Source organism: Bidens hawaiensis, unplaced genomic scaffold (genome assembly GCF_021521415.1).
Source record: "Bidens hawaiensis isolate Kalapana, Puna unplaced genomic scaffold, B.hawaiensis_p1.1 tig00001575_1, whole genome shotgun sequence".
In the NCBI taxonomy this organism is placed as follows: Eukaryota; Viridiplantae; Streptophyta; class Magnoliopsida; order Asterales; family Asteraceae; genus Bidens; species Bidens hawaiensis.
Genome location: NW_027491088.1, coordinates 3446536 through 3498334, shown reverse-complemented (window position 1 = coordinate 3498334; position 51799 = coordinate 3446536). Strand labels below are relative to the sequence as shown.

The following is a 51799-nucleotide window of genomic DNA, read 5'->3' as shown; positions in this document are numbered from 1 at the left end:
CTGTAGCAGACAGGAATGAGAACAAAATTGGAGAAAGATTGCGGGGGAAGAGCCCCCCCCCCCCTCTCTCTCTCAAGCTGAAAGAGAAGTGGTTGAATGGAGAAATATTTCTCGTCCATATTAGTGGGGCTCGTCTAAATTTAATTATTTTTTATTGAAATAACCAATAAAATCGTGACACGTGTCTTTTCAGTCTCTTTTCAATCTCTTCCACGCCACTACACCTGTAAATTACAATTAATCTTCTTGTTGACTGCTCATCGCATGACACGCTTCTCCCTCCATTTTACCCTACCACTACGTATGGTCTAATTAAATTTGTCAAAAACAAGATAGAAAAATGTGTTGTGCAAAAAATGTTAGGATACCACTTTATCAAATAATATATATTTTTATTAGGAAACAAAATCAAATACTTTGTACTTTGTATATACCATAAACTTTTTGTTTCCCCACCTTTAAAACGAGTATAATAATACGATTCATATTTAGGTTTTAATAACATATTTTTGTAAGTTACAAATGCGCTATGTGATATAAACTATGTATTTACATGATACAACAACTATATAATGCTAAAACTTACAAATATACGTCTAATTAATAAACCAACGCAACGTGTGTCTAGATCTGAAATGTGTTTTGGTTAAACATTAAAAAATGTGGTTACTCGCACTCATTAACTCACTCATGAAGACATGTCGTTATCTCATTGCGTCTACGTTTTTTATTTTACATAAATTCATTTTATGTGAGACATTAGCAAATTTTAAACAATGTCGCAATAATTCCTCTTAAAAGAGTGATGGGGTTTGAGGGATAAGATATGAAATAATGTTGCGAGAGGAGGGGGTGTAATCTGTAATGTATGGTTTTGAATTTTATTTAAAAGTTTTAATTATTTTCCTGACACAATCTCGTGAAGAAATGCATTACAAGACAAAAGGATAAACCGAAAGAAATAATAGTAAAACCGGAGAAAGTGACACAACCTCGTTTGTCTTAATTTTGGAGAAGATGCTTCTTACATCTACTTTTAGTTTTCAAAACCATTAATACAAGAAAATTTTACATTTATGCACTTGTTTTGTATATTGGTTAAAATTTTTAATTTGAGTTTAGAAAGTTCATTCAGTTTGAATCTAATTATTTGATTTAATTTTTATAACTTATTTTTATGGTTCGGTTGTTACACATATAGTCCTCACACTATTGTAAGCATCATTTCTCAGAATAAAAACAATATTTTATAATTTATTAAATTTTAATAATCCCTATTAAATGGTATTTTTCGATAATCCATACTTATTTTACCACCACTAGCGGTTGTTAAACTTTAGGCAAGCGAATCAAGAGCACAAACACGAGATTTGATCAACACACGATCGACTATGTTATTAAGAAAACGACAAACGAGAAAAACTTAATAATTAACTAACACATTGAACCTAAGGTATATATAAGCCCAGATTCCTAATCCTATACAAACTCAAATACAGAACTTGAATCCAAAACAAATAGGATTAAATAAAATAAGACTAATTTATCTTATAATAATAAACTAATTATTATATTAATTATTCAACAAGATTCTACGAGCCTTCAATCTGGTTTGGTGTTGGACACGTTTAACAACGGTCTCAAATTAAAAACAAATTGGCACCCAATGGTCCCTTTTAAAAATAACTTAACGGAGTTATACTTTTTTCATAATTTCAAACCAATGTTTTAGGACTTTTGATCGAAACGATGATACGAGTCGATTGATATAAAACTTAGCTCGAAATGGTGATTTAAACGGCTTGATTTTTGTTAATTGTAAATTCAAACTCTCGAATTGAAGTATTGTTGCGTCGTTTTGGAGCATCTTTCGAACTAATTTTACCTCATTCGACTTGTATAATCCTTTGTCAAAAGCCCGAAAACATTAGTTTGAAATTCGAAAAAAATATAACCTTGTTAAGTCCTTTTTATCAGGGGCAATTTTTTTAAATTTTGGACCGCCATTGGTGATCAAATGAATATGGATTTTTAAAAATCCAATAAACCTTATAAATCTAAAAAATTTACAAGTTTCAAAGGAAAAATGTGAACATGAGAATAAATACCTAAATTGCACTATTTAGAAATTTGATGATGAAATAAAGACAAAAGAAAAAGAAAAACTCACAAATGAAAATATAGCTTCCCACTGGTCAGAATCCTGACTGAGTCCAATAGGAAGGCATTGATACAAAAAAAGTACAATAATTACACTGAAAATAATCAACAAACAATACACATCGCAACTGCAGTCAAAGAAGCCATAAAATACGCAATCGAAAACCACTTTTATAGTAAATAGTTTCTTGTAATGTATACATCTATCTATCTATATTTCCAGCTTTTATCATTAACAATTATCACAGTACTATATTATACTGTACCAACCAAAAGATATGCCCCTGCCCAAGTGGTACATAACTACATCAATACTATGTCCTTAATTTAAGGGTATTAAAGGTGTAACCCGTTGAAACCAAACATGCCGGATGCCACCTAGGTTATCCAACCAGTAATGTTCGAATTTACCTAAACGAACCCAAATTTGTAGAGTTGTGTGTGTTACAAATATACCCAAACTATCTGATCGAATTCTTTTCACACACACAACACTATTTCATTATGTTCAGGTAGAAATACCCAAATTTCTAAATCGAATTGGTTTGCCAATTTAATAGGGCCGCTTTTGGAGGAAGTACCTAATGAAACCAAGCAACTAGCTGAGTGGCGCCCCTAACACCCTGAATCGTGTACGAGACTACTCAGGGAGAAGGGACACTCTAGGAATTATCTATTTCTCGGTCAATTCTGCACTGACACTTCATTTCTACCCTCAAATACCCACAACCACAAAATTACAGGTTTTCTTACTCCTATGCATTGCCCAAGGATGTTAAGGCTGAGGGGTGTGGGGCTTCAACGGGGGCGCTAGAGCCCCTCCGCTCGCGCCCCCAGGCGCTAACACCACACCACCGGGGCGCTAGCGGGGGCGCAAACGGGGCGCTAGCGCGAAAAAACATGCAGGCGTGAGCCTGTTAGCGGGAGAAGAGAGAGTAAAGTGTTCTTGGTTTTATACAAAGAGCCGTTGGGCTCTTATTTAATTAAAAAAAAAAATTTTTTCTATATAATTATACCCCATTAAAGCCCCTCACACCAGGGCCATGGGCTCCAACGGGGGCTCCAACACCCCCCTTATCCAGTTTCTCTCTCTGCCACACGTCATAATATTATTGGTTGGAGCCCTCATTAAAGCCCCCATTAAAGCCCCCCACGCCCCTCAGCCTAATACACTGCCAAAATTTCACGTACTTATTGTAGTGTACTAGTGTTTGTCTTTTAAGAAACTTAAATAAAGGAATATAGACTTTTTCTCTATATATGATGTGAGTATATGATTTACCAGTTATCCAAAATTATTGATTTCTAATTTGACCCAATCATTGCTGTTGTTGAAGTAAGAAGCATAAAAATCCAAATAATTTAGGTTCAAAGTCTGATTGATAGCAGGCAATTGTCATATCAAGAAAGGAAACACTCATTTGATCACACACACACCTTCCTACATTTCAAAAAAGCACTTATTTGCTTCTACCCACTTCATGAGAAACAAGAAGAAAAAAATTTGAATAATATAATAATTATAATTAATATTATTATTAATACAACAACATATAAATAGCAATAATAATAAACGTAATTATATCTTTTAATGTGAAAAGTCTATAAAAGAAAGTTCACTCTGTAAACAAATTTGTTCTAACAAAATTTAATATAGCATGTAACTAAATATATATATATATATCAAAAAAAAACATTGGGACCATTGGTGAGGAGAGGAGAAAAGTTCACTATGTACACAAATTAGTTATAACAAAACTCAGTATAGCGTGTAACTAAATTCTATATATCAAAAAACTTTGGAACTATTAGTGTGGGGGTGAGGAGAAGCAGATGTAAACCCAAACGAAAATGGGTTGAACGAATTATACATGATTTGATGGACTTGAATAGGGGACATGATTGAGGATATGAGTTCGTGGAAATGTGATATCAGGGTTATGGACTTTTTGGAGGGATATAGATTTGCCTTAGGGGCCAAATATTGCTTTACATGGAGTTTGTTACTTCAGATCGAGTCTTCTCTTACACTGCATTCTCGGGTTTCAATTACAAGGGAAAAAATGATAAGATTGGATAGGGGGAAGACTTGAAAAGAAATTATATACTTAAAAAATATTCTCGAGTAAATAAATGAATAGAAAAAAAAAGTGTTAATTGCATTCTTGAGTTAGATTGAAAGAAAAGAAAATAGTAACTTTACAATTATTTCCTCGTAGTAACATGAAAACGATAATTAAGATGGGGCAATTTAGTAATATTATAATGGGCTATAAACTTTCCTTCAACCATATTTAGCTAGAAAGTTTTGAAGGAAAAAATATAACTTTTCTTTTCATTCTCTTTATTTTCTTTTAAATAAAATTTAAAAATAAAAAAGAAAATTTTTCTTATCTTTTCTTTTAAAAAAAATTTCTTATCTTTTCTTTTCTAAACAATAAAAAACTCAACAATACAGTTTTGCCGCTGGTTGGACTATATACCTTTCTAGGGGTGTATATAAGTTACTAATACTGGACATGGGTTAGTGCTTCTGGTTCATGTTTATTTGCTTTTTATCGATAGCTACAGTACATCATGTATCATTGTACGTAAATGGTAGTTTACATCTTGCATTATTAGTTATCTTGTATGGTCATCGGTTTAACTATTACCTATGTGTATTTGTATTTCCGATTTTATATTTGTTATTCTTAAACTCTATACTATTTTATATATATTTTAAAAGATACTTTTCGAGTCTGGAGACTCAGTGGGAGCAACCAATCAATCCACTGGGTTAAAGCTAAGGTATAACACCTTCACATCCTAGCTTCCAAGAACTAATATACAGCTTTGCAATGAGTGGAATTATACATGATATCATTTTATTTTCTTATTATTTATCAAAACTTTCACTAGAACTAAGAAAATGTTACATTAGATGATAAATAGAATTTAGTTAGGGTTATTTTGTAAACATAGATTTTAAACGAGCGAGTTAAGCCGAGTTAATATCAACTCAGGCTCGTTGGCTTGACTCAAAATCTCCTTGCCTAGCTAAATAAAATTTGAGTTTAAACTCAACTCGTACACAATATTCTGATATTGTTTTCACCAGTCATGTTGTAGCCTTGACCAGACACCGACTGAGAGTCATGTATGAGACTTGAGTATTACTAAAAATCATATTGTAAAAGTAGGTTTACAAAGCCGATTACTAAAAATCAGTGTTGTAAAGTAATTCTACAAGGTATAAAATTATATATGAACAACTCGTTTTTTACCCGACTTTTTCCTTTTTAAGACGACAAACTCTAAATGACACCAATATTATTCACCACAACTAGACACCACCTTAAAGACCACTTTTTGAAGTTGAAGTTACAAGCCAATAAGCCATAATAATTTGAACAAACTTATATTAAATGTGTTCACCACTAGAGTCCACAAGCATGATAATTTGATAACTCTTAAAATGGAACGAATTTAACGTATACGGTATATCAATAAAAGATATGGTACTTGGCTGATGACAGTGATTCAACTACGGCGCGACTGAATAATTGAAAAAGATTTTAATCGATATTTTGGCAGTAAAGTAAATCTCTCATAAATGAATATGAAATGAAATTATTACTGAAAAAGAAGGCTGCGGGTGAGTTTTGATTTCCGAAAAGGGTAAAAAGAGTTAAAAACTGAGAGTTTAATTTCATCAAACCCGGGAGGATACTGTATCATGGACCCGTCTTTGATACATAGCATCTCATCCGTCTATTTTTGGATGTGGTCCTCTATCTACAGATCTTAATAAAATATTAATGGTCCAGATTCTGATCAATTGCTTTTTTAATATTATTAAATATTATTTTATTTTTTGAAAAAGTTCTTTTTTGAAAAATAAAATGGTACCTTTTTTACTTGAGAGTTTTTAAAGGCATGTTTTTTTACCAAGTTTTTAAAAATGGTAGAATTAAAGTTTTTAAAAATAAGTTTGATTTTAATATCACTAATAAGCTTAACCTTAACGCTGTGTTCCCGAGTTCATTTAAAAAAAGTAAGGCAAGGAAAATAAAATTTTCTCTTCTTATATTTTCTTTTGGTTTCTCCTCTTTTGCTTCAACTTATTCCTTCCTAATCTTTCCAATTTGTAAAGATACAAATTCTTTTATTTTACTCATCATTTTCTCTTCCCTCCTCTCTTTTTCTTTCTTTAAATGAAACTTGGGAACACTTCTTTCAAATTTTCCTTCTTTTTTTTTTCTTAAATGAAACTCGGGAACACCGTGTAAGAGCTAAGTGTGTCATTTATCGAGGTTTCATAACTTAAGTTTTTTGCGTCAAAAACGCCCAAACACTACTACGCATATGAGCGTTTTAAGAAAAAGAAAAGCATCATGTGGTTTTGAGGCAACGGCGTGTACCCTTGTGTTGACCTGGCCAGTTGCTTAACAACCAATAAGTTAATTAATTTATTTATAAAATTTATAAATATTTAATCATTAGAAGGGACTTCTACAACTAAGCATACAAACGGAAAAAACTCTCCGTGTGGCATTGACATGGTTTAAGTTTAACCTATATCTTTTTAAATACTGTACCTTCAATATACGGATAGAAACATGCATTTCAAAGTTATATTTGTATATACCACTTCATAAAAAATCAATTTTGAATAAATAAACACAAAATTCGTACAATACGCTAGTATGAAAGTAGTTTTGTTGGTTGTAGAAAGCTTTTTTCTTCTTTTTTTTTGGTTAACCGTGTTATATATTATAATTAAACCAAAATATTCAAGTGTTTATAGTAATTCCCTGTCTTTAAATCTTTAAATTATGTACTAAACGTGTATATTTAGTCATTTATTTGTCAAAAGAATTCAAAAGACAAATTTTGGGCTATGCGTTTTTTGTTTTTTTTATTGTTTTTTTGAAAAGCGCATTATTTATTTGAAGTTTCAAAGTTCGAAGACCATGCGTAGTCATAAAACCTTACCCAGGCATTATGTGTCACGTGACGCCCAGTCAGAGTTATGGTTTTTTTATAAAAATAGGGTGTAGTCATAACGCCCTCATAAAGTCATAACTTTGTTATTTTATTATTATTTTTTTATTTTTGTGTATTCCACCAGCGTTATACACAAAACGCTCAAAAAAAGAAACCCCATAACGACTTGGGGGAAGTGTTTCCCGATATTATGGGCCAAAACGTCTGCCATAACTAGGCCACTACGCATGGTCTAAGTCAAACAATGAGGATTGATAAACTCTTTTTGGACCTCAAGAATCTAAGTTTAAGCTGCCTACATAAATCCAGTAAACTTTATTGGGCTACTGTTTCGGCCCTTGATAACCTAACCCAATATATATCTTGATCAAAATTGCCATTTTATATATATTGATTTCGCATAAGTTTAATATTTTTGTTGACTTTTGGTGAAAGAAATAAAATCACCTTAGTATTTTTATAATTTTACGAAAACAGAATATAACTACTAATTTTATTATATCCATATTATCTTGAAAATTTACAACCGTCTTTGACCATTTAAAATTTGAAATTAATTTATCAAATACTTACAATCCATTTATTTAATAACTTCTCCCATTATTTTTTCAAAAACCTTGTAATTATATAGTTATAAAACAGCTATCTTGTAGTACAAGTAGAAGTAATTAAGAGTTTGAATCCACTTGTAAACGTGATCCGGTAAGAAGTAATAAGGAAACAGTTGACAAGTTCAAATATATTAATATTACACCGCCACCACCTTTTTATATATAACCTCACACTTTCTCTTCTTCAATCTTCAAATCAAACAATCAATCACTATTGTTATTATTCTTTTGTTCTAAGTTCTAAGTTCAAGTCGTTTTTCAGTCGATTGTGATGGGGAAAATGGCGTTGATGCGATGGCTTAAAGTGGCCGAAATTTATAAGGAATTTGAAGAGAAGTGTGCTACGTCGAACGATAAGTAGAAATAGATTGCCGATGACATGATGGTGGAGATGCGTGCAGGACTTGCATGTGAAGGTGGTAGCAAATTACTCAAGATGCTTGTTAGCCATGTTGATAATCTTCCTACCCGGTAACTAATTTATTTGTTCTTATATTTGAATGTTGATAATCGATTGTTTAAAATTAGGGATGGTCTAGTTTTTTTTCGTTTAGTTGATTATTTTTGCTTGTTTGTTTTGATTATGGGCGAAAGAAGGGTAATGTGGTGATGGATGTGGGGCCATCTAACTTTTCTCTCTCTCTCTCTCACACACACACATACATGTGTATATGTGGGACGTTATAAAAAAGAGCAATAAATCTACGTGGCAATGACGTAACGGTGATGTGCACTGTGAGAGGCCTTACCCCTCCATAGTAAACAACCTTAAGGTCTGGCTGGGCCGAAAAATAGATGATTGTAAGAATTTTGTGTGGCCAATTTTGGAATGATATATGTTTAGTTGATACTGTTGGGCCAAAAACTAAGATCCAAATTTATGCTTAAAAAATATTGAACTTCTATATCTTAAATAACATGTGACGGAAACATATCCAAATATTTCATGTAATTTACATTGAAAATCAAATAATTTACAAACTTTAAAATCTAGTACTTAGGGAAAAGTTGAAAACATAAGCCCTTGAGGCCTTGACCAAGGCTTTTGGCCCATTACAGCCCAACAATTCTGTCTACTTGTCTATCTAGTTCAAAGTTATGTTCATTACATCATATGAAATAGACATATTTAAAATATAAATGAGCTAAGTGTTATTACTTACTATAGTGACGAGGAAGGCGTGTATTACGCATTGGATCTTGGCGGAACAAACTTTCGAGTGTTGCGAGTGCAATTAGCAGGGAAGTCGGGTATCAAGTCTCAAGAGTTTGTTGAGGCTGCAATTCCTCCACACTTGATGGTTGGAACATCACAAGTAAACCACCATTTTAACATCTTTTTATTTCATCATTTACGCGTTTGAGATAAAACATAACCCAATTCGACGTATATCTTTCAGGCACTTTTCGACTATATTGCAACAGAACTTGCAAAATTTGTTGCTAACGAAAATGACCAAAAGTTTCATCTGCCTCCGGGCCGACAAAGGGAGTTAGGCTTCACCTTTTCATTCCCTGTAATGCAATTATCAATTGCTTCCGGGACTCTCATGCACTGGACTAAAGGATTCTCTATTGATGACGCGGTATTTACTTTATTTTGCTATTTATCCTTAATGTTATTTGCATCAAGCATACATTATATTAGTTTCAACTTTTAAGAAATTTAGCTGAAAGTGACTAATAATGTTCTTGTTATATTAGGTTGGTCAGGATGTAGTTAAGGAATTGACAAAGGCAATGAAAAGAAAAAGAATTAATATGCGTGTTTCGGCTCTGGTAAACATTTCATTTGGTTAATTTTTATATTTTTATTACATTATAACTATGTATTATGTTTCTATATAGTTTTGTAATCTTGTACTATTATAAATATAATAATGTGACATGTTGGATACAGGTCAATGATACGGTTGGAACATTAGCCGGTGGTAGATATGACAACGTCAACAACGACGTTGCCATTGCTGTTATTTTGGGTACTGGGTCAAATGCGGCTTATGTGGAACGAGCCCACGCTATACCAAAATGGGACGGTCCGACACCTAAGTCAGGAGAGATGGTAAGCCCAACTGTTGGTGTTGACTGTTACTACTTGCCAACTTACCATACTACATTACTAGTATCAATATTAATTTATTATATAACATAATAATTTGTTGTGTAGGTCATAAACATGGAATGGGGTAACTTCAAGTCATCACATCTTCCGTTGAACGAGTACGATAATGCATTGGATACCGAAAGTTTAAACCCTGGTGAACAGGTGATTGTTAATTCCTGTTTATGCTCTTGTTGATACATCTACATATACAATCATGATAGTATGATACATATATATTGTTGTTAACATGTAATATTGGCAGATATTTGAAAAAAATGATTTCGGGGATGTACTTGGGAGAAATTCTTCGTAGAGTTTTGTGCAGAATGGCGGATAAGGCTGCCCTTTTCGGCAACACAGACCCCCCGAAACTGAAAATTCCATTTGTGTTGAGGTATTAATATTATTCTTGTATGTTAAACCACTTAATTATATTCATAGGAAGCAGATTTTTATACTTTTTTATTATGAAATTCGCAGGACGCCCGAGATGTCAGCAATGCATCATGACACATCCGAGGATCTCAGAGTGGTCGGAAACAAGTTAAAAGATATTCTAGAGGTATGTCTTTCAAACTAGCAAATATACTAGGATCATTGTTAAAATAATATAGGTTTCGTAATTATTTTATAAAAGTCAAACAAAAATTTATAAGGCAATCACTATGGCTGCAGATATCTAACACGTCCATGAAGACACGAATGCTCATAGTCGAGCTTTGCAATATAATTGCAACACGAGGGGCTCGTCTTGCTGCGGCTGGGATTTTGGGTATTTTGAGAAAAACCGGGAGAGATACTGCTAAAAATGGTGACACGCAAAAAACAGTGATAGCGATGGATGGTGGCTTGTATGAGCATTACACCAAATACAGTAAGTGCATGGAGAACACATTACATGAACTTGTGGGAGATAATGCATCTGGGCATATAAAGCTTGTACACTCTAATGATGGTTCAGGAGTCGGGGCAGCTCTTCTCGCTGCCTCTCATTCTCAGTATTTGGCAGTTTGACCGGTCATTGTAGATTCTTATATAACTATATGATATTTAGCAATTAGAATGAGATAATGAGGTGTAGTAACACAAATTGTAGAAAATAAAATTTGTTTGAAGTTTTGAGAATCTCTGTTTTTTGTGTGTGTTATAACCTTAGTAGTCAATACTATCTAGTCTCTCGTGCACCTCTCTCTCGTTCTCAACCGCTCACCTCTTGATCTTTTAAAGCCGCAAATCAAAGGTAACTAACATAATTCTTAACGGACATCTGTAAAGCCGCAAGACGACTCAACAGTAGGGACGATATCTGTAATACTCAAACCTATGGACAAAAGGCGAAACATGGACAAACCAGTGACCTGCCGATAATGTTCGTGAACACCATGGTCATCAGTATATTAAATAAACTTAATGTTTCCGGCACCTAATCTAAACCTTGTTTCAATCTTTTATATCAACATCGAAAAACAGGGATGCATTCATTTGCACAAATAAAAGCAGATATTCATTTGCTCACAGGTTATGTTATCAGTTTCTCAGCTTCTACACCGAACAAAATTATTAAGATAATAAACAAACAAACAAACAAACAAACGTACGTAACGAGTAAAATCACACTCATGGGATACCCTCAGCTCTAAAAAATTTATCAAGATAATAGTGAATCAAAAGGTCAAAAATGCAATAAGAGAACAACAACCTAACCTCAATCTTCTTCTTCAGAGGCTTCATTCAACCATTGAATAAACTTCGCTGATTGTTTAACAAAAACTTTATCAGACTCATCTGCATCTTCTTTCTCATTAGCCCAATTAATAATAGCTTCTTCTTGTATAATATCTTTATCATATAATAAACTCAAAATCTGCACAAACACAACCGCAAACTCCTTTGCATCCTCCAAACATATTTCTTCCAGTTTCATTATCACTTCTATCTCATCATCTATACCTTGAAGATACGGTTTCAACAGTTTCCCCCATCGCGCACAATCACATCAGAAACGTTTTTAACCAAACTTGCAGGCGAGTTATGCGCTGTGTCGAGTGCTAGTTTCATCATGGAATAAAATAACGCGCTAGCACAATCCTCAAGACCCATGTTGTATGATAACCGAAGTGAGTTGACTTCTAGAATTATATGATCGTCTTTGACTTTTTCATGCACTGCCCTCAAAAATGTCGCTTCAATCTCTTTTTCAAAAATATCGTTTTCAGATTCGTTACCTAAGTCTTGATCATCGGGAATTGCAAATACGTTGTCGTCTTGATTGTTAATTTCAAGGTTATTGAAAACCATTTGAGTAAGCTCAATTAGTTTTGATTCAGGTATCGGTGCAACTGAATGCCGCCATTCTTCGTCACGGTCAACTTCACTCGTTGACCAAACAAAACCCTGCCCACCGGTACCAACACTTGAATTCCCGTTACTGAGGTTGTTGGTTGTTTGTATGATTAATCCACTGTTATTAATATTATCAGCATATTCAAGTTCTTCATCACTATCTTCTTCCACGGGCTGCGGATGTAAAGATACTTTGGAATACGCGGGGACCACGAATTCCTGTCCAACAACAACGTTAAAAGACAAAATTACCCCGGGTTCAAGAACCGACCCGGATTTCATAACCACACCATCACATAATATTGCCTGCTTTAGAACACATCCATCTTCTATCGTAACATTATTCCAAATATAACAACCGTCAATCGAAACATTACACCCAATTTTACACCCCTCACCAATAACCGAATTAGAAATTATCGTCTTGCCACCAATGCTACTTCCTTTCCCAATACACGAAAACGGGCCAATTTCAGCTGAACGCGATTGTGATATTTCCGATCCCCGATAAATTCCGTGTCTTTCAAGGTTGGTTCCATTGTTCAATGAAAACCCGACATCTGGCACAAACGGGTATGTCCATCTTTGAATTATGTCTTTACTTATCGAATCATAGCTTCGAAAATTATTGATTCTAGCAGCATAATCTGAATGGATTTCATGAGTGAAGATTTTATAACCCATTATATAATCTTCAAGCAAACCTTTAACAAAGTCTCGGCGTAAATGCTGATAATCAAAGTTGTCGGCAAATAAACTAGGTACTTCGGGGGAACAAATGTCAATATAACAATCTTGTTTATCGTTGTGTACCGAAATTGAAGAATTATCAGCAAGAAACGCTTTATCGAGAGTTAAAGTTGCTTGAAGATTATCAGACTTATCATCATAATATAACAGCTGTTTTGTGGTCGGAACGATTGCCATAAACAATTCATCAGTTCCTAACCACGTTTGGCGGGTGACTTGAGACGGTTTTGATCGCTTGATAACCATTGTCATTACAACATTACTGTCCTTTTGTCTTCTTTGTTTGTGTTCTTGAAGGGCTTCAGTAAGTACCATATTGCTAACTGTATCACCACTAACTAGTATAAAATCACCGTTAATCACATTATGTTCGTATATTATTCGTAAAGCGTCACCAGCACTGATGCAATTATGTGATTCGATTGTTTTGATGGAAAATTTTGGTTGGTTGACCCACTTAGACTTGTTGAGATAATCGATTATTTGTTTCGAATGAGAACAGCAAAACACAAAAACTTCTTCAATCTTTGCGGATTCAAGCCACGCTAATGTGTAGTCAATCATAGGGGTGTTGACTATTGGTAGGACTTTTGGCCGTTCAAGAGTGATTGGGCGGAACTTTGTGGTGAAACTATCGGCCAATAGGATAGCTTTTAGAGGTACATGTGGCATGTCCTCTACAGCATCTTCTGGTTTTCCACCTTTCTTAGCTCCCATTGTTTTGGTTCGTTTATTCTTCACGCCTGAAATCATATATAATTATAAAATTCGTAATTTGGTGAACTTTGATTTTACATTAACTAATCATCATGGCATACCGGGGTGTAAACGAGAAAATGCTTGTAAGCTACACAAGATCGGCTCGCTATAAGCTCAAATTGAGCCAAGTTTAAACAAGCTCAAGCCCGAGCTTCACTTATCGAGCTCAAGTAAGCTCAGGATCCCAAACAAACTTTTTACATATACAAATTTTATTTAATAAGTATATATATTGTTATATATAAAAACCGTGACAAAAATAACCAAATGATATACATTATGCTATATATATAAAAAATTATAAGACCAAATATATATTCAAAACAGTTATAGATCTATATACATTAACTAACAAACTATAAACGAGCCGGACAAGAGTTTAAACGAGCTCGGGCTTAGCTTGGACTCCAACACGGATTATTTACCGATGTTTCTATGAAATTACACAAAATTGTTGGGATGCATATCATAAGGACTGATGTTACAAAACTGCACAAGCGACACAACTAGTTTGTAATCTTGATTAATATTGTAATTATTCCATTATATTAAACTCGTTAGCTATTTTATAGTCCACGAACAATATAACAGTAAACATAACGCTCCACATCAGTCGAAGTGTCGAACAATTGCAGCGAATTGAATTGAGTGTGATTTTGAATGTTTTTGAGTTCTTGTTATATAATTGAATAATCCTTCCGCTGCCAATTCAATTAATCAATAAAACTAAGAACATATTGCTAAGTTTAATTAATCGATTTTCATAGAGCGAATTCAAACTTAATTTTGCTAATTGAGCAAATTAGGTTAGATAGTTTAACTAGGGTTTCGGTTATAAATATGCTAAACTATTAAACTCAAACATCAATATTTTATAATAATTAAACAATAATAGAAAATGGTGAAAGCAAAACAATCAATTAATAATAAAAATAGGTAAATGAACTTACCTGTATAAATGATGAATACGACGGAATCAAAAATATGGACCAACGAACGAACGAACTCGGAGTTGAGTCGACGAGATAGAGGTTAAGGTAATTAGGGTTGAGAGTCCAACAGAAGGGGGTTTAAACCTGCCGAGCTCGTGATTTGATTTTTCAAGGTAAGGCTCTACTCGCTTGGCAAGCAATAACCGAATCATTAACTGAAACCGAACCAATATAACCGAAAACTGAAGTTAACATAACCGAACTCTTTATTTTTTAATATTTTCAAGCTTTTTTCCCTCTATTTCATGTATTATATGTATTAATAGTTTAATACTATCATTTTCATGTACTAATATCTCAATTTCATGTATTTATACATTAATTTCATGTAGTTATGTATTCATTCATGTATTTAAACATTCATTTAATGTATTTTAAGCAAAATTTTAGCTCAAGTTTGATATTGGTTATTAACCGAAATTAACCGAACCAAACCGCTAACCGATCGGTTAGGTTGGGTTAATACTAATAACCGAACCGTGCACACCCCTAGTTTATTATTAGTTGTTAGTTTTTGTTCTCTGTATTACGGAGTTGTTTTATATTATTAGTTTTTAATATTTATATATTCTTTTGGATTTTAATTTTTTTTATTATAACTTTGGATTTGATGATAAAATTGTTTCACAAATAAATGAGATGTTTTAAGTCAGTTTAAAAGTTAACTGGGTTTAGTGAGACCCATGATCCGCTTATTATTTTTACAATAAAATCGTTTCTTAATTTAAATAATATTTTTTTTAATTGAATATTAGTTTTTAGTATATCCTTGTTTTATAGGATTTTCATATCAAATATTTGGTTAAATTAAAATTTTTATTTAATGAGATGTTATAACATGTTTAAGGGCTATCTAGGTTTGGTGAGACTCATACCCGCGAATTTGGGTCAAATGCATGAGAAACCTCTATTTACTAATTACAAATAAAACAATCTGGTGGGTTGAGAGAATTTAGGGAGCTACCAGAAAGCATTTAAAGCTTTCGTTTTTATATATATGTAAGATAAAATTAATTAATTTATATATGTTTTTAAATGGTTTTATATATTTTGAGAAAAATATTAAACGAGTCTAAGCTCGGCTTGAGCTTGTGTAGCACCTTAAATAAGCCCAAGCTTAATTGTGCCTTGTAAAATTAATACACATAAGGCCAAAAGATATAACACTCAAAATTCACAAGGCTTGAGTCGGGTTCGATAATGAAATGAGCTTTAGCTGAGGCTTAGTTCGAGCTCAAAAATGCTCGGCATCTTCTTGAGTTTTTTTTTATTGATTCAGTAGATTGATAGTGGCTCTTATCAATTTTAAAAATCTTAATTGCTAAATATTTTGTAAGAAACTTTTTTTCTGAAATACCACCTAGCATTGTATTGATAAAGCTGAGTGTTCTCTAAGTTGTTCTTTGTAAATAAATATAAAACTAATGTGTGTTGAAAATAAGTAAATGCCATAGAACAATTAGAGTGTAATGGGGCGGCAAACAAGGGCGGCTTGGGCTACGAATTGGAGGAACCCCCCCCCCCCATTCAAGACGATAATAGAGGCGGGGGGGGGGGGGGCGATGAATATTTGTCGCCGGGTTTGAAAGAAAATAATAATATTATAATATACATATGTGTGTGTGAAAATAACAACACCATTGCACTCTTAAAGCAAAAACTCATCTTTGCTGATTGAGTGTCACATGACACAAATTGTCCCACTTTGTAGCCCCTCCACTACACATAACCTATAGTGAGAAGATAGTAAGGTTTAATGAGCCAATGACAAATTACAGAAAATATGTGTTTTTCCTTGGTTAAAGTTTTGAGAATCACGTTTGTTCATTTTTAGCGTGTGATCACTTTAATAGTTAATGGTACTTGTTAACATCTTAATACAACTTTGATAGTATTTGTTTCTTATCAAAATAGGAAAGATGTAATGAACAATATACTTTTGATGTTTTACACATTGAGAATATGAGATTCAATACAACCAAGCCTTGCTTGTTGGTAATGTTGTTTTATGTTGCCATTTCAGTCACTAAGTTATTAAGTTCTCTTAAGACAAGAACGTGGGAACAAGTGAACAACAAAAAAATATATTTTACTTAACAATGTCAAGCTGAATCTCGTTATCTATAAATGAATGTTAGTTGGGATGGAACTACATAGTCATTTGTTTATTGTAAGTCAAGTACATGGTAACAAAAAAGAATGCATGCGTTAGAGCAATATTAAAATAGGTGTTTTGGGTGTACCACCTGGTTTAGGGTGTAAGTTTTCGTGGTGTGTTGGTTTCAAAAATAAAATTTTGTTGGTCGTTCCAAATAACCCGTAAAATCACCAGTAGTGGTAATAAAAATATCTCACATGATAATTACAAACCGACAAGAGGGATCGAACTGGGGATGAGTGATCAAGTGGCTACTGGCTAGGGGTTGTCCAACGCTTGTGGCAAGGAACAAGTGACCAGATGTGGTGGTTAGAATCCGATGTGGGGTTAGAATCAGCAGTAATGACAGATCACAGCAGCCCCATCCGTTAAGAAAGAAAAATAAAAAAAAGGGTGGTGGTGCGGCCAGTGTTCGGATCAAGAATGACAAACCAAACAACTTTTGTCGTGCAAACAAGTGAATCTCAAAACCATTCGGAGGGGACACGCAAGATGCAAAGGAGTGGTGCATGAAGTAATCAACAACCAAAGCCGATTAATATGTTTTTATTCATTTTCTATGTCAATTGTCGAGTGTTAAACGAACAAAAGTGAAATTTCCATGCTAAGGCATCATAAAGTCAGAATTTTACCAAAACATAAAATCTAATTCTGGTACTAACAAAAAATAACCATCATTGACTCTCAGCATTCAAAAACAGAGACATGCATAAAATGACCAATCAAGTTAATTTAAAAGAGTCCAAACATAAATTCAAGAAAAAAAAAGAACTCGGCTCACCAACACCATAAACTTCCATTTCATTTCCTGCCATGAACTCTTGAAGCTTGTCGGTTCTTCTTCTTAACACCAGACTTTGCAACCTTCAAACTCCTGTTAACAGCGCTAAGTCTTGCAAGAGCTGCTTTCTTCAAATCTGGCCTGTAGTAATTCTCAGCAACCTATACAAACAAATAACATAATAAACATACAAACCAACTAATAATACGCATAAAAAGTTTACAACTTTAAAGCAAACAGATATGGATTCATAGGTTACCTGGTTGATGACGACTTTAGCCATGCGGTTGAACTCCTTTTTCAAAATGGACTTATGAAGTAAAGCAGCGGGTTTGGCCTGTTTCTTAGTCTTGGTGGTTGCAAGCAAAACAGATTGGTCCTTTCCAGCAGGCTGAATAGTAACTGTCTTCTTGTTCGCTAGTCCTACAAAAAAAGAATACAAAAAATACAAATAATAAGTTAAGATGAAATCAAATTCGATAGAGCGAATCATCACAAAATTGAAAAAATGAACGTTCAAAGAAAGCTTAAAAAAACTTGTTTCAAAATCTACAGTCTAAGTAGAAAGTTAAAACATCAAATATGATTACACTCACAAGCCAGTTAATTTAGATATAAATACACACACACATATATATACACCAATCAAGCTTGATTAAACTCACTGACCAAGTATGATTACACTCGGAAGCCGGTATTATATACAAAAAACATAAACACACACATACATATATACCTATCAAGCTTGATTAAACTCACAACCCAGCCACTGCATACAGATATACATACACATTTATACACATATATATGTAATAATGTATATGTATTTATCAACCCCTACAATCAAAAGGGCAGTCGTGCTCCAACTTTAACTTGTGCAATCAATATGTTTTTCATAAGGGCGTCAATTGCTGACACGACCCGAAACCCGACATGAAAAAATATAGGTTTAGGTCGGCTGACACGATTCTTAAACAGGTCAAGCCGAACCTGACACGTTTAAAAACAGGTCAACCCAAACCCAACCCTTTAAAAGACGGGTTGACCTGTTAACCTGTTTAACAATTTTAGAGAAGTTAATATTTTGATTTTAGAGAACAAGTTTTAAATTTTAAAGTTAAATACTTAGATTTTTATTTTTCATATACCAATTAACTTTTAAAAGTGAGACTGACTTCTTTACACTACTTTTATCTGTTTTTTACTTTCAACTTTGTTCTTATCTTAAGCTAAATATGTGAACCTGACTTTGTTAATTCGGAATAAAAGATAAATACACAAAAACATTTAAATTATCAAAAAACATTAACAACTTTTATATGAATAAGAATAATTAATTCTTTACTTTATCACCCATTATCATAAATGAACATAAAATGAGTTGACCCGAATCACAACCCGAACACAACACAATTTAAAATGGGTAGACACGACACGAATAAAAAATGAGATGGGTTAGGGTTGAAGAATCTCAACACACTAACCCGCCAACCCGAAACCCATCAACCCGCTAACCTGACAAAATTGACACCCCTAGTTTTTCAGATACAATAGATACACTTACAAATGTGGTTGAGCCAATTTTATCTCTTTAACTTAAGAGTACTCGAGCTCTTAAGTTAAAGAAACAAACCCGGATCAATTAAACCCCTAAATTCATTAAATCTCTAACATCACAAATATAATAACAACGAGTAATAAAACACGTAATTACAGTCGTGTAATATATTACCAGAGTGCTTGTAGGAGTTGAGGTTGTATAAATTATTAGGCTCTTTGCTGAACTGAACGCTCTGAGTGCCGTTACCGAACTCCTTCACGAGGAATGAGTTGTTCTTCTTCACGATCTCCCAAACTAGCTGCCCTGGTACGGTTGTCATTTCACCTGATTAATAATAATAAGCCTGCGTTAAACAGCACATGTTAGAAGAAAATGATGATGAAGTTACAGATGAATAGATGCAATTGGAAGTGAATTGAGATCACTCACCGGCTTAGGGTTTTGCTGCGGCGGCGTGCGTTGTGAGAAATGGTGGTGGCGGAATAATGGATTTGGTTTTATATGTGTGTGGAAAACCTAGACTGGTGGGTTTGGGTTTGAATTGGGCTTGAGATTGATATGATATTGCCTGGCCCAATCAGATTTTGGACTTTCAGTTGAGCTACAAATCAACCATCGGGGTCGGCTGCAACTCGAGATCGGCTCATGAAAAAAACACTTCTGATTCAAGCTGAAACGAGCCCGAGCCCAAGCTAGAGCCTAAAAATTAGCTTGTTTGATAAACGAACCCGAGCTTCACTTATCGAACTCGGACTGGCTGACGAGCATAAACGAGCATGTCATTTATATAGTTTTTATAATATATATATAATAAGTAATACAACAAAAATTGAAAAATATATACAATAAAAAAACAACTGCAGTATAATAAATAGTAAACAAGCCGAGTCATGTCGGGCTTGGCATGACTCGTTTGCACCACTAGGTATGAACCAATTCCGGGTATGGCCGGGTATTTGCCAATTTCCGGGTATGGTGAACAAAAGTCAAGAACCGGGTTGGATAGAAACCGATTCTGAGAATTGGTCGGATATTTGACCGGGTTTGCAGGATTTTCAATTTTTCATCATGTTCTGGTTGGCTTGTACCTAGCTTTTGACCAGGTACTGATGGAACGGATTCTAGTGGGTCCGAAAACATTTTCGCAGGTCAACCCGAATATGTCCATTCCCCAAGCGTTACATAGAGTTGTTACAGAAGAACTCGTCAGAAGAGGTCCAGGGCCGAAGCATATGGACCGGCCTTTAATGGTCAAGTAAGTATAAGAGGTTGTTTGGTACCTCTTAGTGTTTATCACTATAGATGCACTAATCGAGTTTTATCGAATACCCTGTTTCGGATATGGAACCGAGTTCAGGTATTAAAAGATATTGAAAAATCGGGTGTGGTAATATCCGGTTCGCGTTTGTGTCCAAATATTGTTTCCAAAAATCATACATATGCATCGAGTTCGGGTCAGGTATAGAACCGAGTATTCTAAAACCCGATATTTGAATACCATATTTTCGGGTATTGAGAAAACCATATTTTCCGGGTTTTTTCGAGATTTTGTCCCAGTATTTTTCAGGTATAAATTGGATTCTTAAACGAATTGCACCTTTTCAGAGTATTTTCGGGTATTTTTAAGGTTTTTTTGGGGGAAATTTCGAGTATTTGAAAAACTCGGTTTTGGAAATTAAAAATACTCGGTTCTGTGTACGGAACCAGTTTCGGTTTTCGGGTATTACCAAGTATAAACCAGGTCCTGTTCCGAGTACGGGTTTTGGTACTGAAATGCATATTTTATCCGTACTCTACGGATATGGTCGGGTACGGGTTCAGGTATTAAAAACTCATGTATAACAAAACTGGTTCCGTATAATTTTTTCCGGTACGGTTCTGGGTTCGGGTTTTTTTTCACCTCTATTTATCACAAACAACAAAGTCAATGAACTTATTTCATAGACCGGGTCTTCGAAATGGGCTAAATAACGAAACGGGCTTTAAACAAACTAAAAAAATCGACACCATAAAAGCCCATACAAATTGAGGGTTCCTTCCCGTATTGGCCGTGTGCCTCCGGCAATCTTTCTTCCACTCCTCCGTTCACCGCCACTTTCGTACCAGTAACCGTTAATTACAAGAGGTTTGAAGCACACAACATTTTTTTTTTACCTTTTATCTTCATAAATCGACGGCTTCAATTTTTAAGTTTTTAGAGTAATTTTATTGTAATTTTGCAGCTGATAGTTTAAATTAGTATACGTTAGTATATTGATTACAGTGCTGTAAACGAACCGGACGTTCGGTGAACTGTTTGGAAGCCGTGTTGGTTAATATTTGTTTAGTATTGTTAATGACTTTTCTAACCTTATCATATATAGATTTAAGACCCAATTACAAATTTTGTCCTTTAAAAAAAGCCAAATTACGGTTCGTGTCCTTTCCTTGCAGGCGGTGTCCTTTAAACTTTTTTTTTCTACACGTTATGTCCTTTACGCTAACTGGGTTAGAAAAACTCAGTTAAATGCCCTCACGTGAGACGCATGTGAGGGCATTTTTGTCTTTTTGCCTACCCTGCAACTTCTTCTTCTTCAGATATGAACACCTCTAAATAAACCCAGATTCCGGTCAAACTCGCCAAGGGATCACCACCGCCACCATAGCTCCGCCACCAGCCACCGCCGGAGAACCCATAAACCCAGATTCCGGTCAAACTCGCCGGAGAAGACACAAACCCAGATCCATCTTCCAGATCCAACTCGCCGGAGAACCCACAAACCCAGATCCATCTTCAACTAGAACCCGATTCTCTTGACCAGAATGTAAGCACACCATAAAAGCAATTTCAATTTACTGATTTTTGAAAAATATAATTGTTTGTGAAACAATTATATTTACCCAATGTCCAAGTCGCTATCGTAAATTAACAACCCGATTCTCTTGACCCGATTCTTTATACCCAATGTCCAAGTCGCTATCGTAAACCCTAGATCACCAAACCCCATCTGGGTCGTTCCAGATCTTCAGATCCGGCGACGGGGCTGTTCTTCGTCACCATTCGCCGGCCGCCATCATCGTCTTGTTCCCCGCCCACAATAGCTTCACTGCTACATCTTTCTTTCCTAATCTCGTTGTCACCATCTCCGCCGCCTGAAGCAGATATGAAGATGGTAGCGACTGTTAATAACAGAACCATCTCTACTGCCTTAATCGGAGACGAGAACGATATGAACCCTAGGGGTGTGCTGATGGCGGGGGGGGGGGGGGCGATGGTTGTTTAACCCTAGGGAGGATGATTACGGTGGGGATATAAGGAAGCCCCATGATTGTTTTACTAGCTGTGTGAGAAATTGAAGGAAATGGGAGGTATGTATTATATTAATGGTGGTATCGGTCGGAGCGGGAAAAGAAGAAGAAGAAGAAGAAGACGGCGGTGGTGATGTAGGTGACTGGTTGCAGGTACAGGTGAAAAGACAAAAATGCCCTCACATGCGTCTCACGTGAGGGCATTTAACTGAGTTTTTCTAACCCAGTTAGCGTAAAGGACATAACGTGTAGAAAAAAAAAGTTTAAAGTACACCGCCTGCAAGGAAACTTAGAAAAGGACACGAACCGGTTTTTGGCTTTTTTTAAAGGACAAAATTTGTAATTCTGTCTAGATTTAAATATAATTAACTATAAAACAAAATGTATGTGAGTATTATGTGATAGTTTATATGTAAAGTTGACACATGAATATGAATGTTAAAAGAACACCAATGCAAACTTGGTAGCCGGATTAAACCGACGGCGTTAACCATTCTCGGTCAGCCAAGTCACATAAAACATTGTTTGTGTTTATTTGTGTTCGTGAGCCATTCACGAACAAGAAATTTCGTTCGGTTAGTTTTAACCGTTCGGTTGTCTGGTAAAAGCTTAGCAGACGAGCATGAACTAGACGTTGTTGTTCAGTTCGGTTCGTTTACAACTTGAAGATTGTTTGTATTTCCTTTTTTTTTACTTGTCCAGAAATTAACTAGTTTGTTCAGTTCGTTTACAGCTATAATTTTGAAGATTGTTTATTTTTTTTTGTTTACTCTTACAGAAACTTGTACCGGTGAAATTAACTTTGAAAGCTGAGGCAATGTCGGTATCCGATGAAGAAATCACGAGGCTGTATAGAGTCCGGAAAACATGCTTTGAGATGCTGCGAGACCGTGGATACGAGGTTGAAGATTCGGAGATAAATATGACTAGAAAGGAGTTCATTGACAAACATAATGGAAGCATTAGAAGGGAAGATCTTACTTTCATGAAGTCCAAGCCAGACAAACGTGATCCGGTATTACGCCTTGATTTCATGACTGTTTGTGTTTTCTGTATGGATTGTTTTTAGTTTTACAAACCCTAATTTTGACCCAAATTACATGATGATTTATTTGCGAGTCAGATATTTGTTTTCTTTCCTGAGGATATGAAGATTGGTGTGAAGATAATCAAGAATTATGTGATTCGCATGGAAAACGAGAACGTACGAAGAGCAATTGTAGTGGTTCGTATTGATATGACTCCCAGTGCAAAGGCATGCCAGACCGAGATTGCTGGAAGGTTCCAGGTGGAGGTGTTTAAGGTGACAGTTAACATTTGCCTGTTAGTAATACGCATACAAAATGGGAGGGTCTGGTGGGTTGGGTTATGGGCCAAAACTAGGGTGTGTAAATGAGCAGAGCTCGAGCTTGAGTAGGTTCAAGCTTGTCTTCTTTAACTTACCAGAGCTCGAGCTCGACTTCTTTAACTTACCAGAGCTCGATCTCGACTTCTTTAACTTACCAGAGCTCAATCTCGGCTTATGAGTAGTTTTTCAAGCTTAGGCTCGGCTTGCTTATTTATTATCTATTAGTTAAATCATAATTTCATATGCATCTATAAAAAAAATTATGGATATTTTAATTATACATTTTATATATGTCATAATATGTATTTATTTTGGTATCTTTATCGTAGTTATATGCATGATAATATTTTTATATAGGTATATATAATTATTATATTAACTTTTAAATAAAAATTATATAAATGATAGGCTCGTTTCGGCTTACGAGCCAGCTCGGGCTTGGGCTAGGTAATTTAACAGGCTTTTCTTCAGCCTCGAATTCGGGATCAAGCTTGTTTTTATGATACTGTTATAAATGTGACAGCCGCGGTTGACTCAAAAAACTATTTTCCTGAAAATTTCAGTAATTAAATATAATCAGTGCAACAGATATCAGTTGTGTATTAAAGTTATATTATTTCAAAATTAATGTACCGTTTTTGGATAAAGTGTTTTAGAAGGTTTTTATGGATAAAAATGAACTGTTTCTTTCTTTCTAAGCTAATTTTTATGTTTTTACCCATATGACCGGTTGGAGATTAAACATAACCGTAATCAAATGGTCTACTTGATTGTTGATACAGGAAGCAGAACTGCTACTAAACATAAGATATCATGATCTTGTTCCCGAACATATTCTGCTAACAAATGCAGAAAAGAAAGCTTTGCTGGATAAATACACGGTCAAAGATGCACAGGTCAGCATATTTATCGAAGTTTTGACTTTTATGGTAAATGGTTTACTGATGAAAGTAAAAATTAATATAAGAAATTGGTTTTTTGCAGCTACCTCAGATTTTGCAAACAGATCCGATTGCTAGGTATTATGGGTTAAGGAAAGGTCAAGTCGTTAAGATTCTGAGACCGATTGAGACTGGGACTAGTGAGAAAGATAAGGATGACTTTGAATCCAATAAAAGAGACCGTAACGAGGAGATCTGTTATGTTAGTTACAGAATTGTTCGATGAACTCAAATTCTGGTCAGTTAATCCGTGTCATTAGAATTTGTTACAAGTAGATATTTTTATTATTATATAACAGTTATTATTAAATTGAAGTTTATAGACTTGACGTATAAAAGCATGGTATACGATATTTGTGATTTTTATTGGTAGATTAGACGGATTGCGTAATGAGTCAACATGAGAAGTTTTTAAGTTTATGAATAATTAGTGCATTATTAAATAATAATACAGTATATATAGAAAATGATAAGTGTTGTTTATAGTTAAAAGTACTAATCTAAAAGGTTTGTAAGCTTTTGAATACATTTTAATTGTCTTGACCTGTCTGGGCCTTTTTTTTTGGCATATATCATCTGGTTTTTTAATTTTAGCTAGGCTTGTAAACGAATTGGACGAACACGAACGGTGCATGTTCATCTTTGTTCATCAAGAAAATAAGTGTGTTCTTTTGCTAATAGTATAAATAAACAGTTCACAAGTATAAGTGAACGGATCTAACCGAACTTAGATGAGCATAATCGACCGAACACTAATTAAAATTGAACATGAAGTCATGAACATCATTCTGTAAAAACTAAATATATAAACGAACGTATGCAAACTTAAAATATACATAAACCGATGAACGAACATAAATTAACTTCATGTCGAACAAACGAACGAACATTTGTTCTTGTTTGTTTAACTAAATGAATGCAGAATTTTGTTCATGTTTGTTCATTTGATAAAAAAACAAGATAAATAAACTTTCTGTCAAAACGGTAATATGAACATTCAGATTGTTTACAGGTCTCATTTTAGCTATTCTATATATTTTTTTCAAAAAAACCCAAGTAAATGAGGCGTAATAAGATTAAATATAACCCGAAGTAATTGAGATGTGAATATTGTGTGTATTCGGGGATCCAACCACCGAGTGTGCAAACTAATGACCAAACTGAACCAGAACCAGAACTAGAACTAGAACTGGTATGCTAGTTCCAGTTATCGCAAAAGTTCAATTGCGGTTTGGTTTTGGTCGGTATGGAGCCAGTTTCCGGTTCTAGTCTGATCGAGTTGTGTGTCCTTAAATGAGCCATTTGGATTAGGATGGCATTGTACAGTTTTAACATAATAAGGTATGAAAATGACAATGGAAGAGGATAGTAGCCTAACCATGTGGGTTGATTGGATGTAGGAGTCCTACATACCTTACTGTGGTCCATGGCTCATGGGTTGTGGGCCTTTCTTAATGACCATTAACTAGACATTACGGCTTACATGACATCATGACTCATGCCTCCCACTCCACACATCATTCCTTCACTTACTCTTGCTTTTAATGGACCAACCCATCAAGTTCAATGATGGATAATAATAATACTATCTAGTGCAAATGGTTTCTTTAAAATACCCAAAAGGTTAGGTTTTTCAAACTAGTTGTTTGTATATGTTATGTATAGGCTGATTTTGTTAGACGGGTGTTTAGTATTTGAACTGGACTCGAAAAACCTATTTTGAACTGAATAGAATGCTACTTTTGGACTTTCATATAGGGTTAGGCGGTTAGTTCCTAGGACTCATCACGCATCAAGACTTTTTAAGTCACGATTGTTGTGCCTCACTAGTCATGAATCATCTCTATTACTTAACGTATGGAATAGTATAACGTTTGCACAGTCGAACTACATTGCTTATATTTTATATAGAGGCTGTTAAATATTAGAAAAATGTTTAGTTTTCCATAATTTATCATGTCTTTGTAATAAACAAACCAGCCCCCCTTTTGTAATAAATAAACTACCTCTTAAGACCATGAATAGTCATAACTCTTCACCCTCAGGCATTATGCGCCACGTGGCGTACAGTCAGAGTTTTGTTTTCTTTACAGAAACAGGGTGTAGTCATAACTCTCCACCTCCAGGCGTTATGTGTCATGTGGCGCCCAGTCACTATTAATTTTATTTGTTTTTTTAAATAATAACTCAATTAAATAATTAAACATAAAATTAAAAAACATTAAAATTTAAAAAATACATTAAACTTCCAAATAAAAACTAAATTAAAATAAAAAAATACATAAATAATACTAATAACACTACATGTTGTATTTTTCTAAAATTTTTGCTTGTCGAGCGGCTTTTAGAATTTTGACTCTCGGGTCGTCTTAGGTTAGCTCGCTTGATAAAATCTCGATTTCTTTGCCCATTTCATTCCTTCTAAGTAGTTCGACAGCGTCTAAATTTACTTTAAGTCGTTGGATTCCAAGTTCGTGTAAATCTTGGAGTCGAGTGTTTATTTCTTTGAATTGATTTTTCATTTCGGCATTCGAACCTGTTGCCGACGACGAAGCGACCCATTTCTCCCTTCCTTTGCCCTTGCTTCTTCTACCCCCGGTCGAGGCATCTCGGTAGTATTCACGGCTTCATTATCGCTTAGGTTGAAATTTCGAGCGTCGGAACGGGGCGTGTCTGGATCAACCGAAGACGATGTTTTAGACTTTTTTTTACACGGGCCGCCTTCGGCGTTGGCATCCAAAACTTGGCCCCATTTTGGGTGAAACCTCAAGTACTCTTTCCAAATGCCAAAGTAATTGAAAGCCCCCGAGACCTTATGTTGATACCCTGTCAACGCGTTTTCCATGACATCCGCGTCCGAGACACCACTACTCCTCATTCGATTCATCCGAGAGAAAACCGTATGGAAACCCATGCATTTGGTATTTATGTCGCCCCATTTCGACAGTAACGAATCTTTTTCTCAATGCGAGTTCCCGCCAAGTTCGTGGAACAACTCTTTAATTTTGTGCCAAAATACCCCCATTTTTTGATAGTTCGCTAAAAAAAATAAAAACATACAAGTTCAATGTTTGTTCTAAGAAATTTACAAAAATATATGTGTATTTTAAAAACATACCGCACTTGGCATCTTCCGATATCGCGCACCAAGCACGAGCACATAGTACGCACTCATCGTTACTCCACGGTATCACCGTCTTTTTAACCTGAGGTTCGCCGGCGGTCTTCTTTGCGTGTTTTCTCGGACGTCCGCGGTATCACTGTCTTTTTAACCTGAGGTTCGCCGGCGGTCTTCTTTGCGTGTTTTCTCGGACGTCCGCGTTGGCTCGAACCGCCTACGATCTTCGGGACGAGTTGTGTCTCCGGCACGAACTCGTCGTCGGGACGGGTTGGGAACCCGAACTGGCAAAAATGTTTGTAAAAATGCAACGTACGCGGCCATTTGTGGGTCGAACGGATTCGGGACGGGTACGGTTGGCAACGGGGCGGTAGATGAGTTCGGTTGTGGATTTGATTGCCTTGACGGGCAAATTGACCGAAACCGAGAACATTTTGGTTGTTATTCGGAAACATTTTGGTAGAAATATTTTTGTAAAAAATAGTACTGGTATAGAAGTGTGAGTAATGTGTTAAAAATGAGTTTTGTTTGTTTTTATAGTATAAATTTAATTAATAATTTTTAAAAAAAAATCCAACGGTAACATGGCCTAACGGTAACTTTTTTTTTATTTGTGTACCTTTTCAAGCGTTGTAATCAAAACGTGCTAAAAAAAACTCAAAACGCCCGCGGGGGGGGGGGGGGGGCGTTATACACCAAAAGGCAGGGGGAAACTAGGGACTACGGATGGTCTAAGAACACTTGATACATGAAAAAGGCATATACACAAAAATTTACATACTTGATAAAAACTCTTCTGAATAATACAATAAACGCCTTTTGCTTAAAAAATAATAAAAAATATCCTTATATCTTTCATCTCCTCACCTTGTCTTCTTCTATCGGCACCTTTGGATATTTAGGGTTTATTGTCTAAGATTTAAAGGTTTTTTTTAAGAAGAAGATGCTTGGTTTTTATTTATTTTTGTAAAAAAATCATTTGTAACCATCTTTCATTCTGAGATTTTTCTCAAAATCGATTATGCCCAAGCGTTATGTAAGGGTGGCTTTTTAACACAGTAATAATGGTTGGATCATTATTCATAACAATTGTACCATCGCATCACTACTTAAGTTAACTTCACAATTGAATTCAAGCACATAGGGCTGTAAGCGAACCGGACGTCCGGCGGACGTCCGGGCGTCCGTTCGGCAAGAAGTTCGTTTATGTTCGTCCGTTTAATAAACGAACCGGACATGGACACAAAAATTTCGTTCGGTAAGCTTAACGGACGAACACGGACAAGGGCCAAGTCCGTTCGATAGTGTTCGTGAACATCCGGTCACGTTAGTCCGATTACGTCCAGTAATGTCCGTCAGGTATCGTTAGTGTTTATATCTATCCAGTATTATAATTTAACTGCAGAATTTCTAGTGTTATTAATAACACTTTTATATTACTACACATGTTTGATGTCTAGTAATATAACAATTTCTAGTGTTAATATATTAAGTGTTAAGTATATTTGGATGTTATATGGTGTAATTCCTAATTTGTATGTGAAGTTGTTTAGATATATGTTTGGTGTCAATATGCAACCGTTTATATTTGTCCATTAGTGTTCGTTGTCCATTAATGTTCATCTGTTTGTTTGTCCATTAATGTTCATTAGTGTCCGTTTACCCATTATTGTCCGTTAACGTCCGTTTAAAATATCAACGGACGGACATGAACAGACACGGACAAACTCAATTTCTTAATGGACGGACACAGACATGAATTTTCGTTCGGTTGAGTGTTCGTGAACCGTCCGTTTATCCGTCAAATGCTTAACGGACGGACAAGGACATGCTCTCGTCCGGTTCGGTCCGGTCCGTGTACACCCCTACAAGCACATGCTTTTTTGGTGATTCTATCGCACCCCCTAGCCCTAATTCCAACTCTCAAACATGTTACGCTAGTGTAATTATAGTGCATCTTCTTCTACCGCTACCAGTACTTGAAACCAAATCAGTAATACCCTTTCCATCACCCTCGCCAACAACAATTTAATTCTTCCAAATTATACTGTTTTCACCATTTATCAGACCGAGTGTTATGAAAGACATACACTAACCACTGCATTATTGCCACATAATGGTTAACTGAAATATAATTATTATCTATATTTTTTAATATAAAAAGTAAATGGGTGAATGCGATTGGTTGGAGAAACATATGATCCCACCTCCTCTACTTCTAGCGCCCGCCAAAACCTTGGGCTCTCTCCCCTCCTAGGTGTATTGACGTGTGGCGCCCTTATGGTAGATTTGGAGTTGGTTTAACTTGTAATGGCCATAACCCTTCAAAACCACCGTAATTGTAGTTGTAGTAACCAGGACCACCGGTAGCCTTACCACCACCTTTTCGAACATATATCCATTCGTGGATTTGGTTTTATACGTCTTTTACTCTTTATATATAATTTCACATACAATCTTGTTACTAAAAAAATATGCAACTTCTAAAAACTTGAAAAATATGACTAACTTGAAAATGTATAATACTATATTTTTTTTCTTTAATACTAAATTGTAATGCCCAAACGTGTACAAATTCCAACATAATTATATTTTTCCAACGTCGGGATATAAGAACAGAGCGTAGAAAAAAACAATATTCCGAATATAACTGACAACGTGGGTCCAAGTTTCCAAGCTGCTTCGCCTACGTAGATTTTCTTCATATTTTTTTTATTATTACGCCCAATTTGTTTAGATATTCATATTTCAATGAGTTTTAAAAATGACACAATTAATAAGATCCCAAGCTATGGGGCGACTTTGAGGATCAACGCGAGAGCCGTTGGGCGCTCAACACCACCAAGGGGCGCCCTTGGTGGTGAGGCGTGCTCCTGCCCAGCATCGCAACAGCCGGCGCGGACGAGAGGTATTTTGGTGTGCCCTCACTCTATCTCTCTCACACACATATATACATACATATATATATATATATATATAATGGACGCCCTTGAAGCATTAAACCATAGCGGGACATTTTTGGGGTGGGGCTTCGATTCCCCCGGTGCTTACGTGGCACTGTGGAGGGACTTCGAAGTCCTCACCATAAAGGATAGCCTAATAGTACATAAAACGATTATGCATGACTCCTGTCTCTCTCTTTACATTTTTTTTATCACGTTAAATCAATGAATTGGGCGTGATAATGTTTAATCAGCATACAACAATAAATATTTCAAGGTGCAATTTTCAACGTCTGTTTCGGGAGTAGTTTTAGCCGGTAACCGGTTGGGGTTTCTGCCATCGGGTCCGGGTGCAGACCCATGAATTTTTTTTTCAATGGACGATATAGGAGGGCTTATCAATAATTCAAGAATGCAATCGGCATTTTTCATATACAACTAACATTAAAAAAACATTAGATGGGTGGCCGTCCACCCTCTCCAAAGGCTAGGTCCGTCGTTGCTAAAGGGGCCTTCGAGCTGGACTTAATTGTCAAATAACCGCGAAAACTGAAACCCCGGTTACAAATAAACCAAGAGAAAAACATTGTCGTTTTCTTGTTTTAACTATAACAATAGTTACATAATTAGTTCTAAGCAACGGTACAACTACTTAGGGCCGGCCCCCGCCATCCATGTTTTTTTTTCTTAGTAGTTAGTAGTGTAAATTTATCCGTTTTTCGTCTGAAAATTTTTACACGTCGTGTAAATTTAGCCGTTTTTGACGGAAAATTTGAGTAAGGGGAATTTAGCTGTTTTTGGCCGAAAATGTGAGTCTAGTCCCCCTCATTTATGTAACCTTTTTATACATTTTTTAGCCCGCCCCCGGTATCTTAGTCCAGGCTTCGTCACGGTTTTAGGCAATCAATCAAAACAAGAAAACTGGTTATTGCAGATCCAAGCTAGATAAATAATAAACATTAAAACTTGCACCATTAATATTAATTTCTTGATCATCTAAAATCGACAATTGAACGTCAAATCTGGGACTCATATTACATCCAGGGAGTTAAAACTTATATTCTTAAAACCTTAATCATATATAATAGATTAATGCATCTGATTTCATATATAATCTACTTAAGTATTTCTATAACTTAGAACAATAATTAATTAAACTACCCCTAAGCTTTTAATTAATTAAAACTCGAACCTGGTGTAAATATCGAAAGATCAGCCCATCCACTCTCACCACCATTCCAACAGCTCGAGTCACCTCTTTCGTTTCCATCATTATGATTATTATTATTGTTATCATTCAACTTCAAGAAATTGCTTCGAAAATCATCCACAATCGGATTCCGAATCAACATATCTTCATCAGATTTAGTCACGAGATTGAAATTCAAACCTTCCATCAACAAATTACCAAATGGTCCCATAGGATACCCTCCACCAGACTCCACCTGGTTGTTATTATTATTATTATTATTATTACTGTTAGTGTTACCAGTTACATGGTAACCAGGTTTCGGTTCCGCTTTCGGTGCTTCCGGAAGGGGAACCGGAACCTGAGCTGGCGGTACCGTGACGATAGAGGCGCGTTTGGTTGAGGTTGAACTGGACGCGCGTTTACTGATTTTGCGAGTACCGCCGCCGATGGGGATGTTACGCTGAGTGCCGCCTTTGGTCCAGTACCGGCGGCAGTTTTTGCAGAAATGACGAGGCTGGGAGAGGTTGTAGTTGTTGTAGTAACAGAACTTGGTGTTGCTGGAGTCGCATCTCGGACATTTGAGGTGCTCGTGCTCTGGGAACTTAGGGTTTGTGTCCACTGGTGGTGGTGATGAGAACGTTGATGTGTCTCGATGCATTGAGTTTTTGTGTTTGAATCTCGGAATTGTATAACAAAGGAGATTGGAAAGAAAGAATTGATAGGAAGATATTTGCAGAGGGAAGTCCGCGTGAAAACGACGAGCACCACACGACCCCACTCAACAAATGACTAATTGACTACTGCTTCCAGTCGCTTTCCAAATGGAATTTGGTGCGTATTTCTTAAGGGCGATAAAACGAGGGAAGATGTGACATAGTGGTCAAATATTTCTTAACATTTAATATTTTTTGTATTACTATAGCTTTTTATCAATAGGTGAAATTAGACGAGTTAAAATTTAAAGGTAGGTTTGTTGCGTAAACACTATGAGTTTGGAAAGGAGGTATTAGGTTCAAATCTTATGCACCATAAAGATTGAAAGAAATTCGTTGTTAAAAAAAAATGTTGTGTGAAAAGAAGTTCCTAAAGTCTTTGCTTATAAGACATATACGACTCGTACGATAAGTTTGTTGCTATATGAAAAATAGTGATGATACGCACATAAAAGATGTACGAAAATAACATCTCACACATTAATTGTTTAGTTTGATTCATCGAATGTTTTTTTTCTTCCTGTTTGTCTTTTTCTAATATATCTAGATACTATACACATAAAAGATGATCAAATTAAATTGTTTGTATATTTCTAAACTTATAAACGTTTTACCAACACATGTGTAAATTATTTGTTGGTAATATAATAGGTTAAATATAAGTATTTATAAACGAAACTTGTTCTTGTATATTCTTTTGAGCTGAATAGACAAGTTATTTTAATACGTTTGGTTAATGTGTGGTTATGAGACGCACGTAACATAACCATAATTGATATATTGTTTTATCAAATAACCTTAACTACACCCATCGATTAATCTCGGTTATCGGTTAATTCGACTTGATGATGGTTCGGTTATCTGTAATTCAATTAACATTTAAGGCATGCTCACTCTACGATCATCAAAGCAATCAAATTGGTTCAATAGCTTAAGAAACGCCTTTCTCCATTCTTCATTTTAGTTAGTCAACATATAATCTAGTGTAAACAATTTAGTTAATTTAGTGATTTTAAGTCGTTAGTTTAATTAAATTATCTTGATTATATTATCAAAATAAAATTTGATAAATGTCTAGTATTAATAGTTGCACACATAATGCTCGTGAATCATTGGTTATTATTCTAAGTTTCAAACTACATTAGATTGTGATATATATGTGTAGTTGGTTAATTATCGTTTTATAAATTTCAAAATAGTTTGTGTAATTCAACACATGTCACACACCTAATTCTAGTTCACTACTAAAGCTAAATCATTATCTACCAAGAAACAAGAATCCTTAACATCATTGACAACACCTCGATAAAGAGCGTTGGTTCTTTTGTTTATATAAAACTATAAATACTCTTATTGTAAGCAAAACTGATTTTAATAATTTAAAATTAATTTTGTTAGTACAAAGCTTATACTAAAGAAATGTCTTTAAATTTGCTACACATTTTTTGAAATGATTCTTGATTGTCACTAAACCATTCACGATCATACGGTCAATATCACAATAATGCGAGTTGTATCACAACAATACATACCATATTGGTGACAATACGATATAGACCATGATGTATTGACGGTGGACCAATACAGACCGTATTACAATACTACAATAGCATGAATTGTTTTATTTAGTTGATAAAAGTTATATGACAGAGATTATCATGTCGCCCATACTTGACAATGTGACGATGGAGCTGATCCCTGATTTAGATCACTTTTTTATGAAAAACTATTATTATTATTGTTGTTGAATAAGGCTGAGGGGTGTGGGGCTTCAACGGGGGCGCTAGAGCCCCTCCGCTCGCGCCCCCAGGCGCGACCACCACACCACCAGGCGCTAGCGGTGCGCGAGCACGAAAAACAAAGCAAGCGTGATGGGGTTAGCAGCAGAGGAGAGCGTAAAGTAGCATAGGGGAGTGTGCAAAGACCCGTTGGATATATAAAATGAGCCGTTGGGCTCTTATTTAATTAAAAAAAAACCTTTTTTCATCTATAAAATACCCCATTTCACCCATATCAATCACCACAACTTCAAAATAAAACCCAAAATCAACCCATCTTCCCAACTTTTTTTTAAAAAAATAGCTGGAAATTGGTACCCAAACCTAGATTTATAAAAAATAAAAAAAATACGTTGTTTGAATATATTTATAAAAAAATAAAAAAAAATTCGCTGGAGCCCCTGCTGGAGCCCCTCCACACCAGGGCCAGGGGCTCCAACGGGGGCTCCAACACCCCCCTTATCCAGTTTCTCTCTCAGCCACACGTCATAATATTATTGGCTGTAGCCCCCACTGGAGCCCCCATTAGAGCCCCCCACACCCCTCAGCCTAACTATTTTCTTGTATATTTAGATTACTCTATTTTCTTAATTTTGAAAATTACATGATATTTTCTCATATTTTCACTTATATTTTAATCGTTAAGCCGCCAAAGCAAGGAGCCGTCAATCGGCGGTTGCTTAAACATTTCGTCGGAACAAAGCGTTATAATAATAACTGTTGGTTGCAGACAAAACATGCATCCTGACCGTTCATTTGCTGGTCAAGAGTAACGTGAAGGTGAAGTCAAAGCACGACGTGGCAGACCCCCAGGCTTCACTCACTGACACCACAACTCCTTTTCATCATTCACACTTGTTGGAATTTTGGACCACTTCTTACTTCTTACTTTTTTTTATTTCACTAAATTATTATTAAAAGATATCTTCTTTCTACTTATAAAACTGAAAAATCAAATAATCAACCCGACTAAACATTCTTTTCAGTGTGCTGTACCGGTAGAAATTATATGTTTTTTAATGTAAATTTAGGTTTTTTTAGAGACAATACTTTGGAGAGGACATTGATGGCTTAATGAAAGTATATCGGGACGCCCGGATTTGAGTAGGTCTTCCCGCAGATAGGTTGGCCCCGGGATTGGAGATAAATTGTAGGTGCTTATGAACTATGTACTGCTGGGTTGGACCAGCTGGTGGTGGTTTGCCATTGGGGTCACCCCATACAATGTACCTAAATAATTTTATGTTTATTGACCGTTCAAAAAAGTAACTCGGCATAAGCAAAATCCGATTCCAACTGGATATTATTAAAAATATCTTCTTTAGCTCAACTTGTATTGGAAATGAAGCAAACATTTGGGCCGGAGGCCGCACGGTCTAATATTTGAATCCGACTCCAACAAGGTTTTCCTTGAAACTAGAGATGACGAACTTAGGCTACCCAGCGTTATCTGTGATTACGAGCGTATGAGTCGTCTTTTGTCATTGAATTTACCCTAGATAATCAGGCTGTGTTCGTTGTTCGTTCAAAAAATATTGACTAAATCATATATTATGATAGGTTTAGACGCGGTCATATGAGATTAGATCACAAAAGGCTTGAAATGTACCTGGTACTGATTTTATAATTATAAAAAAGATTTCTCAATCTAATAATTTAACAAATAATAAATAGATCACTCCCTAGTTCACTAGTTGAGTTTGAGTTTGAAAAATATTAATAAATAAATATCAAGATTTAGAAATAGAGTTTGAAATAAACCAAAATATCATAACCAAATGACTTGAGCTCAAGTTTAAACAAGTTAAAAGTTAAAACAACTTATTTACATTACTAGTCAAATGAGTGGTTAAACCAAACTTACCCAATATAGAACCGGTTTGAACGGTTTATATAAAAATAGGCATTACGTGTACTAATAACATTACCTATATAAATTGATTGTTATTTTTAGAATCAAAAGATTAGTATCTATAAATATCGATCCTACCTAGGGAATAGGAGTCGTTCTAAAATATTTTACGTATTAAAGATGTAGTATATATATATATATATATATATATATATAACTTTTATATATAGTAAGTATAATAGTTTGTATTAGAATAAGTGTCGTAGATTTTATTTTAGTGATAAACGAATGTTTTATTTAATATAACAAGATTTTGATAACCACTAGCTATATTTAACAATCAAATGGTTATGAGTTCTAATATCACTTGAGACATAGGGTTAAATAAGTGAAAACAATATAATATTTTTATATACTTTTCAAATACATCGGATTGCTGCTAAAATGAGTACCCATGAGTAGGTTGTGAAGTCAAACTAGTAGCGACAAGTTAACTGGTAACAAACTGCTTGTATTGGACATGTATACCCGAAGAATCGTCGTTGACCAATATTTATCCGTATTGACTAATTGAGCATGCAAACTAACCAGTTCAGTTAGTCTTTTTGTAAATCTACCCGGGACGATGAGTTTTATGAGCCAGACTATTTGTCACGATGAAAACATTTATGCAGTAATCGTGGGCGTTCTTTACAAGACATGCATCTTCTTTATTCGTGGTGACTAAACGAGTATAGATCGTGCTCGTCTCGATTGGATTATGACCACGTGACATGTTTTAAGTGGTTTTATAAACTACTCGTTTGGTAACACATACTACTCGTCCTAACTAGTTTTAAATACTTATTTCTATAATTTTATGCACCTAATATGTACTAGAAATTTGTTTATGAAAATACCTATTTGGGAAAATTTTCCTTTTTTCTATAGCTAAAATAATATAAAGTCAAGTTACTAGAAATCACAATGCTACCATACACTGATTATGTTTTAAGGCATAACCTATAAGTATAAGGTATTGTAAAGAAAAAAAAATGTTATTAAATGATAAATAAGTATATAACTTTCCTAGTTACGCCATCCAATTTACAAAATTAAAAAAAAAAAACAAATTAACTTTGGGAAGATTAAATTCCTAAATGTGGGACAATAGAAACGAATTATCAAGAATGCTGGAATACTTGCTTTACCTAGACGCGTTACATGTATACTATGTACACAAAATAACATTCTATAACATAATAACTAAAGTATTCGAAATCGTTACTTCATTACCTATGGATGAAACTTTTAACTTTTGGTTAAAACGTAATATTATAGTTAGAATGATATTATAGTTAGAATGTCATAATTAAATAGAAATACTTACTAGCATACCAATTTAAGATTTTGACGAAATGGCTAATAATAGATGATGTTTGAAGTTTAAGGGCATTTGCATTTCCCGTGTATAACTTGAGTTTTTAAATTGCTCTGTTTTATACGTAATTCTCAGTAAACAATTAAATTATACATCACAATTGAACTAATGGCATCTTTATCCATACTATAATTATGTTAAAAACTACTATTAATATTTATTAATAAATTGACTATGACAATGATCTATCTATATATAATATATATAAACGAAAACATAAAAATCCTACGTGTCGCGATGTGGTCGCTCCCTCTTTTTTTGGAGTCACCAGATTTGCTTGATTTTTAAATGGAGATTTCTCATGCATTTGACCCGAATTTATGGGTATGGGTCTTACCAAACACATATATTCCTTAAACGGGTTATAACATCTTATTAAATAAAAAATTATTCTCATCAAATTATTGATGTAAAAATCCTATAAAATAGGATATGCTAAAAATTAATATCTTATTTATTTTAAAAAAGATATATATTATTTAAATTAAAAAACCAATTTTATAGTAAAAAAAACAGGTCTTGAGTCTCATCAAAGCATAAGTATATTATTAACTTTTATAAATATTATTTATAATTAATAACCAATTTTATAGTAAAAAAAATAAACGGGTCCTGGGTCTCATTAGAACTATATAGCTTTTAAACCGGGTTATAACATCTCATTTATTTGTGAACCAATTTATCATCAAACCATAAGTATATTATTAACTTTCATACAATAAAAAAATATAAATTCAAAAAATAAATAAATATTATAACAAACAATATAAAACTACCCCCGTAATACGAGAGATAAAAACTAGTTTATGTATATACATAATACACTACCTGCTCATGTGAACTCTTTTGTGGATATAATAAATAAACCTTTGTTTCTCAATACATTTTAATGTTTTCCTTGAAGTGTTGTGTAAACACGTATATGCGATTCTTGTGATTGTTAATATACTGTTGGTTGTAAATAGCCGCACCCTAAAACTAATATTGTCCCACGCGTACTAGGACACATGACACCGTAATGTCTATGCGCATATAAGACGTGTTGTTCTATAACAGTTGTATTTTATGTCTTTATTCTTTATAAAAAGATTAACAAAACCATATTAACTTGTTTATATTATCTTTTATTTACTATATTCATCGTCATTATTATGCAGTAGTTGACGTGATTTTAATCATTTACACTTGTATGCATCTTCTGTTTATCGACAACTAAGATTAGTTTGCCTTGTTATTACATTACTAAAAAAAAATTCTAAGCATATTATAATTTAGAGTACACAAATCGGGTTTTTTCTAATACCCGGGTTCGGGTATGAACCGGTTTCGGGTATGATCGGGTATTGGAAAATCGGGTATTGAGATAAATCGGGTAGGGTTTGGGTAGGATATTGAGGAGAAAAACTCAACCCTATGTACCCGAGTAGGGTAAGATCGGGTTCGGGTATTGGAACCGGGTACGACAGGGTATTAATACCCGGTTTTGAATTTGTAATTTTTTTATACATTTTTTAATTTGTTTAAAATTTAAATTTGCTTTGTAATGAAACTATATTACAAAAACCATAAATCCACTTAATTACAAATTATTTACTTAGTAATGTGCATTTTACAAAAACTTAAACATAAAAGTTGTGAAGTAAACATAAAAATATAATATAAAAACTCATGTATTATTTCGGGTATTAGAAAATTGGTATCGGGTATCGGGTATAGGGTATGACCGGGTCCGGGCATTTACGGGTATAAACCTGGTACGGTTCCGGGTACGGGTATTGACCTCAAAATGCATACCCTATCCATACTCTACGGACAGGGTCGGTTCCGGTTTCGGGAATAGAATACCAGGGTATAAAAAAACCGGTTACGGGTATTTTTTTCGGGTCCGGTTCTGGGTATGTGTTTTTTGTGCACCTCTATATTATATGAAGCACAAAATGTTTATAGCCGACTATTAGACAGACAATTATTATTTTGTGGATCCAGCCCATTTCAATAGCAACCCTCGGCCCAGACACCAATATACAAACTAGGGCTGTTCACGAGCCAAGCCGAACCGAGCGAAGGCTCGCTCGTTGCTTGGCTCGTTTACAACCGAACCGAACTGAACGGCTGAAATTCGAACCGAGCGAAAACCGAAACGAGCCAAAATCGAATCGAGCATTTTTCGATCAAACATCGAGCGATTTCGAGCATTATTTATTTCTTTTTCACTTTAAAATTTTCATTAACAAACAATATTAAAGGTTGTAAATTATCAATCAATCAATCAATCAATCATGCCCAGTAAAATCCCACCGACAGCAAAGCTATAAGTAGGGTCTGGGGAGGGTGGATGTAGGCACACCGTACCTCTATCCAAAGGAATAAAGAGGTGGCTTCCAGAGAGACCCTCGGCTCTAGGTACATGTGTGTTGTAAATTATCTATTTTATAATTAAATTAGTAGTGTTTAGACAAACGTGTAATAGATGGTAAATTTTTATTGAAAGTAAGTTTGAAGTGAGATAAAACGATCATGTAAACAAACTTCTAGTATTTTAAAAACTTGATGGGAACAAATAAAACTATAAAATTGACGGAATAGGAAAAAATTAAAGAGGTTAAAAAAAATTATAAGCTTATATTTATGTGTTTTGTCTATATATTTATATATTTGTTCATATATAATTAAATATAAAATAAATTAAAAATATTCGAGCTGAACCAAACCGAGCAGACCTTTGCTCGTTTGCAAACCAAACCGAGCAGAGCGGCTCGTTTACAATCGAGCGAAAAAACAAGCGAGCATTTTCCGAGCAATTTTCGAGCGAGCGGCGAGCGAGTTCGAGCCACGAGCGGTTTGTACGGCCCTAATACAAACAATTGCCCCTTCCTATACCCTATTTTAGGGTGCACATAATACCCGGTTCGCGAGCCGACCGGGAACTGGTTCGTACCCGTATCCTATATGACATGGTATTGGATTTCTTCTTGGAACTGGAACCAACCCGGACCCGCTGGAACCGAAAATACCCGGCCAAAACCAAAACCTGACCGTACCCGAAACCCCAAAAAACCCAGAAAACGCAGTCAAATACCCAACTATACCCGGAATTCAGTTGCTACGTCAACTCCTATTGTTTTATACTTCCAATACGAGGAGGAAATTGAACTAACTCAACTCGTATCTAAGCATAAAAATAACTAATTATTAGGGGGTCCTGAGAAACATAACAGTGCAGTTCATGGCCATACGCTTTTTGCACATTATTGTTCCAAAACGTGTTGTTCCGGACACGCAAACCGGCCCAACATATACAGACATGACACATACATCACAATTTTACATGACATTATGAATTCAAAAAAGTAAAATTTCGGTTGGTTTGAACATGTAGTATAATGTTTTGGGTCAAATCGGGTCGTATTAATACACATGTATTATTCTCAGATACCGAGTTAAAATCTAAGATGCAAATGAATTGAGTTAAAATGGACGAAAACCGGTCACCATACCACAGTCGTTGGCACCTCCACCGCCTCTGTTGCTGCTAACATGATAAAAACATATATAGTAGGCAAACTGTGAATGCCCAAACCATTACAAACCAGCCCGACTCGGCCCCCTTCTCACTCATAATTACAAACCAGATATATCATTTAATTCACAACCTCAAACGAAAAGAGAGAGAAAATGAAATGTAACAAAATTTTGGTACATAAAAAACTGTATATGGTAAAAAAAGGATGAATTATGAATATATGTATATATATAAACATGATGTGAAGAAGAGCTAAAACTATTACATCTTAAACTTTAGGACCCTAAATTCCACATATTCATAAAGGTTGTAGGAGAGCTACAATTTGAATCTTTCTTCCTCACTTCAACCCAATACAAAAAAGGAAACCAGTTATTTTCCAACAAAAAAGTAAACCAAAAGAAATAAACGTTGAACCGTAACCTATGCCTTTTCTGAACCATTTCTAGCAGTCCTCTGTTGAGTTAGCGCAAGAAAGAAGCCCTCTTAACTGGGCTGGCAAGTAATGTTTTTGAAACTGTTACGGGCCGAGTTGTTTTCAGGCATAATACATGTACAAGCTGTTTGCAGCAGCACAAGCAATAGAGTTTTCACTAGGATGCCATGCCAGGTGGAGCAGCTTTGTTGTGAAATCAAATGAATTCCCGTTTGCGTCAGTACCTGTGCTCTCTCCTCCTCCTGTGCAAACACAGTTTTCTTTTATAGTTATTAAACCCGTTTGAGTGGGTTGAGCCGTAGTGAGTTGTGCTGGCCCATAAAAAAGAAGAAAGCTGACCTCGTCTAACTGCACGGGTGAGGCTGCTTAAGGATCTCATAGGCCTTGAAGGTGTCTGCACTTGCTTCCTACAGGTTTTATTTGAAAACATTCCTCTTTTCAAATCACATTTACAAAAGGTAAAAAAGAAATAAAAAATATTACCTCATTGGGTTTCTGGTAGCTTCCAAGGTAGTAGATTCATTACTGCCAGGATCGCACCCGAACACACGGAATAAATTGCTGAAAAGTATATAATTGTGACAAGTTAGTGGGTACCAAAAAAAAAAAAGAGGTGGGGGTGGGCTATTACCTGTAAGAACCAGTTGCAACTCGCTTGCCATCACCACTCAAACAGCATTCAAATTTATCAAAGATTGAATCATTTTCGTATAGATCACATAGCTGAAAGTGAGAAATTAAAAACATCAACGCAAAAAAAAGGAAAAGAAAAAAAAACTAAGGGGTAAAAGTTGGATGTATGATGCATACTTTAGGTCTTAAATTTTCGTGCACTTGGAATGTTGAAACTGGACCAGAGTCCATGTTGATGTCCCATAGCTGCACAAACCATAATATTAGAAAAATTAGTTATTCAAAATCAGAGCATTTTGGATATTGGTTAAATATCTAAAATACCCTTGGTAACTGCCCCCCTTTTTTATCAAATATCTGAAGCTAATAAGCCTTTCTAAAAATCAAATCAAACCTGTTGGTCAAGTTTTCTTTGTTTCCTTCTTTTTGTTAAGAAGTGCAATATATGAAAAACAGAACCATCATAACTTGGCAAAAAGGTTAATATCACAAACCTTAAGGGTCATGTAATCACGGCTAAGTATATATCTTCCATCCCTTCCAAATTTAATATCACAAGTAGAGGCTATTATCTCAGTGAAAAACGATTTAGAAGCAGGTGTTTCGTGTTCCACAAACCTGTAAAAAGAAATATATTATAGCTTCTTTCTATACTATATATAGAGGCTACAATGAAATTTAGACAAGCATAAATTTGACAAAAAGAAGCTAACAATTTAGAATGTGTATCGCATAGTGCCGATTGACGCAAATCAATAAGGCGAATGGATCCTTTTGAACTGCTGTAAGCTAGTGTGCTACAGTGAGTAGGATGAAACTCAGCACATGTAATCACCTCTGCAGTTACAGTTGAGTAACAGTAGAGGTAAGTAACATAAACCATAGAAATTGAATCTCCTCCCAATAACAAGGGCATGTATTAAATTGAATGAAAATCAGATAACTGTTAAAAAAAACTGTACCAGTAAGATCTTCCATGTTGACAGGCTTAACATCCACAATATTGAAACTTTGATTGCTAATTTCCAAATTCCAAAGGTTTATCCGAAGATCATCAGCGGAGATGAATGTTTCGCCATCACTGATGCATACAAACGAATAACAAAATGGACATCAGAACGTCGATTAATATAAGGTTATAGATCTTTTTTTATTTTGACCAAACTGCCCCTAGCCTTAACCAACCTAATTAATATAACAAGGGTGTCACCATGAAATTAACAACCTTCTTCCCCTTTCATTCCCGGGAACACGGGTAAAAAAAATCAACGCACTACATTTTCTTTTTTCTTTCCATCTCAAGAAGAAGCAAAAGATATATTAAAGTAAGATAAAATACTCAACCTGTTAGTTGCAATCGAGTTGATATGGTAGTCATGTGCATGAGCATACACTCTTCTACATTTGGTAGCAAGACTGGTCTCATTATAAGTCACCTACAATGTATGTTTCAATTTTGAGTGTCAAAGTATCAAACCAGTTGAAAATATAATCAAATGAAATAATCAAAATATACAAGGGCCATTAACAGTATTAAACGCAGAGTCATTAGGCTTTCACAGCTATTGGTGGTCTATTAAGATGAAGAGAAGAGTGTTTGTTAAATAAGGCAACAAATGTATGAACAAAATATACAGCATGAGTCGAGTAACATTACCACAGGTAGACGCAGTGATGGGATGCCACCTGGTGGAAACTTGAAGTCATTAATCAAATTTGAAGAAGCTTTATCTTTGTATCCCCCATTTGCAAGATGAGAACCAGTATTTGACGAAACACTTGAACTGCCAATGTTGTTCTTTCCAACATCTTTAGAAGGGTCCATGTTCATGCTTGCAACTTTCTTGATTTTCTTCTCTTGAACCTGTGTAATGTGAAAATAGAATGCCACATGAAGCTTGCATTGCCGAATAACAATGATAATCATAAAGAATCCAGTGTAAAGAAATAACCGCATATGTTCTCATGAATTATATTTATTACCCTAAAATATAAGCATACATATACTAACCTTTATACCAAACAGTTTCCTGATGATTACGTCACTTATTAGAAATGTCTTTTATTATTATATAGCATCATCTTGAATTTGTAAATTATTGGCTTTAGAACTTAGAAACATGCGAAAGGACAAAAGAGGGCTTGAACATCTTGGTATATCAAATTCATATTTTTATGTTACCTAAACCGATTGACCACTATTGATGATATATTAATATCACTTGATAAAACAAGAAATGCCACCTGCCAATTTAGTGAAAGGAAATAGAGTGGTTACCTTCCAGAACTTAATGGTTTTATCATTAGTCGACAGAAGAAAAAGGGCGCCATTGGCTGTTTGGCACCATCTAATTTCGTTAATTTTCTCCTCAATCTCCAAACTCTTTAAATAATCAAACTGAAAGAATAATTGGAGGCGTAGCATGAAACAAGATATCCATACGCCAGGAAAAAAAACAATGATATGATAAGAAGTTCAAAGAAACCTCAGGTTCGTGGCTTTGAAACTCCGTTTTGTAACGGAACTCTGGATGCTTGCTTGTAGAATGATCAACCTTCTCTAAATCCCTTCTACTTCCGCCATTCTACAAAAATGTTGAATATGCACAAGTAACAAAAAAAACTTAAGTATATACATTAATCGAATCATAAGTGCAAAATGGGAAACAATTGTCATATATAATATGATATACGTTGGTACAAACCTCTTTTTTATCACTTCTCTCAAATAATACCACCCTGCCCCCACGATCACCAGTAGCAAGATGATCACCACTTTTATCAAACTCGATTGCTGAGATGATATCAACTGAGAGACAAAGTGTACAAAGATCAGAACATGCAATCAGAATCACAAACTTTTGGGAGTTTAGAGAAAAATGTTGAAGAAACAGAATAAGGGCGGTGATAGAACCCCGAAACTGAAACAAGAAATTAAAGGATAGTTGACCCGATTCGAGATGGGCTAGTCTCCGGTTAGCCGATTCGAGATGGCAATTCTCCAAATACAAGGTTAATAAACCCTAATATTTTTATATCATAAACATGGATATCTATAAACTAAAACACGAACATATAAATAGACCTAATTGGGAAAATAATTGCAACATTTATTTCCCTAAACTTTTCCTTTTCATTATCCCACTTAATTAACTGTCTTGACCCACCCATGTTGGAACCGGGTATGTATCAATACATCCGGCCCGAGAATAAGACTTGTCCTCAAGTCAGAAATACGATATTTAATGTACCAAGCGATTAACCATTCAGTTGTAGCTTGACCGGCTTCCTGGACTCCACAACGGTCTCGAACTGACTGATGGACCCAACAATGGTCTTGGATGGAACATGGCTGCAGGTTGCTATTCCCATATCTAATAGTCAAAAGAGGCATAGAAGTGGTATGATTAATAGCACAACGAACCATTGCTTGTGAATTAATTCCCCTCCTGGTTGATGGCCTTAGGTTGCACAGAACACCCACCTTTTGCATCTGCATCTCTTCAAGTCTAGGTTGTTCTTCACACGCATCAAATTTTCTAACATACCAAGAATCAGTGTCCAAGTGTTTCTGAACTTCCTTAGTGACCCCGATAGGTATATCCAGGCTACTGAATGTTACTTTCTGTTCAAACTCCTTTGAGCGGTTCCGTTTATCCCAATCTTCGACCTTCAATTTAACACCCAAAAACTGATCTTCAATGTCCAATTGAACATCTGAAGCATGCTCAGATTGATCTTGGGTCTTCAATTGAAGATCTAAAACATGCTCAACTCGATCTTCGTCGACGCTAGGGCTGTTGTCAGGGGATTCTTTGCTGACCAAATTTTGATTGTTGCACGGGAGGGGTGTTCCAAGCATCACAGATTTGATTTCTGCAACATCACCCCTCATTTGGGAGACTATGGCGTCGAGCTTGGTGGCAATGACTGCCAATTGAGCGGCGATTTGATCAGATGTAATGCTGCTACAATCGTTACCTTCCTTCTGGTTATTCCGGGCATGCACCATCGTGTTTCCCGGCAATGGAACCAAATGATAGAACCCCAAAAATAAATATTAAGCTGATAGATATAAACAAGAAACAAGGATAGTTGGCCCGATTCGAGAGGGGCTAGTCTCCAGTTAATCCTATTCGAGAGGGATTAGATCTCCGATTAAAAAGGTATAAAAACCCTTAATTTGATAAACATAAACATTCTTATCCATAACCTAAAACATGAGCACTTATATGGACACAATTTATTAATAAATGATGTGGTTACTTAGACCCTTCGTCATCCTCGCCCTTTTATCTCCCTTGGACCCTTCAGCCTAAGACGGGTTCGTATCAATGCATCCCGCCGGGTAAAACGACTTGTCCTCAAGTCGACAACCCGATATTTGTTGACCGTTGGACCAAGCGATAAGCCATTCAATCATGGGCTGACCCACTTCATGAACCAAATGATGTGTGACAGTCGATCGGAACACAATGTCAATTCCCGAACCTTTTGTGATAGGCATACAAGCTACAGGTGTGGTGCTCAACTGATCTACACCAACCAAATTCGTATCACACAAATTAGATGGGATATCGAGGCTGTTTTCTGGATAGCACCCCATGATTACAAACAAAACTTTATGATTATTAGATTCTGGAGAGGGCAACGACTCAACACCAAAAACACTCTCGGATCCTTCGTTATCACCAGATCTGGTCCACTTCAACTTTTCCTTGCACAGGTCTTCTTGTTTGTCATTTTTTTCTTGATTTTCTCCTTCCGGTATCTCATCAGATACTTCAGAATCATAGCTCTTGGCAACTCCTAAAACTCCGGACACGAAACTGTCACCGGTATCGACCTCCTCGACCCCATCTATCAATGGACCTTGAGGTACATCCTCAGGTTTCTTGTTATCTATGAAATCACCAAAACATGGTTGAATTTCAGGATCACCACGTTCATTGTTACACCTTGCAGACGTTCCATATAACAAAGTTTTGAGTGCTGCCACATCTTCCTTCAAGGATACCAGGATGTCTAATTTAACTTCAATGGCCTCTAAATGAGCAGTGATAGCATCATTCTGAATAGGTGACGGTGAGTGACTTTCACCATGGGTTAGATGGGAGGATCTCCAGCTATTCCAAATCATCTTCTCTTCGTTTCCCGGCAATGGAACCAAATGATAGAACCCCGAAACTGAAACAAGAAATTAAAGGATAGTTGACCCGATTCGAGATGGGCTAGTCTCCGGTTAGCCGATTCGAGATGGCAATTCTCCAAATACAAGGTTAATAAACCCTAATATTTTTATATCATAAACATGGATATCTATAAACTAAAACAAGCACATATAAATAGACCTAATTGGGATAATAATTGCAACATTTATTTCCCTAAACTTTTCCTCTTCATTATCCCACTTAATTAACTGCCTTGACCCACCCATGTTGGAACCGGGTATGTATCAGGCGGTAAAATCAATAACTATACACATGGTACTAGATTATAAAAGTTGGAGTTGATTCAGTTGAAAACACGAGATACAAAGATAACATACTACACAAAGGTAAAAAAAATATGTAAATAACAACTGTTGCTTGTTTGCTTAATTGGTTCAGAAGAGATCACGCCATCAAGGCATTAAAGAGTGACAAAGGAAGGGAGAGATATCCAAGTTTTATATTTTGGCATGTGTCAACTGAACATTGTTTGTCTAAAAGAAATATATTATACATAGTTGCCATCTATAGATGTTATCATCCTACTTGGCATTTGTTCAATTAAACATATTGGGACTCTTATACTAAAAAACTTAGCTATTTGTTTAACATAATCATATACACCACTAGAAATCAATAATCATATTGATGTGTCTTAATAACTATTAACCAAGAACGCATCTGCTACATTCCTACATTAATGCAAATTTTCCAACGCCCGACATCCAACTGACAGTCTACCCCATATCATGTCAACATAAGATACCTGACAATTCTTTTGCATTGACTTTCTGTCAGGTCAACTTTACTTTTTAAGGATGCCAAAAACAGTGGAAACCATAGTTATTAAAAGACCTCGAGTCTTGCGCCTAGGCCCATTTTTCAGGCGATGCTCAATAAATGCGCTTTTAGTTCCTAGGCGAGCACTTCGCCATTGTCTAGGATAGAAACATGAGAAGATAAAAGCCGAGCAAAAGAAAAACAAGCAGTGCCATTGAAACTTAGATCTAGGAGAGGTCAAAGGAAATACATTCAACATTTCGTCATTTAAGTTTTGGAATTACATTTGAATCGTAACTATTTTAGAAGTTTTGGTAGTAGTTAGATGATAAAAAATGTTATATAATAGCTTTTATTAAATTGGGATATTGGTTTTTAATACTCCTAACTTTCACTCGTTGGTAGATAAAACTCCCAACTAACGATTTGTCTCCCACCACTCCCAACTTGTAACTTCTTTTCTCTTGTCACTCCCGAACTTAACGGACCCTAACCCCGTTAGTTTTTTTGCAGACGTGGCATTTTTTTTGCTAATGTGGCGTGACATGTGGAAAATAACTTATTAAAATAAAGAAAAACCTAACAAAACAATAAATAATATATATATATACATAATATATACAAACACACACACATACAGACGCTACACCACCACCATCACCACCTTCTACACCACTGCCACTCCGGCCTCTATCACCACCTTCACCATCACCGCTAGATTCACTGCCTTCACCACCACCGTAGCCTCCATCGCCTCCTTCACTGCCGCCACCCGCGTTTTTTCGGCGAGCCCGCCGTTAATGATAAAACAACGATTCGAGGTAATAAACATTACATTCTACTCGATTCTTTATTCACATCAAAAGCCCTATGCTAATGTATTCAGATTGTAAACAAGAAAATTGAATTTTAGCAAAGTAAACTGGGTTGGTCTAGGGTTTGACTGTTGATGTGGCTGCTTACGATAGTGGTGGTGGTGAAGGCTGATGGTGAGGGTGAAGGTACTGGAGGCTAGCAGTTGTGATGAAGGTGGTGGCAGAACCCGACGGTTGTGGAGGCCGACGTGAATGTTGGTGGTTTTTGTAGTGGGATGTGTGTGTGTATTAATTGTTGTTTTGTTAGTCTTTTTAATAAGTTATTTTCCACATGTCATGCCACATAAGCAAAAAAATGTCACGTCTGCAAAAAAACTAACAGGGTTAGGGTCCGTTAAGTTCGGGAGTGACAAAAGAAAAGAAGTTACAAGTTGGGAGTGGTGGGAGACAAATCGTTAGTTGGGAGTGTTATCTACCAACGAGTGAAAGTTAAGAGTATTAAAACCAATATCCCTATTAAATTTATTTAAGTGTGCTTATTTTTTTCTCAGGCTCTCGTCTTTTGGGGCCTTGCGCCTAGAGTGCCCTAACACATTTAATACCTACGGTGGAAACTGGACCAATGTTCCGATTCGAAGCACGTGGAAAGCCTGTATCAACTAAACTTAACAACTAATAAGATATGTAATTCAATAAAATGAAAACAATAAACGTGGCAAAACACATGTCTTCATGCATATGTCAACTACCACAATGTCACGGAACCAATGCAACAACTATGTGATTGATAAAAACTTTCGAACCTATTATGAAGATTATGGAACCTAATTCATAGGAGCACACGAATAATGAAATAACGAACCTAATTCATCTATCAAGTAAGACTAGAGAACCAGGTAACAACATTATAAGCTAGAAAATACAGTTGAAAAGAACGGTTAACGTTAACGACGGCAACTTGATCCGAGCAAAACCACATTATTTCTGTTTCGCATTCATCCGGATCAACAACTCAAACAAACCACAACTAGTAACCTGTTCGAATTGTTTCCGTAACCAACAGCTAATTATTAATTCATCAATCCGATCAACAGATCAAAAGCATACTTATCCAAACCCTAATATACATCTATGGATCCACATAACAATAACAATAGAATACGGAATTAATGATAATAATAATAATAATAATAGTTTACCTTCTTGTACTTCTTCACCGGCGGTGCGTTCACCAAACACCTGAGAGAATTTCCAGTCAAGCGCCGGCGGTGGCCCCGCCAGAGCTGCGGCGACATTTTTTCCGTCAGCGCCGTTCATTTCCTCTATTAATTTATTAACAAATGACCGAAATAGCCCTAAAGTGAACCAAAAGACGAAGGCGTGAATTGGATCGATTTTGTTGTGATTAGCATTTGTTGGATCGTGATCCGTGAATAATAATAATAACAATAACAATAATAATAATGTGGCATTTGGAGGTTGAAGATTGGATTGGGATTGAAATTCAGACAGTGGCTATGGCTTTTTTTTTTTGTAAGTCGGAGGGATAAATTCGGAAAAGATGATCAAGTCACCAAACCCTGTTTTTCTCTTTTTTTGTCTTTGAGAACTCCTTCGGTTTAGTTTCTATATATGTGGTGATTTTAATTATCAACATTCATTTATGTCATGTATTGAAAATTTGTTTTTCTAAGGGTGTATTTATGATATTTTACAATCTTAAAAAGAAAAGTGTAATCGTTATATTAATTCCAAATACTATAGTTTGGTCGCGGATAACTAGTCAATTTTTTATCATATTTGTTTCCAACAGTCTGTAACTAAAATAATTCTAATTTAGTTAGTTGCAGGTCGTTGGAAAACTCAACATTTTCATCTCAAAAATCTCTGTAACCCCGCTACTAGGGGCGCTGTCCTCGAACCCCCGCCAAAGGGGCGTTGCCCCCTTGGAACCCCCATGACTTAGAGGTTTCGCCCCTAAGTACCAATAGGATTATAAATTATAATAAGATCAAATAAGTGTGCACCCCGCACCCGACTTATTTAGATTCGTATTACAATTAACTTGATCAACAAGATAATCCTTAATTACACTAAAATCACTAACATGGGGGAATAAAAAACCAATTTGGCAAGACATTAGAGCCAAGCTGTAACATCCCGAAATTTACAAGAATGAATAATTAATATATTATTGAATTAAGATGGAATAGTTTACTTGAGTTAGTAGAAAAATAGTAAAATAATAAGATGGAATGATAAGTATGCTAATTAGATGTAATTAATTATGGACCAAAAAGGAAAGATGGGCCTAAGGTTCATGTGTTTAAGGGAGTATAAATACCCGTTAAAACCCTATACTTTTCATTTTCATACATCTCCACACCATAGCCTACACCATCAAAACACACTCTTAACCCAATTCTCGTTTTTGAGAAAAACACCCACAAAGACACAAATATTTCCGGAGATCTAGCCGTCGGATTGGTCTCAAATTTTAACAGAGTATTCCTAACATATAAATGAAGTTTTCCACCGAACAGATCTTCGATCAGAGGTCGGGAGGTCCGGTTTTTATCAGTAAAACCACAACAGCTCAAAA

The 51799-nt window shown here is 35.4% G+C and overlaps 5 protein-coding genes and 1 pseudogene across 7 annotated transcripts; 2 read left to right on the top strand and 4 right to left on the bottom strand.

Annotated features, from left to right (window-relative positions):
- Positions 1–8040: 8040 nt before the first annotated feature.
- Positions 8041–9912, top strand: LOC143586870 (hexokinase-1-like). The gene is made up of 6 exons (XM_077068327.1): positions 8041–8064; positions 8128–8231; positions 8929–9076; positions 9161–9346; positions 9465–9539; positions 9661–9912. The coding sequence occupies exons 1-6, from the start codon at positions 8041–8043 to the stop codon at positions 9910–9912; spliced, it is 789 nt and encodes a 262-aa protein (XP_076924442.1).
- Positions 9913–11324: 1412 nt separating this feature from the next.
- On the bottom strand, positions 11325–14800 carry LOC143588130 (uncharacterized; annotated as a pseudogene). Its single transcript, XR_013145031.1, has 2 exons — positions 14667–14800; positions 11325–13700 (listed from the first exon to the last, which is right to left on the bottom strand). The product of XR_013145031.1 is annotated as an uncharacterized LOC143588130 (transcript).
- Positions 14801–17524: 2724 nt separating this feature from the next.
- LOC143588156 (large ribosomal subunit protein eL28y-like) lies at positions 17525–19565 on the bottom strand. The gene is made up of 3 exons (XM_077069247.1): positions 19380–19565; positions 17907–18070; positions 17525–17808 (listed from the first exon to the last, which is right to left on the bottom strand). Exons 1-3 carry the CDS (start codon positions 19525–19527, stop codon positions 17668–17670), a joined length of 453 nt encoding a protein of 150 aa, XP_076925362.1. The 5' UTR covers positions 19528–19565; the 3' UTR covers positions 17525–17667.
- Positions 19566–21282: 1717 nt separating this feature from the next.
- Positions 21283–25248, top strand: LOC143586206 (DNA-directed RNA polymerases II and IV subunit 5A-like). Of its 2 annotated transcripts, none has more exons than XM_077067806.1 (5): positions 21283–21333; positions 23275–23511; positions 23620–23799; positions 24627–24740; positions 24829–25248. In XM_077067806.1, exons 2-5 carry the CDS (start codon positions 23314–23316, stop codon positions 25009–25011), a joined length of 675 nt encoding a protein of 224 aa, XP_076923921.1. In that variant the 5' UTR covers positions 21283–21333; positions 23275–23313; the 3' UTR covers positions 25012–25248. The 2 variants fall into 2 exon arrangements, with proteins under 2 accessions (XP_076923921.1, XP_076923927.1); XM_077067812.1 differs by having other exon boundaries at positions 21289–21313.
- Positions 25249–31894: 6646 nt separating this feature from the next.
- Positions 31895–32970, bottom strand: LOC143586197 (uncharacterized). The gene has a single exon (XM_077067799.1). It carries the CDS (start codon positions 32693–32695, stop codon positions 32021–32023), a length of 675 nt encoding a protein of 224 aa, XP_076923914.1. The 5' UTR covers positions 32696–32970; the 3' UTR covers positions 31895–32020.
- An 8539-nt stretch (positions 32971–41509) lies between these two features.
- Positions 41510–50665, bottom strand: LOC143588120 (serine/threonine protein phosphatase 2A 55 kDa regulatory subunit B beta isoform-like). Its single transcript, XM_077069225.1, has 14 exons — positions 50397–50665; positions 45098–45201; positions 44879–44977; positions 44671–44790; positions 44050–44256; positions 43737–43828; positions 43355–43473; positions 43106–43229; positions 42887–43010; positions 42570–42638; positions 42391–42482; positions 42243–42320; positions 42099–42166; positions 41510–42001 (listed from the first exon to the last, which is right to left on the bottom strand). Exons 1-14 carry the CDS (start codon positions 50512–50514, stop codon positions 41862–41864), a joined length of 1554 nt encoding a protein of 517 aa, XP_076925340.1. The 5' UTR covers positions 50515–50665; the 3' UTR covers positions 41510–41861.
- Between the last annotated feature and the right edge of the window lie 1134 nt (positions 50666–51799).

Bases quoted from the DNA above. Each gene is read 5' to 3' on its own strand.
- LOC143586870 (XM_077068327.1), top strand. From the start codon at position 8,041: ATGGCGTTGATGCGATGGCTTAAA. The intron at 8,065-8,127 runs GTGGCCGAAATT...AAGTAGAAATAG, and splicing joins CGTTGATGCGATGGCTTAAA to ATTGCCGATGACATGATGGT. The intron at 8,232-8,928 runs GTAACTAATTTA...TACTTACTATAG, and splicing joins GTTGATAATCTTCCTACCCG to TGACGAGGAAGGCGTGTATT.
- LOC143588120 (XM_077069225.1), bottom strand. From the start codon at position 50,514: ATGAACGGCGCTGACGGAAAAAATGTCGCCGCAGCTCTGGCGGGGCCA. The intron at 44,257-44,670 runs GTAACCACTCTA...CACATTACACAG, and splicing joins AAACCATTAAGTTCTGGAAG to GTTCAAGAGAAGAAAATCAA. The intron at 42,639-42,886 runs GTTTGTGATATT...TGGTTTGTGCAG, and splicing joins GTGATTACATGACCCTTAAG to CTATGGGACATCAACATGGA.
- LOC143586206 (XM_077067806.1), top strand. From the start codon at position 23,314: ATGTCGGTATCCGATGAAGAAATCACGAGGCTGTATAGAGTCCGGAAA. The intron at 23,512-23,619 runs GTATTACGCCTT...TTTGCGAGTCAG, and splicing joins AGCCAGACAAACGTGATCCG to ATATTTGTTTTCTTTCCTGA. The intron at 23,800-24,626 runs GTGACAGTTAAC...TTGTTGATACAG, and splicing joins TCCAGGTGGAGGTGTTTAAG to GAAGCAGAACTGCTACTAAA.
- LOC143586197 (XM_077067799.1), bottom strand. From the start codon at position 32,695: ATGCATCGAGACACATCAACGTTCTCATCACCACCACCAGTGGACACA.
- LOC143588156 (XM_077069247.1), bottom strand. From the start codon at position 19,527: ATGACAACCGTACCAGGGCAGCTAGTTTGGGAGATCGTGAAGAAGAAC. The intron at 18,071-19,379 runs GTAATATATTAC...CTTTTTTTGTAG, and splicing joins CAACTCCTACAAGCACTCTG to GACTAGCGAACAAGAAGACA. The intron at 17,809-17,906 runs GTAACCTATGAA...TTGTTTGTATAG, and splicing joins CTAAAGTCGTCATCAACCAG to GTTGCTGAGAATTACTACAG.